Source organism: Cannabis sativa, chromosome 4 (genome assembly GCF_029168945.1).
Source record: "Cannabis sativa cultivar Pink pepper isolate KNU-18-1 chromosome 4, ASM2916894v1, whole genome shotgun sequence".
NCBI lineage: Eukaryota > Viridiplantae > Streptophyta > Magnoliopsida > Rosales > Cannabaceae > Cannabis > Cannabis sativa.
The window spans coordinates 16,453,260-16,525,348 of NC_083604.1; the positions used below are offsets into that span (position 1 = coordinate 16,453,260).

Here is a 72,089-nt window from a genome sequence, read left to right on the forward strand (position 1 = left end):
TGCCTCGTTAAAAACCTTGCCAGGAAAACCCAGTGGGACAAAACCTGAGCTAAGGGAAAAAGAGTGCAACATGAATATGTCTCCCCCTCATGCACATATGATCCATAATTCTTTTGGTGATAATAGATCTCATAAGATTATTGTTATCACTTTTAAAATATCACCATATATAATCTTTGATCATATATTTTCTATAACTCTTCCAGAGTATGTATGGACTTCTAAATTATAGATGAGGGGTTCGTGGAACATTAATCTTTATCCAACTAATTGTATCATTCATGTGTATATACAATCTTGTTCATACTAAAATTTAACATTTCAAGTAGATATGAACATAACACATTAATGATAATATAAATTTTCGTTTGTAACAATGATGGTACTCCAAGACCATATATTTGTTCCATCTTGTTGTATGATCAAATGATCATATATCTATAATTCTTAATACATATGAAGTACTTCAGGACTTCAATACTAATGAACAAACTTTATACATTTAATATTTCTCGATATTCAAAAGAAATAAAAGTTTGTTTTGCAATTAATCAAAAACTCTTCAAGAGTCTATCACAATGTATAATTTACGTATTTATACTGCATAGACAACCATACGTATTTTTCAAACAATAATTTACTAACATGTCTTTATTTCATACAAAGATCTTTTTCATATAGTGCGCGCGACTTAGAATTTATATCACTTAAGACATGTATTAAATTCTTCTAGAATTTTTAGATAAGGCTTATTTCAAATTCTCACTATATTAGGAGCTCCAAATAAATAATCTTTTGTTGCAACATTTATGTGACGCTTATAAATCCTCATAAAATATATTCCAGGCTATAATCAAATCATGATTATATTTTCTCAATATTTAAGCCTTACTTCAATCAATCTCATGTCTATGCAAACTTTGTACAACAATTCATTATGTACAAATACATATATGCAAATTTCTCATTAGAAATATTTATTTGCACACCCTACAAGTCTTACTTCACTTTATGTGAGTAAATTTGCCTGGACTGCGTTATAATATTTTGGCCAAAAATCAAAATGTATGTCGATAATTCTCGACAAATCTAATACAATGATCCTTTCTATCTCATGCTAGTTTATTGCATATGCACACATTCAATATTTATTGTCGACAAAAATTTCAATAAATGATAATTTCCTCCCATATTGACATAACTTATAGAGATCTCTTTAAATTACATATTTTCAAATATGTTTATCATTTATAGGTACCTATAACGAATCACTTCAGGGATTCAATTATGATGAAATGTGTTATGTCTAACTTCTCTTGGGAGTCTCTTCGAGTACCGTTTTCATCACGGTTATCATTTTAATACTTTATAACATTAAGGTATCTCCATGAGTACCTCTAGATTTAACAACTTCAAGGCAAATCAAATGAACATTTACTAATAATTTCTATATTGTTCATTTACGCTTCAGGCGTTTTCAACTCATTCTATCTCAACTTTGAGTAATATTGATTTGCAGCTGGTATATATCATTTTGAACTATATCGTTCTTATATACTTTGTGCAAGGATCATTTTTCAAAAATTATCATCGATCCCAACTGCTTCTCTCCCCCTGATCGAGAGAATTTTTTAAAAATTGTGATATCTAATAATATTAATACACCTGTAGGGATTTCAATATATCACAATGAATCAATATTTATTTAAACCCATATATACTATATGACATTGAACTTCAGGTTCAATAAACTTCAGGTTCAAGTTCAATACTTATGAACTTAATTCATTTCTAAGAATGAGTCACACGTGTATAATAAGAAATACATAAATTTACACATTTTGTAAATGCATGATCATAAAATCTTATCACATCAATAAGAAACTATGCAATAAAAATCTAACAATGGCTCAAGATTGTTTAAGAATATAATTTAAATATTTTTTATGTGTAAATATATGCATATTCTTCTTTTGAGCCTTATAAATTAATAATGAGAAGAATCTTCTGGTTCTTCAACAAAATTTAGTCAAATCCTTTGACAATTTATTGCATATGATTGATCATGTCAAAATAACTCAATTCATGAACTTCAGGTTCACTATAATTTGTATTTCAATGAAACTTTCACAAGGTAATGTAAAATCACTACAACGTATAAGTAATCATAAAAAGTTTCATTTTTATATATTATTCTCCAAAGCATATACACTCTTCAGGAGTCACTATTATGTTTATCAAACTTTATATTTCTTCAGGAATCACTATCATCAATTTAATGATGTGTATAATTTAAAGATACATGACAACTTCATCATGTTATTGTAATGGTCAAATAGATATAACCATAATATATCATTCATTTTTCCTGGTATCTTTTTAACAAGTCGTCTAATTTATTAATAGACTATTCATTAGTCTAATTATCATGACTTGATATATTATATATTTAAATGTACAACCAGTACATACAATAAGCTATTTCTTATTACTTTCATAACTAGATAAAATTTATACATCTAGGTACATACAAATATAATATATTTTACTACTCCAAGTAGCAATTGTATGTAAGACTTCTTCAGGAAGCTTTTCAAATAATTATTTTGTGATTCTTTATCACTTTGATTATATTGGATCACTAACAAATATTAGTAAATTATATATCCACTTTTGGGAATATGCAAATTGAATTATATAGTAATTATATATGTATACATATCCTGTACTAACAATAGTTTGAAACTATTGATTTCAAGAAATAATAAAATATGTATATATTAATTTACTTCTAGCATTACCAATATATGTGAAATCTATATTCTTTGAAATAGAATTTCATGTCTATTCATTCTCTTTAGGTAATGATATTTAAATATTCTAAATGTACAATAAGTTTGTACAATTCACATTCTATTAAATAATCAAGTATACTTTTATCTTGATTATAAGTATGTCCGTAGTACAGGTACGCGACCACTATTATTCAATTCCACACATGATATATAAATTTCATGCACTTTGATTATGTCTGTCTGGTATCTCATCTTTAGTTGTTTCCATTTTTTCTGGAAATATTTGAGTAGTAAATAATGTCATTGATTATTTAAAATCATTACATTCACTTCGGGGAATGACGTTGAACAAGTAGAACATTATTATAAATTTCTTAAAAATTTATTACTTGTTCATCCATAAAAAAATATAAGAAATTATTCAACAATTTCTTTTACGATATTTTAAAGAATATATGAATGCAATTTTTGCATAGTGTCTAAGATGTATGCAAAATTTAATCTTTAACATATGTTAGATTCAATCATTTCCAACATTGCAAGTAATAACAATGTATAATAACATGACTAATACGAGGACTCTTTAAAAATGATTGACTTCAATTCGTATCATTCTCTGCAGGGAATGATGAACAATAAATACTGCCTCATGTATTTAAATAACATTAGTCATGCTCATTGATATTCTTATACTTTAATGTTTCAATGCAATTTTCTTAACATTCTTTTTGGGTATTCAAAACCCACTATAAAATTGCATCAATAATAATCATTTTTAATGATTCTTTAGTTGTATTCACATAAATACAATCATTTTTTTCTTCGATAAATATAAAACATTTACTTCAGGAAATGTTTGTCAAAATCTATATCGATATTAGATTAATTTTCATTGTCCTCAAAGAATACAAGAACATATATATAAATATGTATTCATCTCTTTCCTTATATATCCATCAACTATATAATGAATATTACGTTTGCATAATCTTCAGGATATATGCAAGATTTTATTGAGGACGCATAATCATCAGGATATATGAAATATTTTATCGAGGATGCATAATCTTCAGGATATATGCAATATTTTATCGATGATGCATAATCTTCAGGATATATGCAATATTTTATCGATGATGCATAATCTTTAGTATATATGCAATATTTTATCGATGATACATAATCTTCTGGATATATGTATAATTTATATAGATTTTCTCTATCATATCATAGGCACACATATATTGTAAATATTATGAATGATAAGAACATTATATATATATATATGAAATCAATAATAAATATATAAGAACATATACATACATATATAATATATAGATATATAGATAAAAAGAAAAAAGAAACCAAATGATTCTTGAAATTGTTTCAGTCAGAGGAGTATATATATAAATATATATTTAGTGTATTTTGACTTTGAAACAATTCAAGAACTTTAACAAGATACTTACATTGGGACTTGAGCAGAAACTCATGCTTGAAGCTTGGGCAGAGACTCATGCTTGAAGCTTGGGCAGAGACTTGTGTTGATAACGTGTTATAAAATAATATAAAGTAGATGAGAGGAAAGAAGAAGAAGATGAAGAGAGAAAGAGAAAGTGAATGAGAATTTCTGAGTTGTTTATTCCAATGGGTGAACCCCTATTTATACAAATACAAGAGTGAGATATTAAGAAACTAAGAAAAAGAGGAATATTGATTACAATTTATGGTAATAAATAAAAGATTTGGACATCCACATAATTATTAATATTTATAACAAATGCAAATTACTGATCGATTTTTTTTTTCCTCTAAAATGATGTATATTAATTTACATTTACTTCAATCACGGATGTATATAAATTCAATTTCAGAAGCTTCAGATCATTTTTATCATTGAATTCGAGATTTACGTTTGAGCATCATTTGTAAATTCTTATTTAAAAGAATTCGGATGAGTTTAAGTTTCTAACCTTTTTTGATTTGTTGATTCTTGTTATGATGAAGCTGTGGGTTGTTTATTTGTCGTTGATTTTACTATTTTTATTTTATCTTTTCAAAATTAATAATTATTTTTTTTTTGGTGTTTTTGTGTTTCTCTAGTAGTTTTGTGCATGAGTTTGGAAGATGAAAGCGTCGTAGTTGAATTTCCGTGTGTACAATATAAAAGATGAAAAATATGATCAAGGGAATATTTTTATAAATTTTACTGTGACACACTAACACACTGTTATTTTGTAAAACTTATCTTGATATAAATTGATATAAAACCCCCTATATATGCGTATGGATAACAACAACTTATATACTTTCTTTAATTTTATCTAGTTAAACACGTTATATACAAAATTCTATTTATATATACTAATTAATTAACTTACTATTTCTACATATAAAATCAAATTAATGCAATATGCACATTGTATAACATCTTTCTATATATATATATAGTACTACATTTACGTAGTTGTCTTTAGTATTGATCAAGTATATACCACTTGTATACACAAAAATATACATATATAGCTCAAAATCAAACTAAGAAAAATTCCTCTAAATAGATTAATTCTTACTAAATTTGCAAAGGGGTGCGCTATGAGTCAATGGGCATAGCCTTCATGATCACTATAAATTAATGCAGCTAGCTCATCAAATACAATGTAAAGCAGATCAGAGGTATCAGCGAGATTAATTATTACTTGAGAGAAAGCTAAAATCTCTATTGGAATATTTTTTACAATTGGTAATTAACAACTTTCATCTCTGATCATCATATTCATATTTACAGTATTTATATCAATATATATTTATATATTCGTTTTGGTGGTATGTATAATATATTCATGGATTAATATTATGTCTAGCTAGCTATTTTTGTGTACGTTTATAATTAATTAATATATAATATGTATTTGTTTGTTTAATAATAATACTGATCAATAAATTAATGGCTCTAGATGAATATAATTTGTTCAATAATTCAATTAATACATATTTTATTTGCTTGTTTTGCAGGTAGTTAATAAAAACATGAGCTGGGTGAAGTTTTTTGTGGCATTCCTTATTTCAATCATGATACCTCTTAGGGTGGTGTCGTTAGATTCATCATCAGAAAACGTACTTAATGATGTAATGATAAGTGGTCATGAATATCAAACTAGATGGGCAGTGCTCATTGCTGGCTCTGCATATTATTTGAATTATAGGCATCAGGTAATTAATTAATTATATCTGCAAATTTTTTTAATACCAAATGTACATATATACATACATTTCAATTGCAGAATTATTATATACATATGTAAATATATGTACAGGCTGACGTGTGCCATGCATATCAAATACTGAAGAAAGGTGGATTAAAAGATGAAAACATTATTGTTTTCATGTATGATGACATTGCATTTAACCCAAACAACCCTAGGCCTGGGGTTATTATCAACAAGCCATATGGTCCTAACGTTTATCCAGGAGTTCCCAAGGTTAATTAATTTTACATTTTTTTTAATCTTCTAATTAAATATTAATAGACTTAATACATATAATCAATAATTATATATATGCAGGATTATACAGGAAAACATGTTACATCTGAAAATCTTTATGCTGTGATTCTTGGTAATAAAAGTGCTGTGACTGGAGGCAGTGGTAAGGTCCTTGACAGTGGTCCAAATGACCATATTTTCATTTACTATGCCGATCATGGAGCTCCTGGAATGCTCGGTCAGTATAGTGCTACTTCTACTTAATTATAATATAATTAATTATTGATTAACAATAACATTATAATTTTATCAAAAGCTTATTATATTTGTTTTTAATTATTAATATTCAGGTATGCCAGGTGAACTAGATGTCGTTTATGCAAATGATCTTGTACATGTACTGAAAAAGAAGCATGAGAATAAAGCCTACAGAAAAATGGTACAAACATATATATATTAATTACTTAAAATTGAATAAGAGTTTATATATAAAAATCATTGCTAATTTAATTTTGGGGGTAATAAGGTAATTTACATTGAAGCGTGTGAGTCTGGGAGCATTTTTGATGGACTTCTCCCTAAGAATATAAATATATATGCAACAACAGCATCAAATCCAAGAGAGAGCAGTTATGCTACGTATTGCCCCGATGATGATTTCAGTTCTCCACTTTCTGAATATGACACCTGCTTAGGGGACTTGTACAGTATTTCTTGGTTGGAACATTGGTATGTAATACACTAATTAAATAAGTGTTTTACTCTTATAATCACATAGTTTAATTAAGATTTTAATTAATTGTTAATTATTTTCATCATTAGCGACAAAGCCAATTTGCGTGAAGAAACTTTGCAACATCAATATAAAGTGGTAAGATCATCGAGTTTTCTATTTTTTAATAATCATTTATAAAAGAAATTAGTAATTACTAATGATAAATAATTTATATATTCTTTTTCAGGTTAGAAGAAGAACAATTAATAGCAATTTTGGAGAGGGTAGTTCTCATGTGATGGAATATGGAAATATGCATCAAAGGAATGATGTAATTGAGTGTTACATGGGCTCAAATCCTATAAACGACAACTTCACTTATGACATTAATCATGTCGTTCCTCCTTCTCCTCGTTCTCAGTACACTACCACTACTCTCTCTTCAACAACTCATCATCCTCTCATCAACGCTCATCATGACCAACGTGATACTATTATCCATCATTTTTCGCACAAGGTTATATATATACACATATACTTATTAATTATTAAAATTATTATTACGACTTTATTAATTTATTATAAATTTGTATATGTATAGTTGCGTAAGGCTCCAAGTGGATCTCGTGAAAAGAGGGAATTACAAAAGCAACTTGATGAAGAAATTAATGGAAGGAAAGTGACAGATTATAGAATATATGAGATTGGAAAGCTTTTGTTTGGGTCACAAAAGAATAGCTCATTAATTTTGAACCATGTTCGATCACCAGGCCAACCTCTTGTGGACGATTGGGACTGCCTTAAGTTGCACGTGAGTAATTATATACATTAATATTAAGAAATTGATAAATAATATATAATAGGTAGCCATTTTAAATACTAAAGTATTATTATTAATAATTTTTTTTATATATATATTTTAGGTGAAAACGTACGAGAAGCATTGTGGAAGATTGACCATTTACGGAAGGAAATACACACGAGCTTTTGCTAACATGTGTAACGCTGGGATTAGTACGGACCAGTTTGTTGCAGCTTTGATCCCAACTTGCTCCACTAAAATTTAATTTTACTTCTTAAAATATGCATGTTTGATGTATAATCTATAAACTCATGATATACCATATCATTATATATATAGAATAAAAACCACGAATATCATATTATCTATATACAATACTATGTTGTTTATTATTGACAAAAAATATAAATTATGTGTTTTTTTTTTTGGTTTAAGAGATGGAAGTGACGAAAAGGAGAGAGAGATAGTTAATGAAGAGATCAATTCACTAAGAAATTTAACTGAAAGAAAAATTATAATATATAAAAAAAACTATAAATTACAATGAAAGATATTTGAAAAATATATATTTTTTGTATTTAATTTTAGAAAATATGATTACCAACTATAGGCTCTCTCATGGAAAACATTCGTACTGGATTACATGATCATCATGTGAATCCATATTCATATAAATATTCTTATAGCATAAATTGCAATAATTTAATTTTCACTGATTCTCCATATATTTACTTTAAAACACAATGAAAATTCTACAAATAAGCCACAAATATAACTCTACATCTACCTGAAATGTTCCTATACGCCCGTTTGGTACACAGGATTAGACTGGATTGGATTGAAAAAGATTGGAGTACTGAACTAGACAAGATTCAATTATGCTGAAAGTAATCTTGTGTTTGGTTTAAGAATAGGCTGAACTATTTTATTTATTTCCTTTTAGAAAAAAAAAAAACTTAAATTAAAATAAAAATATATAATATTAAATTAAAATTAAAATATATAATATTAATTAAATAAAAATGAATGATTCGCAGCAAAAAAAATAAATAAATAAAAATAATAATCAAATTATAAAATAAAATAAATTAATATATCTTATATATTCAAGTATATATCATAAATATATAATAAAACAGTTTATCATATTTTTTATTTAATAAATAATTAAAATAGTAAAATAAAAATAGTAGAATAATATAAAATTATTTATGTTAAACACTAATTTAATATAAATATTCATTTTTAAAATATTTATATAAATTTTCTAGTAATTTAAAAATAATATACAATTTTATTGTCATATTGTTTCTCTTAGAATTAATTTAAGTAACTATTGTTTAATTAATAATATTTTAAATTTTAAAAACGTATGTATAAGAATTTAAAATTATACATTTTCACTAATTTTAATGAGTAAATTTTAGATAAAAAAATTTCTAAATAAAATAATTTTTTTATTTAAATTTTAAATTTAAAATATATTAATAAAATAAAAAACGATTAAAAAAATATCACCTGCATGTGATTATTTATTCCACCCTGCTGGATGAGATAAATAATCCCAAATAGATGAGATTAGCTGAATTAGTTATCGAGACTTGTAACATGCCCAAATACTGGATTTGATAAATTAGCTTGTCTAATCCAATCTAATCTTGCGTACCAAACGGACCCTTATGTTATTATGACTCTTTTTTCTCATCATTGTTGATCTCTCACGATGTTGCAGCTATCATATTCATAGTTTTCTCTTAGTATTTTTACTTCTTTCCTCACCTTACTCACAAGCCACCATAGTTTTTGAAGTCTTCTCAGTATATCTTTCTTTAGAAATTTCTTAAAGTTGAATTAAGAATTAAGGGTGAGTTTTGCATATAATAAAGTGTTATTGATATTCATAGATCGTGGATATAATATACAAATATATTTGGGCTAAGATCTAAAATGATCTTAAATTTACAAACTAAATTAGTAAACAGGGCCGGCCCTAGGCATAGGCGGGCTAGGCCCGTGCCTAGGGCCCACACTTTCTTGGGGCCCAAAATAAAAAAATAAAAGAAATTTATTAGGCTTTTATTTAAGTAAAATTTAAGTGTATTGTAAGCAACAAATATCCATAGCTTAGTAGGTTGAAGTGGATGATATAATTTTTAAGGTCATGGGTTCAAATCCCATAATACTCTTCTTTTGATATTTTTTTTATATATTTTTGAGAGTCCCAAAATTTAATTCGTTTTAGGCCCATATATTTTCAGGACGAGTCCTGTTAGTAAATGTCTATTTTTTTAAAAAAATAAAAAATAGTCAAATATAATAAATTAGCTAATAAAAATTAGGGCTGATATGCAAAATGACTCTAAATTTAGAGACTAAGTAAATGTCTATTTTTTAAAAACATTAACAAATGGTCAAATATAATAAATTAGCTAACAAAATTATAAAAATATATTTTACTACATATTATTTTGTTAAAAAAATATATATAATAATTGTTATTCCGATTTTTGCCCACATATATGACGTGGCATGTCAACGTGGTAATACAACTCACCAACAAGAAGGCCAAGTCATCTATTTAGCATTTCAACCAACGAGAATTGATTCATATATACAAAATATATATTGAGATACAAACAAATCATGAAAATAGATATATTCTTTTTTTTGGAAAAATATAATTGGAAATAAAGTAAATTACTTATTGTTGGTATAGGAAAATGACAAAAAGAGAGAATAAGTAATATTAAATGGTGTGTACTATGTTCTCTGTGGTAGCAATACCAGAAGAAAAAGAGTAGAGGAAGAGGACGAAACTCAATAGTAAATTTTAGAATGGCAATAGTTTTTTTTTATTGGAGTTTAGAATTACAATCCTTAGTTGTGGGCAGAGAGAGAAGCGCGTGACTTACAAGAAGTTGTGGGGTCTTATAATATTTAATAAATAAAAATTATTAATTTAATAATATAAAAGAAATAACACATATATATGCAAGCGACGTAGGGAGGTACTCGACACCTCTCCCAGCACCAGAGGTGCTGAACAACAATACTCTTTAACTTTTTACCACTTATTTGCTTCTCCATTAGATTTAAGATAAAAAAACACAATAGCAAAAATAATAAATGATGGAGCAGAGAGAAAGATGAAAGAGTTAAATGCGGGTAGGTAAGGTGATTCAATTATTGTTTGAAATAAAGAAATTGACCTTTTCAAAAAACAAAAAAAAATTGAGTGAAAAGAAGAGAAGAGATTAAACATTACAACTGATGAATCAATAGCTAGAAATGAGAGAAGACAAACAGATCCACACCCTACTTACACTACAAGAAAAGGACTTTTTGCCAGCGCATTTCGTCACATGCGCCAGCAAAAGTTGTCGACACAAAGAAATTTGTGGACTCCCAATTTTATTTTGGGTTTACTTTTGCCAGCGCATATTTACGCCGGCAAAACATAGCTATACCGGCGATGTCAAATTAAATGCACCGGTAAAACGTAACACCATTAGGCGCGAGAATTTGCCGCCTTTAATTTCATTTTTTGGGCGCATTTCCACTTTTACCGGGGCATATGTGCGGTGGTAAAAGGAAAAAAATGGATGGAAAATTCTCGCGTGGGTTTTATGTGGTTGGTGGGGCCACTTTTGCTGGCGCAATTATGCGCCAACAAAAGTGTTAAATGAAACGCTCGTTTTGCCTTAGGTTTAGAATTAATTTTTTAAACACTTTTACCGGCGCAATTGGATGCGCCGGTAAAAGTTTTGATATGTATCAGGGGCTACGAAGCCCCCTTTCTTCCCCCCACTTCATTTTCTGCAACACACAGCCGCCCCCTCTCGTTCTCTCTCAAGGCCCCTCTCCTTCTCTCTTGTTTTCCCTCTCATTCTCTCTCAATCTCTCTAAATTTCTCTCAAAACCTCTCTTTCCCACTCAATCCCTCTTTGTTTATGTATTTTTTCCCAAAAAAAAAATCCGATCACCACTCCGGCTGCACCACCGCAGGCTGCACCGCACCACCTCTGCCGTCCGCTCCACCGCACCGCCCAACGCACCATCTGAAGGTATTTTTAATTTTTAATGTATTGACTAAATATTTAGATTTGTATATATGTGTATGTGTATGGTAGATATGTATGTATATGTGCATGTGTATGTATGTATATATATATATGTATGTGAGTGTATATATGTATATGTGTGTATGTGTATGTATGTATATTTGTGTATGTGTATGTAGGTATGTAGGTATATATGTGTGTATGTGTATGTATTTATATATGTATGTATGTATGCATGAATATATGTATGTAAATATGTATGTGTATGTATGTAGGGACGGAGGGACTTAAGCCATTGTGTAGGCTTAAGCCCTCACTCAATTTTATAATATATATAAAAATTTTATGTTACATATATGTATTTAAATTTTTGTTTACTATAAATGTGTATTAAGCCCTCACTCAATTTGTTCCTACCCAATTTAAAGGTAATACCACTAAAATTTAACACTAAATTAAAAATAAAAAACAATATATCAACACTTTTTTTCCCTAAGCATATATGTAACACTCTATTCAAGCCCTCACTGAACCAAATTTCTAGCTCCGTCACTGTATGTATGTATATATATGTATATGTGTATGTATGTATATATGAATGCATGTATGTATGTAAATATGTATGTATATATGTATGTATGTATGTATATATGCATGTAAATATATATGTATATATGTATGTATGTGTGTGTATAAGTGTATGTGAGTGTATGTGTATTTGTATGTGTGTGTATGTGTAAGTGAGTGTAGGTGAATAGATATGTGTATGTGAGTGTATATACGTATATATGTGTGTATGTGTTGATATGTATTTATGTATTAAATTTTTAATTTAGTTTTACTTTTTAATTTATGGAATTAGGTCCCTGTTCGACCGCTCCGGATTATCGCTAGCTGCCTGCAGCTGTTATTTTTGCACTCGATTCAGGTATATTTTTTTGCTTTCGCTTAGTAGGTAGTAGTTTTTGTTATTAGTTAATATGTCTATGCATGTTAGTGAAGTAGGTTCTGTGATAAGATTGACTGTTGGTGGATGGGTGGATTATTGTTTTGTTTATATATTGTCGTGAAATATTTGTTTGTGTTATTTATACGTTTTGGAAATTTTGGGTTTATAATTTTTAAGCCGTTATGCTGCTGAAATTTTAGTTGAGAAAATGTAAAATTAATTAATTGTTTAAATGAAATAAAATTGATAAGTTAATTGTTGATAAAAGTAAATAAATAAGGTAAAACATAAAATTGAAATTGAAACATGTAATTAAAAATTTAGTGAAGTAATAATTTTTTTTTAAAAAAACAAAAACATTTTCAATTTAAATAATAAATAATTAAAAAATTATTTAATTATGACCTTTAATTAAAATTTTAATTATAATAAAGTGATATTATTAATTTTAATAAGTTAGTAATTTTAATTTAATTAATAAAGGATTAAAAAAAAATAAAAAAATGTAATATATAAGTTAAAATGTAATAAAGTGGTATTAAATTTTTTAAAAAGTTAGTACTTTTAATTTAAATAATAAATGATTAAAAAATAATAAAAGTGAAAAATAATGTAATATATAATTTAAAATATAATAAAGTGATATTATAAATTTTAAAAAGTTAGTAATTTAAATTTAAATAATAAAAGTGAAAAATGTAATATATAAATTAAAATATAATAAAGTGATATTATAAATTTTAAAAAGTTAGTAATTTAAATTTAAATAATAAATGATTAAACAAATAATAAAAGTGAAAAATGTAATATATAAATTAAAATATAATAAAGTGATATTATAAATTTTAAAAAGTTTGTAATTTTAGTTTAAATAATATATGATTTAGAAATAATAAAATTATAATATGTAATATATAAGTTAATATGTAATAAATTGATTTGATAAATTTTAAAAAGTTAGTAATTTAAAATTAAATAATAAATGATTATAAAATAATAAAATTAAAAAAGTAGTATACAATTTAAAATGTAATAAAGTGATATTATAATAAGTATAAATGAGCATAAGATATTGTAAAATAGCATAAAATTAAATTTTTATTATCTTTTCTTCATCTCTTTGGTTATACACCAAAGATAGGATTTAACAATTGTATTTGTATTTGTATTATCACATAGTGATAATTTTTTTTTTAATTTTACACATGCACGAAATACCTTAGACCCGTTTGGAGAGGCTGAGTCAGTAAGGACTCTTAAATACGCTTCTCCAAATTATCCAGGACTGTTTGTCCGCATGGATAGTTTGGGCTTGTTTTATACTTATAGTATGATCTATTGCTTATTGGATTATTTCATTAGTAAATATTTTGGTACAACGTCTTCTTACACGTTCTTGTAAGTCGGCAAACTTAATTACTACAAGTTTGCTAACTTATGAGAATTGTGGGGAGGTGCTGCCGAAATTTTTACAAAAATGAAATAATGTTAAGAGTGTAGATTTTACTATATGTATATTACAAACTTGAATGGTATAGGTTCTTTACCCTTTTAGTAATGGAGTGAGAATGTGGATTAGGACACTTGCACATTTTCTTGGTTGTGGTTAAATATTTTTTGTTAATTACTTCATAGTGGAAGATGCCTACCAACCGAAGTTGGATGAAGGCGCACCGGCGCTCTGCAGAGTTTCGAAGTGACGTTGACGAGTTCGTTGAAACTGAATTCTGATGGATTAGCTCGATGCCCATGCATGCGGTGTTTGAATGTGAATTTCCACACACCTGCAACTATAAGGGTTCATTTATTTCTCAGCGGGATCCAACCTTCGTACAATCCCTGGTATTTCCACGGGGAGACTTTTTCTCAGCCCGCAGTTGAACTTCCTGAAAATGACGAAGAGGAAATGGCAGATGTGTTGGCGGACATGTTAAGAGGAGACCCTAGGTTTGACGAATCTGCCAGCACTACTGATTCTTTCAATGAACCCCTATCAATGACAACAACAAGTTTGATGACTTGTTTAAGGAGATGGAGGCTGAGTTATAAACAGGTTGCAAAAAATCAGCCCTCAATGCACTGGTAAAGCTTATGCACTGCAAGGTTTTGAATAGGTGGAGTAAACACTCTTTCGATATGTTGCTGTCCATCTTGATTGATCTATTTCTAGAGGGGACAAAATTACCGAAGTCGCATTATGAGTCGAAGATGCGATTGCGCAATCTAGGTTTGGGTTACGACTCAATATATGTGTGCAAGTATAATTGTGCTATTTTCTGGAAGGAGAATGAGAAGAAAGAGTTTTTCCATGTATGTGGCGAATCACGATGGGTGAAAAGAAAGGGTAAGGGGAAAAAAGTTCCTCACAAAGTTATGCGTTACTTCCCACTCACACCGAGACTAAAACGATTATATTGCTCAAGACACACTGCGGAGGATATGCGGTGGCATTACTCGCAGAGACCAAAAGAAGACGGTGTGCTTAGGCATCTTGCGGATGCTGAAGAATGGAAGCGGTTTGACCGCCTTCATCCGTCTTTTGCTGTTGAACCTAGAAATGTCAGACTGGGACTGGCGACTGACGGTTTTAATCCATTTGGCAACATGAGCAAATGGTTCACGTAGTTATGCATCTCCCTACAGAAGATATACTAGGTGGACCAGTCCAGTACAGGTGGATGTATCCCATTGAGCGGTCAATGTCTGTGTACAAGCAATATGTTAGGAATCGTGCCCGTCTGGAAGGCTCTATTGCTGAATCTTTTGTGGTTAATGAGGCATTAACCTTTTGCTCAATGTACTTTCGAGAAGTGGTAACTCGATTCAACCGTCCTGACCGGAATAATGACATTGTCCAAAACATGCCAACTCGACAATTTTCTGTATTCAAGCATGTTGGCCGACCCCTCAGTATGAGGACAGTCGACACCTTACCCATGCAAAGTAAGCGTAAGGCGAAGTGGTACATTTTGAACAAATGCACAGAGGTTGAGTCGTATATCAAGTAAGTATAAATTCCATAAACACAAACACACAATAGTCGACTTCATCTAAAAAATTCTTAACTTACTAAGTGCATTATATTATATAGTGAGCACAAGGAGTTGCTTCAAGCAAGGGGTGTAGGCAATATTAAAAAAGTGCAAGAGACTGAGTTCCCTAAATGGTTCAAAACTCGAGTAAGCATTGTTGCCTCTCAATACTCATAATACTCTTCTCAATAAATGTTCAACTTTTCTTAATTTAATATTTTTCATGAAATGTAGATTAATGAACTACGGTTGAAGAACCAGGGTGCAGTGTCAGATGAGTTGTATGCTATTGCTAACCCAGCGAATGCAACAATTTATATTTATCCAGGGTGCATAGTGAACGGTATTAAATTTTTGGTCAAGGAAAGGGATGATAACCGCAAAACACAAAATAGCAGTGTTATGGTTCCCAGTGAAGATGGACAAAATTTTTACGGCACACTTGAAAAAATTATGGAGTTCACTTATTTAAAAGACTGCAGTGTTCTCTTATTTTTGTGTAAGTGGTTTGACACTAATGGGAGTAGAATGAATAGTGACGGTGTTATTACTAGCATTTGCGTCAACCGAGAGTGGTACCAAAATGAACCGTTCATACTTGCATCTCATGCAAAATTGATGTATTACATTCCTGATTTGAAGAACGGTAAAGACTGGCTGATTATAAATGAGTACATACCGCGAAATGTTTGGGACTTCCCAGACACTTATGGGGAGACACCCTTTGTAGAGGAAAACAATTCAGCTGAAACCGAGTTCTTTGTTCAACTTCCACAGATGGATGATGTTGACTATGTTCGCCATGATGTCGACCCAACTGAAGTTGCAAACATCCATCGTGTGAATTCACAGCCTCAACAATTAGATGATTTTATTGTCGATGATGACAACGAGGGTCGAAATACCGAAGAAGACAACTCCTTAGAATTAGAGAGTGACAGTGATGATAATGCTGTATATGTAACTGATGATGAGGATGATGAATTGTAATTGAAATATTATTTTAAATAAAATAAAAATTACAACCCTTCTTCTTTAATATGTTTTGAATATGTTAGTTTATTTTAAATAAACAATATGTGTTGTATATGTAATATGTCTACACCAGGTGGCAGCAGTTTGAAAAAGAAAGGGGTCAGAGGTAAATACAAAGGCAAGAATGTTGAGGAGGAGCTCTCCAAAACACAATCTGCCAAGTTACAGATTGAGTTGCATGCAGAGACAGACACCCCCATCGGCAAAAACAGAAAAAAATTCAATAATATGGCTAAATGGATGACTCGGATGTCTATCCCCATCAATAAATTCAAATGGGAAGATGTCAGTAGAGCTGACATCAATGCACTCTGGGATAGACTTGAGGTATGTTGTAATAATTTTTTTAATTTTTAAATTACTATACTCTTATTAAATTGTAATTAATGTATTAATGTGTAACTTTTTGGAGACCAAGTTTGTCCTCCCACGAGATAACCCTACATTTGTAGACTACGATGAGTACGAGATGTCAAAGGGTTTACGTGACTGGGGGGCAGACTGCAAGAAAAAGTGGATACAAAACATTGAGGAGCTTGGACAGGAGAGGGCCGACATGTCACCTCCTGAGGGAGTAACTCAAGAGGCGTGGAGTGACTGCATCTCTTACTGGAGCACAGCCAAACAAAAGGTACATTTTTTAAAATTTCTAATTTTAGTAATGTTTAATTTATATAGTCAATAATAAATAATTAATTGTTAGAAAAAATATTAATTTCAGGCGAGAGCAGCGAAAAAATAAAGAAAGTCGGGGTAAGATGAAACTTCAAGGAGGCTGGGGCTCGAAGCCTATTGTTTCACATGTTGTCGAGGGGGTAAGTTTATATATTACTATCATTCATTTAATTTTTTCTAGTAAAATAACAATAGTAATATATTTTCTCTTGAAAATAGGCTAACCCCAACACAGGAGAACTGCCAACTGCGGTGGAAACTTTTCAAAAGTTTCACCATAAAGGCAACAATTGGCGCAACGAGTTCGCGCAACAAGCTTACATAAGTTTACATTTTAATTCAATTTTTATTTATTTATTTCAATTTATTTTGTATTAAAATTAACCATTTAACTTATTTGTTTGTTTTCGGAGCAAATGGTTGAAATAGCGGCAACTCAACCAGCGTTCACTGAAGATGAGCCTGCTGTCGATCCGACACAGTACCCCCGAGACTTACCTGTTATGACGCAAGTACTCGGGGAACGATCTCGACATCTTAGAGGCTTTGGCCATCTCCCCAGACTGAAGGAAGTTGGGGCCAAAAGAGCACCTGCGACGCATTCTTCGGCCCCACCGACTATTACAATAGAACAGTACGAGGCTTTACATAAAAAAGTGGAGGAAGCGGAGCAGAAAACTCAACATACGAGGCAGCAGTATGAGACACAACAACTCTACCTCAGACGATTCCAAGATCAATTTGAGTATCTTTCTCGAGCTGTGCCGGATTTCAACTTGCCTCCCATGGATCTTCCACCATTGCCCACTCCTGGTGCTGGATCGTCATCGCAGCCTCCCGAGACTCAGAGAAACAACGATGATGACATTACCCGCCTATAGAACTTTACTTTTTTTTTATTATTCGATTCGAACATCGATCTTTTAACATTTTGTTTGTATACTGATTTTAGTAGAACATATTATAATTAATGTTTGTTTATCTTTTAATGTAAATTATGTTAGTTTTTTTTGTTAATATAATATTATAATTATTTTAAAAAAATTAATTAATTATAATTCATTAAATATAATTAATTAATTTTTTTTTAAAAAAAAATAAATACTTTTGCCGGCGCATTCCTGCGCCGGTAAAAAGTGGCCCAAAACTGTTGGCGCCAACCGTCAGATTGGCGCCAATAGTTTTGCCGGCGCACTATTGCCCTGGCAAAAGCTTATCAAAGCAGGTTCATAGCGGATAAGGGTATTTTTTAACACCGGCGCTTCTTCTTCGGTAAAACAGAGTTTTACCGGCGCATTTAGTCTCCGCGCCGGTAAAAAGTCTTTTACCGACCAAGATTCCCAGACAAGCTTTGCCGGCGTAGTTAGTGTACTTTTGCCGGCGCATCAAAAACATTTTTTCTTGTAGTGTTAAAAGTTCCTCTCAAAACACTTGATATTACAAGAGTCTCTCTCCTAATCTTGATATTGATACCTAGAAATACAAGAGCGGTCTTGTATAAAATTGATACGTGAATTCAATTTTCGTGGAAATATGACGTATTAATCCATACTCCCACAGAGTTATAGTCTTGCTTTATCTAAACTTGTGAGATAATGTGACTATGACAGTGTCTAGTGATCACATACTATCACTACAAAAAATCTTACTTTTAACTAAAAGTAAAAAAGTTGTGACTTATTATAAAACATTATTCTTATGTTGTCAATAAAAGGTCCGTGGCTAAAGGTATTAGTCACAAAAATTACAATTTGTTGTGACTAAATGTGTTTTTAGTCACAATACTTGTTGTGAGTAAAACTAAATTAGTGACAACTTGAAACTAAATGCTATATTTTAGTCACAAGTAATATTTTATTGTGACTAAAAGTCACATTTAGTCACTAAAAATTTATGTTGTGACTAAAAGGTTATCACTAAAAGTAGCTATTTTTTTGTATGCCTCGCATAGTTAAAGAAATAAGCAGGACCAAGAGGATTTGATATTGGTTGCGTATATATACTGATTATATACAGTGACCAAGTATACCTCTCCTGCGACTAGTAAAGATTAATTCTTTACATAGGGGTGGTCCAGGTGACTAATGTGTTCGATAACTCGTTAGGGGCTCGCACATTCCATGTTGTCAATACATGAGATGTCCATCTATGCGATCAAAGCTGAACGCAAACATCCAAACGATCGATAGGCTCGTAGGCCACCCTACGAATACCAGACACACTTAAAGCCTGTGAGCTTGTGTGAGACTATGAACATGCAACTTGTGCTCAACAAGTCACATACGTTGCAAGAACGGATTAAAACGATTCTAAAATCAATCAGTTGTGTAATCCTAAATGACATTTGCTTTTCATATAAAGGAGTGATTCAAATTAAATAAACTAAGCTGAAAATCTTTACAAGAGTGGACAAGCCGATCGAACTCTGACTAAACTACTATAATTTCCTTGTGTTCTTATTATTATTTTTTTGTTTTTATTTCGTTTATTTAGTAACCAATAAATTGACTACTTGTTACTCTAAGTAAGTACTCACACGTTTTTAATTAAATGTTCTTATTTATATTGAATATACTCACACAATATTCCGAAAACACTTATGTACCATTATTTACTTTTAAAAAAATATATTTAAAAGTTTGTCACATATGTTTTCTATTAAAATAATAGTAAATGATATGCCACAAAATCGGTGCAAAATCAGTTTATGAAAAAAGAACGTGTTCTACCATGCATCATTGAGATTAAATTCATAGTTACATAGGACTGAGAATTATAAAGAAAGAAATAATCAATTACAATATTCAAAATGATGGTGTATATGTTCTTATAAAAAAAATTGGTGATATTGTTTATTAAGTGAAAAATAATAAATGCATAGTCAAGTCAATTCAAGTCCAGCATAGCAGGTAGGTTTGGTTAAACTAATGGATGGAAATGGAAATATCACTCTCTATAGCCTATATTATATCTTCATGATGATCTGATCAACACTACTCTTGCTAAATCAATCGTTTCATATATAGACCATGGATTTTTGTAAGACTTATTTATGTTTCACTATAATTCTAACTATTCTACCCTTCTCTTCATGCCGTTCCCTTATTAACACCATCACCCCAAATCAAGCTCTCCAAGACGGTGACCTTTTGATCTCTACCCGAAACATATTCGCACTCGGATTTTTTAGCCCCAGAAATTCTCTAAACCGCTACGTGGGAATATGGTACCATCAAATTCCAGAACAAACCATTGTTTGGATAGCTAATAGAGACGATCCTCTAAATGACACATCTGGAGTTTTGGCCATCGATAGTCGTGGAGGGCTTACTCTCTTTGGTAATAAAAATCGAAGCTCTTCTTTTTGGTCAACAAATGTTTCGATCTCAGTACCAAATAACTCCATGGCTAAGCTTTTAGATGTGGGAAATCTTGTTTTACTTCGTAATAACACTGCATAGAGTCTTTTATGGCAGAGCTTTGATCACCCAACAGATACCATGCTCCCATTGTTAGTGGAATGCCTTCTTCGAGACAAGGCCAATCTCCCAAAGCACACTCAAATGCCAATTTCATTCCTCCCCTTATTTGTGTAATAGTATTACATATTTATACTAACTAAGCAATACTAACAATTGCTAATTAGTCCCTATAACTTTTCATGTAACACTCCCTAACCCTTCAAAATCACCTTGTCCTCAAGGTGGTAAAAATAAAAGAAATGAAACTAAGAACAAGTACAAATATAAGAAAATAAAAAACTAATTACAGCCCAATTAGTATTATCTTGGTGTAGTAAACTTTTCAACAAAGCCCAAGCCCAAAGTAGCTAGGGTAATCACCCTTCTTCCTCTTCTCGATACTGTGCTCAGTATTTTTTTTTTTTTTTTGAATGCACTTGAAACAAAAGCTATTTTCGTTCACATGCACTGTATTCTCCTCCGATGGTCTTCATCCGTATAACCATCAATTGTGTACTATATATTCCCATCAATGTATATATATATATATATTTCCATCGATTCAGTGATGAAAAAATTTATTTATATATTTTCCAGCAAACTGTGAACACAAGATCAGAGTAGTCGTCACTTGCCTTCATGGTCTTTTGCGACCCGGCGCGACCACGCCTCCGTCCGTCCGCCAGTAACCAGCACCCTCCTTCCCTCTTCAACACTCTCTGTTTCTTTGAGGAGCTCCACTTTTTTCTTTTTCGCTAATCTCCGGCTGTAGTCGTCATTATTGTTCAAAAATTTCAGACGAAGAACTCGACCGGATCCGTGCCAGATCTAGTTCGAATCACGAACGACAAAAATAATACCAGTGCTAGTATCGGTCGATGGAGCTAGGATCATCATCTCTTTCCCAGCGTTGGTGTTCTTCGAACTCCATTCGCTGCCACAGGTCCAGAATCCACAATGTCCGCTGAAGTCAAGGATGTCTTCTCCGGCGTTGGTGAGTTGCGGGCTGCTGTCGAATATTGAACTTGAGTCGATTGTGATCTACTCAGGTCAGATCCAGTAGAAACATTGATAGTGACGAAATCGGGAGGCATCTTTGATGGGACAGAGAGCTTCTTCAGTTTCGGTAAACTGCAATTCTCTCTTGGCGGTGCTTCGCTGCCTTCTCTGACGAGTCCCATTTCAACGTTGATGTGCGAAATTCCCTCAGGAACAACCACTGGTTTTATGATTCTCTCTGGTTCAGTAGAGTTGTCTACCTCCTGAACCGTGGTTGGCGCCTGAGATGAGGAATTCAGCAATGCCGCAGTCGACAAACCGTGGCGCTCAAACATGGCGTCAATACGCAACTCTACAGATCTAATCATGGATCTTACGAATTCACGAAGCTCGTCGTCAGTCATGGTGACAATCTCTCACTGAAATCTCTCTATGAGATTCTCTCAATGAAAGCACCAATGTTAGTGAAATGCCTTCTTCGAGACAAGGCCAATCTCCCAAAGCACACTCAAATGCCAATTTCATTCCTCTCCTTATTTGTGTAATAGTATTACATATTTATACTAACTAAGCAATACTAACAATTGCTAATTAGTCCCTATAACTTTTCATGTAACACCCATTCATGAAATTGGGTTCGAATCGGGTTACAGGGTTGAACAACATCTTCACCTCTTGGAAGTCGATGGATGACCCAGGAACCGGAAACTACTCACTGTGGCTCGACCCGAGTGGATATCCACAAATTTTCTTGAGCCAGGGTCGAACTCCACGTTGGCGAGGTGGGTCTTGGAACGGCTATCGATGGAGCGGTGTACCGCAAATGACGCAAACATTCATATTCAACGACACGTTTGTGAATAATGAGAACGAAGTATCGTACCAATCCGATCTTCGCAACGACTCGATTCTCGCTCGGCAAGTGGTTGATGAATCGGGAATTGTTTACTTATCAATGTGGCGGAATGGACAATGGCTAAGGTTTTTGTCGGCGCCGACTGAGACGTGCGATACGTACGGGTTTTGTGGCCCGAACGGGATATGCGACCCGGACAACATGGATGGCTTTGAGTGCGCGTGCCTACCCGGGTTTGACCCGAAGTCACTTAAAAATTGGTTGCTTAGAGATGGGTCAGACGGTTGTGTGAGAAAGCTACAGCTTAATGGCACGTGTGGGAACGGAGAAGGGTTTGTGAAATTTGAAGGCGTAAAGATACCAGACACATCGAAGGCACGTGTGAATTTGAGTTTGAGTTTGAAATTGTGTGAAGAGGAGTGCTTAAGAAACTGTACGTGTACAGCTTACTCTAGTGCGACTGTGAGTGGGGACATGATTGGGTGTTTGACATGGCATGGTGATTTGATGGACGCAAGGACTTATTCTAATTCGGGTCAAGATTTTTATGTGCGAGTTGACTCCATTACTTTAGGTATTATTATTTTGACAAAAATAAACTTATTTTTATTTTTGGAATTTTAATATAATTTGTTGGGATATTAAAATTTAATTTTTGTAAAGAAAAAGATGTATTATATATTTATAGGGACTGGATTTCGTCCCGTTGCTGTACGGACACGGATTTCAATCTGTGATGTACTGTAACCGTCGGATGGGTAGTTAATTTGATCTAACGGTTGGGGTTCATGTAGGGGTTCATGTAGGGGTAATTAGGTTTTGAAAAATGGGTACCAGTTACTTTTTTTGAAATTTAAATTTATTAAAAATGGAAAAGTAAAAAGTGACATCCATCCATCAATCAAGTCTAATCAACCGTCGTACTCCTCCACTCCTCCACTTCTTCACTTTCATTTTCTTTTATTGTTCAATTTGTCATTCGTTTTTCCATTTTCGTCTCTGCTAGGGCAAAGTTCTTCCTCTTCCATTTTCTTTTCATTTTCCATTTTGTTTTTCCATTTTCTATTTTCGTTTGAGGTAGTAAAACCAATATTGTACATTGTGGCGACTGTGGTGTACATTACTCGAAGTGCCATTGTTGGAGTTGTTAGAGGGGGGTGTCGACGGTGAGTTATACATTACTCCATTCTACTTTACATACATTTTCTTATTCACAGAAAACAATATATTTTTGAAGGGAATGTGGTGTTTTTCCATTTTCGTGTACTTAATAGTTCCATTTTGTCTCAGGTGTGGAGGGTGAGGTGGTGAAGGGACTTTGCATATCTTTGTCGAGGTATTTCTTTGTCTCTCTCTCTCTCTCTCTCTCTCTCTCTCTCTCTCTCTCTCTCTCTCTCTCTATCTCTCTGTCTCTGGTTCTGTGTTTAAGGGAGTTTGCATTTCTTTCTCTGTCTCCCCCTGTGCATGTGTTGTGGTTCTTTGTGTGGAATGTACTGTATGTTATGAGTTTTTTGTTTTAGTTTTTTATGAATATGTGATTTGGTATTTTGATTGAGTTTGTTGCAATAAAGAGTTGCATTGTTTAAATTGAATTGGTTGCATTGTACTATAATTTAGGGGTTTTGATTTGGGTATTTTGATTTATGTATTTTTAGAATGTGTTAGTTGATTTGGTTGGATTTTGAATATTTGGGGATTGGATAAATGGAGATTTTTTGAGCAATATGACAAAAAATAATGCATGAGTTCTATAATATTAGGCTGGATGGTCTTTTAGTGATCTCATTGCAATGATAACTTTATTGATAACGAGCATAATGTCATACAATTTAAATATCGTAATAGAAGTAGGAGATTAATTGAAATAGGAGATATTATCAAACTAAACAATTTGTATCAAACGAAACAAGTTGTGTATTGAACTAAAAACTTAACACACATAAATTAGGAATACTATTAAAAATTCGGATAACAATAACTGAAAAAAATATCTGTTTAAAATTTTAGCAACCCCATCAAAGCTTAATGTGCATACTTGAGGGTATTGTAATCCAGTTCTTGGTCTTACAAATTAAATCTAAGACAGTTCCTTGTCAATTACTTTTTTCTTTTTTCATGAGTGTACAGATCAAACTCCTAAACACCTTCAATTGACCTTCGCATTGCCTATAAACACAAATTTTGTATAATCTTTTGGGCCATACAAAAATCCTTAGTAAATGCTTGTCTTTTTTCAATTACAAATTTTGTATAATCCTTTGGCCATACAAGAAACCATATTTTACAGCTTGTAAGAAAGATGTGATTCGAATTCAGTTTAGTGGCTTGAGAGGATCAAATTCTAGGTTGCTACTTGTATTTATAAAACAAAATACTTTGACAACTTTCTTTCTTAGATCTTTGTAGAGAATGGGGAAGTTTTCTGTACTAATTATGCTTCTTCTTTTTTCTGTGCCTTTACTGCATTTTGCATAAGTTTGGTACTGTACTTTGTTGGTGTTTTGTGTCCACGGATTTCCTCTACCATGAGTGAGAGGTCTCAATATATTTGGGAGGAGGTCACCGGTGGACATGTGAACCTTTTTGTCTCTTTTCCAAAAAATCAGAAATTGTTGTAATCTTTTTGACCATTGGCAAACTTCATGCTTAATTGAGGCCCTAAGAACCTCAAGATCTAGAGTTCCAAGATTTAATTGAGAAGGTCAATAATTTTTTCTAAATTTTATGTTACATATGTTGGCATCATTGCATGTTAAAAGTGACTATTGTATAACTGACTTTGCTGTGATGTTATTGAAATAGTATATTATGTAAGGAAAATATGCTTACTTGTTGCGAAGGGAGACTAACAAGTTACAGAATCCATTATTTAGGCATATTGGTACATTGTACTTAATAGTTTCCATATAGTACATTTAACAAATAGACTATAGTACATATAATGAAATTATGTTATATAGGAAGAGATGCTTACCTGTTATTGTACACATAGGAAATTAAGTGTCGAGATGTCATGAATACACTGAAATGTTAGATGATTGCAATGAATTATTTAAAGTCTTTGTCTTCCAACATTTTAGTGTTTTGAATGTTTGTTAATTTAAGTTATTTTGTCTTGTGTAATAGGTTTATAAAATGGTATATAAACGGAAGAGGGGGCCGCCACAGTACAAAAAGGATGCAGCAGAGATAAAGAAGAAGGATCCGAAGGAAGCTTGGGCGAAGTACTAGTGAGTTATTTGTGGCAGTTATTTTAGTGGTAATATTTTTTGGTTTTGAAAATAATATTTGTAATTCCATTCTTTTATTTAATTGATGCAGCCAAGCCAATTTCTATGCTTATGCTGATGCACACAAAGAAAAACCTAAAGCAGATGTGAGTGACTTGGACTGTGTTATGGATCTTTTATTTTTTATCTTTTATTTAGCGTACTTGACTTAATAATCGAGAATCTTAATATTGTAGGTGCTTCGTAGTTTTAAGGAGCAATTCAAGCTTCTTAGCGATGAAGAGATTGACAATTGGGCTTCATACGAAGTCGAGGCTTCCCCCTCCAAGGTTGGTGGTAGAGGGAAAGGGAAGAAGGTGAAGTAGACATTATCTGCTGAGCCAGGGATTGACAACAACGAAGGTGTGGGGGACGTTCAAGTTTCTGGTCGTTGCTCCTTCGAGCGTTTGGGGAGAATAGTCCCACTGCTCAACGAAGCTCAAAAAGAAACGGTGAGAAATACCGGTTTCTCAACATTTTTAAGGTAGGATGCCCCGTACATAGACACTAAGATAGTTAGTTGGCTGATCGATCACGTGGATCCAACCACTTCTCGGCTGGAGATATTTGGAAGAACGATCCAACTATCCTCCAAGCTGTTTGAGGATGTCATGGGAATCTGGGATGGCAGAGAACCCATGGCAACCGAAAGTGAGCGTGACCTGGTTGAGTTTGACCTCCTCTTTAAGGCCAAGGACTATAGGTATTCCCTGACTTTGCTGGAGAATGAGCTCAAGGAAACCAGCGACAGTGACTACCTATTTCTAATTAAGTTTCTCCTTGTCTGTATTGGAACTGTGTTGCTGCCGAAGAATTGTACCGAGGTCAGCACTAGCTACATGCATTCTTTAGTTGACACAAGGTCAATTAAGAAGAAGAATTGGGCGACTTCCGGTTTTTGATATCTAATGAGCTCTTTACACCGGTACAAGACGAAGAACACCAAAAATGTCTCCGGTTGCACGATATTTGTACAGGTAAGTTTTCGAATTATTGTGATGGTAGTAATTTTATTGTCTCATGTACTGCTGTGGTAATATATGTATGCACTTTTGTTTGGTGGCAGCTTGTATATTTGACGCACGTAGACTGGACTGCTAGTCACGTGGACCGCACTATGGCTCCAATTGACTTTTGGACCACAAAACACTGCAAGTCAGTGTACAAGTGGATTCGAGACCACGGTGGTCACACAAGTGGAAAGGTACATTTAGTACTTCAATAATCTGATGCGTTAGAATTTTATTTGGGAGATATGCTAACTAGTTTTTTTGGTGTACTAAACAGGTGAAATTGACTAACACATATGTGTTACTACCAAGTTTTGAATCCGCTGCAGTTGGGCAACCCACAAATGACGCAATATACAAAGCTGTGTGTGAGTTGAAAGATGAGGTCTTCCGGCTTGATTTGAAGGTGAGCAGCGCAAAAGAGCTGTTACTGAAGGTACTCTCCACTTACCTTGGGAAGGGGACTATGAAAGAAGTGTTGGAGATACCTGAGACGAGCAAAGTTCAGCGCTCGCTTTCGTTCAACGGGGAGACCGAGAAGAAGGATGACGTGGGTGTCAAGGAAAAGGATGGTGAAGGGACGAAGGATAAATTGGAAGAGGATGTTGATGATGTAGAGAGTGTCCCTTCACTTAATCTATCAGAAGACATGGTCGTTGTTCCAACTAAGGTGGTTGTTTCTGATGATTCGTTTGAGGTTATGAACTTTTTGGGAGAAGATCTCCCCGCTATTGTAAAAGAGGAAGTTGAGCAGACCGTGAAGGATGATTTTGATGATGCTGCGTTCGAAAGATTCAAAGAATCTGGAGGGAAGGTGATTGGTCTGTTCACTGTGAAGAAGGGTTACTCAAATCAACAGTACGAGTTGTTCCGTTACAATTTCTCTAGCGCCAATGATCCGAGGTAATCTCATGTTTCATGATTACTGTGTACGTAGTTGATATTAGTACATTCGTTTCGTTGTTGATTATTTGTTTTGTATTTCAGTGAAGTGTTAGCCAATTTTGGGAAGGTTGAGGTCGAGCGAAGGTTTTTCAAATGCATAAAACCGGAGACAGATATATCAAAAAGTGTACGTAGAAGTTGCCATTTGGTTGCTTTGAAATTTGTAGTTCATTATTTTAGTTAATGCCATTTACAAATTGTATGAATGACAAGATAACGGATATTGTTTATGTAAATGTCAGGTCATTGATTGCTTTGCTCAAATCATGAATTTTCGAGAGAAGAAGTGCAACGACATTGGAAGAAAGAGAACTTGGTTTATGCCCACCAGAATTTCGGTATGAAATTTGATATTTAAAAGTGGACATGAATCTTTTGTATTTATGCTGTAAACTTTGTTAAATCTATGTTTTTATTTAATATGTAATCTATTATGTTTGCTTATTGTGCAGAGCAAGTTACTTGGAAGAACGTGGAGAGGATGGCGAAGCAGCAAGAGTGGTCCACTCTTTATTACGATGCAGATTTGAGTTTATGTCACACTGTAATTTGCATTTTCTTGAAACTTTTGTGTTGAATCAAATGTGTGTAGTTCAATTTTCCGATGACGTTGTTTGTTTTACTTTGTCGTAGATGGTGGTACCCCTACTGGATACCGAGAGTGCTCCGCACTGGTTTGCGGCGAATGTGAGCATGGATAATACAACAGTGGAAATTAGGGACTCGTTGTCTTCTGCAATGCATAAGAGGTCACGTCGGAGCACCTGCGTAGAGATGGTATGCACGTGTGTACATGGTTTGCCATTTTATTAGTGTAATTGCACTAATCTCAACTGTGATTGTTTTAATTTTTTTGCAGCTCCAGACTTTGGACCAATTGTTTGCCCCTGTCAAGCCAGGAGACCTAAATTTCAGCGAATTTGTAATTCTTTCTTCAAGCAAGGACTACCCACAACAACAAAATGGCCACGATTGTGGAATGTTTGTAATGAAGTACATGGACTCACTATTCGAGGAAAATGAAATAATGGAAGAGGTAATGTAATGTTGATTTCTTTAGTATAAGTTTTCATCCAGTTAACTAACTGTTTATATTGTGAAAATTGAGGTGTGAATCTATTTTTTGATGGATTTGTTTCTATGGATTTGGTTGTCATGTGTATTACTGAATTGGTTTCCTAATGTACAATGCAGTTTGATCCTATTGAAGTCAGACTGGATTGTATTGGGAAAATTGTCACCCACGAGAGTAACAAGGCTAAACATGCTGTGATGGAGGGAGTTAAGAAGCAATTTGGATTGAGCAAAACCAAAGTTCTTCCATCAACATCTACAACTATACCATTACGTAGTCCATCAAGGTCTCCTCGAGACCCCCGATTCAGCACAGCGAAGGCTAGGTCCGAAAACATGTGGACTGGCAAGAGCAAGTCCCCGAAAACCCGTCATTCTAAAAGACTGGCCATAAGTAACAAGTAGTATATTACAATGGTTACAAAAGTTACGTTATTTATATATTTAGTATGTTCAGTACAATGGTTACAAAAGTTAGGTTTTAGGTCATAAATTATATTTAGTGAGTCATGTTATATACTTGCATCATACTACTGTTAGGTGATTTGGAATTGCACTAATGTTGGTGATTTTATAATTTACTATAGGGTAAGAGTTGTGGTAGTTTTTGGAATTTCGTGGAACAGATTATTATTACTGTATGGTGATTATTATTGTGAATATTATTTCGGTTGTTATATTTTGCCATTACTATTAGGTTTTGGATATTTTTTTACCATAACAATATGTGAAGTACATTATTCTGAAAATGAAATTAACCAATTTTACATTCTTTTTCGCACTATCTGTTTTAGTCCAATGATGTCCATAGCCAAAATAATAAAAATACCTATACTTATGTACTTTCCCATTATTATTGTGAATATTATTACTGTTGTTATATTTTGCCAGTACTATTAGGTTTTGGATAGTGAAGTACATTATTTTGAAAATGAAATTGACCAATTTTACTCCAATTATGTCCATAGCCAAAATAATAAAAATACCTACACTTATGTACTTTCCCATTACAGAGATGAAGGCATTAATTCTGGCCTTGGACATAAATTTGGATCAAAAAGAGTAAGTATAGTACAATAATGAGAAATAATAACTCTGTCACACAATTTCCTTTGTAACAATTTTACTACTTGTAAATAATGTAATTAAAGGCTATAAAAAAAAAAGAAAGGTTACTGTTTTTCAAAAATGCAGTGTATTGAACATCAAGGTTTACAACAATTATATGGATACCTCCAACATATTAAAAATTATAAACAATGGTACCAATCTATTAAACATTAAACTCATAGTTAAAGTACAGTACAGTAATGAGACATAATAAATTTGGCGTTCACACAATTTCACCATTTCGAAATAATGCAATTAAAAGCTATCAAAATAAAAAAAGGTTACTGTTTTTCAAAAAAGCAGTGTATTGAACATCAACGTTTGAAAATGGTACCAATCTATTAAACATTAAACTCATAGGTAAGTAAATCATGTAATTTAAAACTTTGAAAAAAAAGTTGAAGTATTTTTAAAATGCAATATAGTGAAACACAACAATATTGACTAAGTTACTATGACACTTTTTGGATTATATTGTGAAAATTACCGATATTTATCTTTAAATCCTAGTATTTCACACTAGATTAATTACTGTACTACGCACATATTGACATTCACAATCAATGACCAAATAGTAATTAAGAAATTTTTAATACAACCAACTTAAATGCCTACCTTTCCTTTGACAACATACTTAAAAAACATAAAATAAACATCATACCACATACAATATCTCTAACGAAATAAAAGTTGACAAATGATGAAAAGGCAAATAAATATAATGAAATATAATTTTTTAATAATGTTTTCATGGTGCATCTTCTCTTTCTCCAAACTCCTTATTTGGTTTCGCAATCCGAGAGTAGTGTCTGCAGGTTTTTTAGGATGAGCTTGATCGATCCAACAAAAGTAATCACATCCTCGACTTTCGTTGTTCTCCTGAATTTAAAATAAGTACATTACCATATTTACAAAGCCTAGTTTAAAATATTATTAAGGCGTTCGAAGTCTTACATAGTGCGGACATCCAAAGAAGCGACGACCAGGATTTGCTCTACTGCCAGAAGTCCAAACATAAGCTAGATCACCACAGTAGCAATGGGGGTGTCCCCCAAGTGAATTTTTCCATGAAGGAAAATCCCTCTCGAACCCGTAGGGGTCCTCTCCAGAACCAGCCACCATGTTTTTTTTTAACAAACCAAATTAGGGTGTTAGTGAGGCTTGAAAAGGAGTGTTTCCCTCGACCTTATGGTGGAAATAGGCTTGTGAAAATAAATTTAGGGGGAAACCGAATTTCTTTGAAAACGTTAGAAAGTATATTAAAATTGGGGAGCATATTTCGTGCTGCCCTTAAATTTTTTGCTTCAAAGTCTTTGGTCCACTATACTTATATACAAAAAAGTAGTGTCAATCACAAGCAGTCCAATCAAATTAAAATAATATTTTATGTCAACTCTATGAACAGTTAAAAGTACAACACATAAATATTTCTCCCCACATGAATAAACCACATATACAGCCGGTTTAGTTTGGTTTAATGGAATTGTATGAACTTTCTTATATTTTATGTTATGTCCAAATACACATGTTGGCCAAAATTAATAAACAGACTATGCAATACTTTTTCTCTATTAATTGAGTTTGCAATTTGTATGTTTATTTCTTTTAATCATATGACAACATGTATGTTAATTATTATAAATCTTGACCATACCGGAGTCCCTACTCTCCAAACGAACTCACTGAACCCAGTTCGACCTAGTGTTGGGCCCGGTGTCACACAGTATGTAGTCAAGTTAGCTGTGGGGTACCAGAGTCACTACTCTCCTAACGAACTCACCGAATCTTGTTCGACCTACGGTTGTAGGGAGTGACACTCAACCATTCGTACTACTCACAATGTTACTTGCAGTGTTTACGGGCCCGGTGACACACAGTATGTAGTGAAGTTAGCTTTGGGTTACCGGAGTCACTACTCTCCCAACGAACTCACCGAATCCAGTTCGACCTAGGGTTGTACGGAGTGACACTCAACCATTCGTACTACTCACAATGTTACTTGCGGTGTTTACGGGCCCGGTGACACACAGTATGTAGTGAAGTTAGCTTTGGGGTACCGGACTCACTACTCTCCCAACGAACTTACCGAATCCAGTTCGACCTTGGGTTGTACGGAGTGACACTTTCGTACTACTCACACTGTGACTTGCGGTGTTTACGGGCACGTTGTCACACAGTATGTAGTCAAGTTAGCTTTGGGGTACCGGACTCACTACTCTCCCAACGAACTCACCGAATCTTGTTCGACCTATGGTTGTACGGAGTGACACTCAATCATTCGTACTACTCACACTGTGACTTGCGGTGTTTACGGGCCCGGTGACACACAGTATGTAGTGAAGTTAGCTTTGGGGTACCGGACTCACTACTCTCCCAACGAACTCACTGAATCTTGTTCGACCTACGGTTGTACGGAGTGATACTCAACCATTCGTACTACTCACAATGTTACTTGCGGTGTTTACGGGCCCTGTGACACACAGTATGTAGTGAAGTTAGCTTTGGGGTACCGGACTCACTACTCTCCCAACGAACTCACCGAATCCAGTTCGACCTAGGGTTGTACGGAGTGACACTCAACCATTCGTACCACTCACAATGGTACTTGCGGTGTTTACGGGCCCGGTGACACAGTATGTAGTGAAGTTAGCTTTGGGGTACCGGACTCACTACTCTCCCAACGAACTCACCGAATCCAGTTCGACCTTGGGTTGTACGAAGTGACACTCAATCATTCGTACTACTCACACTGTGACTTGCGGTGTTTACGGACCCGTTGTCACACAGTATGTAGTGAAGTTAGCTTTGGGGTACCGGACTCACTACTCTCCCAACGAACTCACTGAATCCAGTTCGACCTTGGGTTGTACGGAGTGACACTCAATCATTCGTACTACTCACACTGTGACTTGCGGTGTTTACGGGCACGTTGTCACACAGTATGTAGTCAAGTTAGCTTTGGGGTACCGGACTCACTACTCTCCCAACGAACTCACCGAATCTTGTTCGACCTATGGTTGTACGGAGTGACACCGATGCACTATGGCAGAAGTCGCATTATGAATTTAGGTTGTTTGGGCTGAGTATACACTAAGTTCATCATGAAGCGTACAAGAGTCACTATTCTCCAGACTTTATTACTGCAGTCACTTTTTGTCTCAAACTACTATTGTATTCATAACAATAAACTGTTTTTTTTTATTAAATATCTATATTTGTATAGTATTTAAAAAATTATTACAATCTTGATTACAACGATTAATACGTTAATGTAATCTTACAAAAATTATTGGAATATTTATTCCAACGAATAATATTTTAATGAAATATTTAAATCGTTTTAAAAAAAAAATATTGAGTTCTCATTATTAGTAAACATCCTAATTTAATTTCTTATTCATTTCGCCACACATGTTTATTTCGACATAATATTAGGATATTTGTTGCTACATGTGAAAAGTTTATGTGGCCATTGTTGTTCTTAACGGATGGGAACAATGGGAACAATGGGAACAACATTTACCTTATTTAAATACATAATTTTTCTAACCACAGTCAACCAAACCAGAACAAAACCGAGAATTTCGTTGGTTCGAATTACGTCTTCCAAGGAAAAGTTAATAGGGGGTTGGGTTTGTTGAAATTACGTTTTTCAAGGGATTGACAAAATCAAATTTATCTTGGGGTTATACCACCCCTTTTTTAGTCGTACCTAGGGTTATATTAATTATTATTTTGTAATTTTTGACAAGACTACACTCAACAATCACATCCACAAGTAGTATATATACCCCTCTACCTCTCCTTACTCCTTCACATCTCAATTTAGTATTGTTTTCTTTCCTAGAGAACTCACTCCCTATCTGTAGACGTATATATAGGGATAATATATATAAAAAAAAAGTAAATTATGTATTATTGTTGCACCGAAGTGAAGATGTGTAAACAGAAGGATTGGTATGCACTGCAACCGTGTGTTGTAGGTGCATCAAGGGAATTTCAACAATTCAATCAATCATATCATAACAAATTTCGGTAATAACTCAACTCTTTATGTCTATTTATTTTAATAGTATATTATTACGAATTGTTTCTTAAAAATTTTATGTTTGTGGTACATGTATATTCAGGAAATGTTGACGAAGGTTTCGGATGGGTGGAGTAGGGTGGACGGAACTACTTCCGATACGGCCACCCAAATATGCCATCCTACCGAACCTCAACCTCCCGAGTCGACAAGGCTACCGTGGAATGAGTGTTATCATATTTGACACAACGGTGCGCCAGACTCTCGAACAAAATGATACGCGGGAGGCAAATGTCAGCGTTTTTACATTCTTAGTTCAAATTGCTTCCTCATGTAATAAGAGTCCCGATGTTATAGTATATGTACAAATTCATCTCAATACAATGTATATTTACAGTATCAAATAATAATGATAATTAAGCAATTTACTTACTAAAATAATAATGATAATTAATTGGTTCCATAATTTGTCTATTATTTGACGCTCAAACTCAAATCTGAAGATGCACATGGTTAACTGGTTTATATTATATCCACTAATAAACTATACCAAAAATTAAACAACCGTATTTTACGATATCTTGTCCCAATCAATCAGATATTAATTATTAAAATCATTTTTTTTAAAGAAAATTGTACTAAAAAACTATACATACAATATTTGACTTAGATCAAAAAAATAAATACTACTATATTACTTGATTTTCTTTTTAATAAATTCTGTAATTTTATTAAGAACAGAATTAGCAGAATAAGTTAAATAATCTATTTAATTTGACAAAAAAAGATAAAAATAAAATGAGATGAAAAAAAATATCAACTAACTTTGCACCCTTCGGTACACAAAAAATATACATGTATCATTTAAAAAATGGTTTATCATAATTAATTAACAAATAATGAAGGTATCTTTATAGTAATAACATATTTCTACGTAATTATTTTTTTTAGGTTATTCAAGTAGATAGTACAACCTACTGATTTGACCGTATATGGATTGATGGGAAAATATTACTAAAATGTTTATTATTTTAAAATACAAAAAAGGTCCTCCTCATTTATTTAAAATCGTTCTTTAGGGTTTTGAAGGATTTGTTATTTACTTTAAGTGTTCAAATTATTATTTTATTATAAAACCGTACTTGGCTGAGTTTTAAATATATATATATGTCACATCATATGTACTGTAGGAGTTTTTATTAACAAAAGACAAAAATTAAACAAAGGTAATTTAAGTTTTATTGATATTAACGCAGACAAAATGTATATTTAAATTAAAACATTATTTTCTTTCATATTGACTTCAAAGGTTTGTGCTATAATAATATCCCTAAATTTGTATTTTTTTTTTATTTTTAAAGAAGGTAGTACATCCTACAGATGTCAACTGATTATTGGAAATTAGTATTCCAATACAAACTAATAACAATTATTTAAAATCGTTCTTTAGGGTTTTGAAGGATTTGTTATTTACTTTAAGTGTTCAAATTATTATTTTATTATAAAACCGTACTTGGCTGAGTTTTAAATATATATATATATGTCACATCATATGTACTGTAGGAGTTTTTATTAACAAAAGACAAAAATTAAACAAAGGTAATTTAAGTTTTATTGATATTAATGCAGAAAAAATGTATATTTAAATTAAAATATTATTTTCTTTCATATTGACTTCAAAGGTTTGTGTTATAATAATATCCCTAAATTTGTATTTTTTATGTTTTTAAAGAAGGTAGTACATCCTACAGATGTCAACTGATTATTGGAAATTAGTATTCCAATACAAACTAATAACAATTATTTTTCTCACAAATTGTACTAATTTCTTACACGTACCCATTATTAACTGAGCTGGTTCGTAGTACTCACAAATTGAGTTTTGATTATTAGTAAGCATCATAATTTAATTTCTTATTCATTTGGCCACACATGTTTATTTGGACATAATATGGGCATATTTGTTGCTACATGTGACAATTTTAGGGATGGGACAACATTTCACTTATTTAAATATTTGATTTTTCTAACCAAACTCAACCAAACCATAACAAAACCGGTCATTAGGTTGGTTCAAATTACGTCTTTCAAGGAAAATTTATTAGTTGGTTGGGTATGTTGAACTTACGGTTTTCAATGCATTGACAAAATCAGATTTATATTGGTGTTATATCACCCCATCTTTAGCCGTACCAGTTTGTATTAATTATTATTTCTTAATTTTTGAAAAGACTACACAACACAATCACATCCACAAGTACTATATATAGCCCTCTACATGTCCTTACTCCTTCACACCTCAATTTAGTATTGTTCTCTTTCCTAGAGAAGTCACTCCCTTCCTGTAGACGTATGTGTAGGGATAATATATAAAAAAAAATAAATTATGTATTGTTGTTGCACCGAAGTGAAGATGTGTAAACAGAAGGATTGGTATGCAGTCCAACCGTGTGTTGTAGGTGCATCAAGGGAATTTTAGCAATTCAATCAATCATCTCATAACAAATCTGGGTAATAACTCAACTCTTTATGTCTATTTATTTCAATAGTAGTTTATTACAAATTGATTCTTAGAAATTTTATGTATGTACTACATGTATATTCAGGTAATGTTGACGAAGGGTTCGGATGGGTGGATTAGGCTGGACGGAACTACTTGAGACGCCGCCAAATATGCCATCCAACCGAACCTCACCCAACCTCCCGCAATCCACAAGGCCATCGAGGGATGAGTGTTATAATATTTGACACAACCGTCGGTGCGCCAAACACTGGAACAAAATCGAGACGCGGGGAGGAAAACTAAAGTCTTACGTCAGATAAAGCATCATGTAATAACAGTACCGATATTATAGTATATCTCAATACAATCTATATTTACAGTGTAAAATAAAGCATCCTAATTAAATTTATTTTGGGATACAACTATGTTATGTATGAATTCTGTTCTATTGTGTATGTCTTTGTAAGTGTAAACTTAAATTTTATTTGGAATGGAACTATGTTGACCGAATATGTGCCATTGAGTTTCACTATTTCCAATAAGTTATGAATAACACTTGCAATGTCAAATTTTAAAAAATAATTCCATAATAAAATAAGTGGATGACATATCACCTAACTTTGTACCCTTCATAACTCACAAAAATAACTTCCATCTTTATAGCGAAAGTGGTTCCTACAAATTAATTACCAAATATAAATGATTTATTATATATTCTAATAACGTATTTCTACGTAATTCCTCACATTCGCAGCGTATTTGAACATGTTGAAAGTTTTTAAAATACGTACGTCGAAGTCTATACACAGTACGTCACAATCAAATTTCAATAATGCGTGACATGCGGAGCATATTTGGGTTTGATGAGAACAAATGAAAAAATATTTTCAATTTGAAAATCTTATTGGGATATTTTGGCGTGTTCTGCTCTTGTTTTAATATTTGACATGGTATGAGCTAGGGTTTTCAAAGTAGATCGTACACCCTACTGATGTGACCTTATACGGATTAATGGTAAAATATTAGTAAAATAATTACATACAACTATGAAGTAATTACTTTTTTTTTTTCAAAAAAAGAAGTAATTAGTAATACCTTGGAAATTATTAATTATTAATTTTTAATATTTCATTTGAAATTTGAACTCACATCACCATTTTGTTGGGTTTATCCAAATGCCCTTTTCCAATGCATTCACAAAGTCATCTTCATTGATAGGTTGTACAGTCTAGTCAAATCAGGTTTTAAATGTAAATATTTAATATTAATTTGACCAACACGGATTCATAACATCTTCATTGTAATGGTAGTTGGTTGTTCACTTTTATTATTGGAAAATTGTAATGTTGAATACTTTATTGTAATCAAGATGTGAAAAATTGTAATGTGGTTCCTACAAATTAATTAGCAAATATAAAAGATTTCTTTATTCTAATAACGTATTTCTACGTATGTCTTTCCAACCCTAAAATCAATTTTCAACAGTCACAGAAATAAATTATATGAAAATATGTTTGGAACGTATTTCAATGTACGTCAGAAGCTGGATCTCCCATATCTCAATAAGTTCAAGTTTGAAAATAACGTACATCAATATATTTGCAGAGTACTTCACATCGTAAATACAGTACGGTGCAATTATGTTTACTCAATATTTGAATTTAATGAGATAATAAGATTTTTTTTCAAATATAAACTATAATTTCGGACATATTTATTCGTACAATACTTATTTTAATACAGTTTAAACCATTTCCTATTTAGGAGTTGTACTAATTTTGGACTACTACCCATTCTTAATAGTCCACGTTCTTAAGTTGTTGGGAATTATTTAAAAATTGTCCAAATATTGTAATCTTCTTAACCAAGTATGGACTATTTCCTCTTTAATTTGTAGATACTCACTAAAAAAATCAATTGTTGTCTTATCAATATTTAATTTTCTGTGTACGTCCCACAGTGTACTCACTGACGTTAAATGGAGTATTTCCTATACTTTAAATAACGTACGTCAGCGATTTGACAGTGTAACTTCAAATCAAACTCACTACATTATGACATGCAGATCTCATGGGATACCCTGATTTGAGTTAATTAAGATACTATATGAAAACACGAAACCTACCAGTAATTACTTAAGGAGATTTAATATTTGTTGGGCTCTAATATACTAATATGACATTTTTCTTATTAAAATTTGGACAAATCAATTAGGTCAGATTTAATAAATTATGATAGTAGTACCAACAACGATTATGATGTCAAATTTTAATAAATTATTGACTACTGAAATGAGTGGATGTCATATCACATTTTTAATTTCACCATTTAAACCATGTACTTATTATTTAAAGATGGTGATGTGACATTTTTATACGGCCGTAATAAATCAATTGACTTCATTCATTATGTCTTCCATGTGTACTAATACTTTAAAGCATTTTATTTTTACTTTAATTCTGGAAATTATTATTTAAATCATAAAACCGTAGGTATATTTGTTTTTAATATAAAAATGTCACATCACTTAGTACTTTCCCGATATTGCTTAGATTTTGTTTGTGGGATTTGATTGACCTTCTTCTTCTATTAAAATTGGTTAACTAATAAATGGGTAAATTGGGATCTCTCAGATTGTCCTAAGTGGATATTACCATTGTGAAAAGTTATTAACTATTAAATGGCTAAATTGGGAAAAAAAAAAAACCATTATTATTACATGAACCCAATCACGTGTACATCAACCCACCAAACCACTATATTAGTAAAGGTTAGATTATCCAAACTAAGCATTTTTTTTAAACCCCGTTTTACTGTTACCTACATCAAATGGACCGTTACCAAAACTTCAACCCTTTTGAAACAAGCCCTCAAAAATCCCCACCGCATCCTTTTTCTTCCACAAGACCCGTAGGTACACCGTCACGGAGTCCAAGACTCCGTTCAGCCTCCATTTCAGGATGTCCTAACTGTGCAAGGCTCGAGACTGTTCTCCACGAACACGAAAAACTTATAAGGAAGGCACATTTAAGAGCCACAGAGGCCAACCAGGAGTCATACAAACTAGCGGAACACCTTTACCATTCAGCCCATGCCATGCAAGGAGCCAACACTTCAAGAAAAAAATTAGAGGGTATCATGGATGACATTCTCGACTACACCGAGGTGTCCATACCCCACTACCCACTTCATGTAAAACAAGAATCACCAAACACTACTCCAAGACAAAGTCCTTTACAACCAAAGTCCCCGTTCAGAGACAATAGCCCTCTGTCTCAACGGAAGTTCCCTCAAGTTATAGAACTTGGTTTAACATCCGTTCAGTTTCAATCGTGGTATTTTATATATATAATGTCTTTTGCTACAACTCATCTCATATGGCCGTTGAATCAACTTTTTGTTAGGCGATTTAATGAGATTGAAGCACTTACCTCCATTATATATGTAGTTGTATGTAACTCTTCTATATTATTTTAAGTCTATTTTCTTTCTGTTTGCAGTTGTGATTTCACAATGATTCACTTCAATTTTAATTCCACAATTAATTAATGAGGAAAGTGACATTAATACTCCAAAATAAACCAAAGTACAGATTTCATAACAAATACTCATAGTACATTATAGCTTCAAAATATAAAATAACATAACTTGGACACTAACACAGTGCATCATTTACTGTTTTTGGGAGAAGTATCCACTCCTCCTTTGTCCCCAACTTCTATATCATCTCCATTTGGGTCCTCACCTTCGTCAGTCGAATCTTTCACATTGTCCTGTTCGGGTGATTTATTTGCACCAGAAGATTCACCTTCATCAAACAGTGAGCAAACAGAATTAAGGATAGCCTCTTCATCATTATCATCATCGGAATCCCACATGCAGGGAAACTCATTAACACAGCAAAGTTCTCTAACTTGCTACCCAGTGAAGCATTGTCCCGTCTCTCCATGTAGACATAAAGCAGAAAAAGCTTCTATAAAAGATTCATAACGAATTATTTTTATGGACGCATCAGAAGTAGTGTTTTTGCTTACAGCATCTTCGTACGTACTATAGATACATTCATTTGGTCCATTGAAAATAACCCAGTGTGGACCTGAACTCATACTTGATATATTGTAATGCTAATAACTAAATTACAAGTTCATTTCTCTATAAACTTGATGCTGGATTGGAAAACGTCTCAAGTGTCTTATATAAGTCGTGGAAAATAACCCTATAGTACGTTTTTTAGTTAGCTGTACTCCATTGGGATGTACTCCATTGGGCACATTTGATGTGTCAAAAGAGGGGTGCTTAAATCTCTGAATTACACAATTAAATACACGTGTAGGCGTACGTAGTATGGTCAAATGTCAACATTATTCATCAATCCCGTTTTTCCAAAAAACCTAATGTCCTACGGTACTGTTCTAACGTACGACGATGGTTTAGCTTATAAGAAGATGTAGGTGAAGGGCCCATTAATATCAGCCCAACATATATAAATGGGAGAAACTACCCATTCTACTAAAAAAAGTCATCACTTTAATACACGTGTACACGCAGGGGGTTTTCATAATAGTACTGCGTTATCTTTGTAAAGTACAGGAATGGTTGAATTCATTAAAAGATGTTGGTATAGGCCCATTAATATAAGCCCAATGGATTTAAATGTGAACAACTAACCATTTATTAAAATTTTCTTCTTTTCTTAACATATTTTTTTTCAAAAACAAAAAAAAGTACAATGTTTTATTTCGGACGTACGAATATGGTTCAACTCATTGAAAAACTTAGGTGAAGGCCCATTAACATAACACCAATCTATTTAAATCCCACCACCAAACCTTTCAACTCAATAACATCACCCCTTTAAATTTTTCGTCAAATAAGCTTATTTTACAATTACATGTGGAATGAAATTAAAATAATTTGTACTATTATACTGTTCTGACGTACGAGAGGAGTTGAGTTCAGATTGTAATATTGTAGAGGCCCATTAATATCAGCCCAACAGCTTTAAATGTGATCACCAAATGAGATCAACAACTCCACACAACCCTATTATCTCAGCCCTTTAAACTCACAAAATCTAATTTCAATCCCCTCAGCACCCTCTAAACCTTACTCCTCATCTACAATTCTTACAAATCAATAACAAGCCAACATGAATGACGAACACACTTATGAATGGAAAACCATCACAGCAGAGCTAAACATCATAAAACCAGTGAATGAGATTGAAATACAGGACGTGCTAGGCAAGAGTCTCAACAAACTGGAAAAATGGGAAGCATTCTACGAAATATACGCGAAACGGATGGGTTTCGGCACAAGGAAAGACAATGTACGACGTTCTCATGGGGTCATTGTAATGCGGAGGTGGGTTTGTTGTTCCGAGGGTTCGAAAAAAATCGCATCACCGGACACACCAAGAAAAAAAAGACCTCATGATGTCACTAGAACCGGATGTCAGGCAGCATTGCGTATTTTACTCACACAACCGTGTAACACTTGAAAATGCAAACAGTTCAGCATAATACACAATCACGAGTTGGCTTCATCGAGTGAGGTACAATTTTTGAGATCATATAGAGTTGTGTCCGATGGGTTGCTTCCCAAGTTAGGTCGATGAACTCCGTAGGAATTAAAACTGCCAACATAATGTCTCATGTTGCTTTGCAAAGTGGAGGTTACGAGAAAATGCCATGTCAACTTCGAGATGTGTACAACAGGGTTGCTGGTGTGAAGCGAGAAGAGAAGATAGAGACGGACTCAGAAGGGGCTTTGGGATTTCTTGATTGTCTCGCAGAGAAGGATCCTAATTTCTTCGTTGTCTATCAGGTTGACGACGAGAATCGCTTGGCTAACTTATTCTGGGCAGATGGAAACTCACGCGTGGACTATGTAGCTTTTGGGGATGTACTAGGATTTGACACAACCTACATGACAAATGAGTACAATAAGCCCCTCACTGTTCTCATTGGCGTCAACCACCATTTCAACACATGCATCTTCGGATTTCCTCTCCTCCTCCACGAGAAGCTTCCATCATATTCTTGGCTACTTCAAAAATTTCTAGAATGCCATGGAGATAAGAAGCCAAATGTTGTAGTTACTGACCAAGATGCGGCCATGAAACAGGCTATCGTTGAACACATGCCCGATGTTACGCACCGTCTCTGCGCTTGGCATCTCAATACAAATGCTTCGAAAAAGGTTAAAGATCCGATCTTCTTAAAAACATTTAAGGATCTCATTTACAACTACTACGAGGAGGAAGAATTTGAAGCAAGATGGTTAGACGTCATCCAAACCCAACAACTAACAGATAATGAATGGTGTCAAACAACATTCGAGTCAAGACAACAATGGGCATAAACTTATTTAAGGGGTTCATTCGTTGCAGGAATGAGAACCACACAACGTTGCGAATCCATCAACTCCGCTCTAAAAAAATTTTTAGAGAAGAATTATTGCTTGCGTGAATTTGTAACAACCATAGATATGATAGTCTCAAAGCTCAGACACAACGAGACTGCAAATGACTTCAAAAGCAGATGCACTCGACCTCACCCACCTAATCCTACATGCTTGACCACTTACTACAACCAATGTGCTGAATTCTACACAAGAACTATGTACCACAAGGTTGCTAAGCAGCTTGATTTAGAGAATAACTATTTTGTCATAACTCAAGAGCAAGAAGGAGAGTTGCAGATATTCACCATTGGAAAGTTCCAGCATCCGGACGTCCAATACCGAGTTCATTACTATGAAGGCCGACGAGCACTACACTGTAGTTGCTTGCTCTATGAAAGTCAAGGGTACCCTTGTAGACATTTATGGCTAGGTTTACGAGATGGCTAGGTTTGAATCTCTCAGTTCACTGACTTATAACTTCACTTTCTATGCAGCAAAATCAGAGGACTCGTACAACCGTGCAAAGGAAGAGCTTGAACGGCTAACTCTAATGTTCAAGGAAGAATTTGACTTGAATTCCAATCCGGAAGGAGAGACGCCACAACCTGGAAGATATCGTAGCAACCCCAACATTATTAAAGACCCCGAAGTTGTGAGAACAAAGGGTATGGGAAATACAAGCGAAGGACCAAACGGGGAGCAGATCCCAAGAAACTCAAGACATTGTCGCATTTGTCGCTCATCAGACCATGATTATCGACGGTGCCCAAATCGTCAACATAACACTGGATCTCAGGGGCAACAACCTCCAAACAATCAACCAACATCTGACTCATTCAATGACCACTCCAACGCGTATTTCCCGGAACCGCCTTCCTCCACACAAGAGTCTTACTATGGTCACTCTTATAACTAGCTACTTTTAGCCATTGTTGTTTTAACGTTTATGACTCTACTTATTGCTTCAAAAATTCTACATTTATATACTTCTTGTTATGTTTGGCGTGTTTAAGGTAATTTTCTCATCTTCACCAAATCTCAAAATTATTATTGACGAACAACTAAATTATGCCTAGGAAAAAAACTCAATCTTATAAGGTGAAAAAATATATTTTTCTGGTAAGTTTTAATATACGAAATATTTACAATTAAAAAATTACACCAACTAAAAACTCAATGTATAACAACAAATAAATTCATCACTTAAAAAAAAAATTCTAAACAATATACTACGAAACGTAAATGAACGTACTCGGTACGTGAAATTTTGTACTCGGTACGTGATATTATGTACACTAATTTTACTAAACATCACACAGAAACAATGTACACGGTACTCTATATAATGTACTTAAATACCATCCCACAAATACATATGATCTTATGAATGAAGGAAAATACCAAAATAGCCTCAATCCGACAACATGGACCCACTGCCTACAGTGTTTTCGTACCATCAACTGCCAGGAACAGTGAAGACTGCTCTACCTTTTTGTACTCTAACTAACAAACAGTACCATTTTGTACTTTTTTCGTACCTAACTATTTTTTAATTAAAAAAATAAACTCCCAACCGGTAACCACACCTACAACAACCGGTTACCACCAAAATTTCAAAAATTAAAAAACATTTAAAAGTACGGTGGGATCCCCCTGCCGTATAACGGATTCCAATCCGTGTTTTGCACATATGAGTACAAAATCGGCTGCCTATATCTATAAATTTTAATGTTTTTCTTTTCTTCAAACATCACTTTATATTTCTTAAAAAAAAAAAACATCACTTTATATTTGATTTTTTTTTTTGAATGCTTACTTTATATTTGATATTGTTACTTATATAAATGAAAATCTTATAGTTATTATTTTATTTAAGAAGAACGTCAAGTAAAGTATACATTATGAATATATATATTTTTACTTATGTCAAAGTTTATTTCTATTTGTTTTCCTTGTAGATTTAATAACCTATATTTTTGTTACTTTTAATAAAGCAAACACACGTTTATATTTAATGTTGCTAATTTTTCTTACTATAACATCGTTATAAATCCTTTTGAAGTTAATTGACAATTATTTTTTTTATTAATAATATTGCAGCTAAATATTTAAAGAAGTCCAAAAGTATTTCCATAACCAAAATTGGGAAGCTGGGAATTGGGTTGACTTCTTTTGCGATACTAGTTCTCTTTTTAATTTTTATATACTGCTGGCAAAAGAGACGATCAAAAGGTACCACTCTGCCTCTATCTTCTTTATATTTCTATTATATTATTTATATATTTTCTTCATAGTAAAAATAAAATAATATATTATAGGGTGATTCTACAATGCACCCCCTTAAAATGAATGTATTAATGTACCTTCTATTTGTTTCGGCATCCAAAAAAATTTTTTAGTCTAATTTTTTTTTTTCATATTCATGTACGTTATAGCTATTTAAGATATCCTACAAAATTTTAAGAAATTCAGAATAATTTACAATATAGAAAATAATGTTCAAACAGTCTATTTTACACATGTATAAAATAAAATAGTCACGCGTGCATGCAACATACTACTTGAACACAATTTTTAGCGTGTTAAACTTTTCTGAATTTCTTAAAATTTTGCAGGATGTCTTAAATAAGTATAATTTACATGACCATGAGAAAAAATTTGACTAAAAAATTATTTCGGATACTAAAACAGATAGAGATGTATTGGTGTATCTCTTTTAAAGGGGTGCATTATAGAATTTTCCTATATTGTAATTTAAAAAAATAATAACAAAAAGATAAATTATTGAAATCAACACAATAAAGTATATTTAGAGTAAAAAATAAAATGAATAGACATTTTAGTATTCAAATTATTTGTATAATTCATAAAAAAATGAATTATTTATTTATTATATGTTTAATGACAGTGCAAGAACAACGGAAGAAATATGTTTTTACGAATCCAAATATATATTTTGATGACATTTCTGGAAAGGATGAGTTCGATGAAAATGCAAATTCAGAATTACCTCGTTTTGACTTGAATACCATAGCTACAGCCACTAACAATTTTTTCATAAGTAACAAACTTGGAGAAGGTGGTTTTGGTCCTGTTTATAAGGTACTTATATATAATGATGGTAATGTTATTTTTACTTAACATATACATTCACGTATAAAATACAACTAATAAATTATTTCAGGGTATGCTTTATGATGGAAAGGAAATTGCAGTGAAAAGATTATCAAAGAACTCTGGCCAAGGAATTGCCAAGTTTAAGAATGAAGTATTGGTAATTGCAAAACTTCAACATAGAAATCTTGTGAGGATTCTAGGTTGTTGCGTTGAAGGAGTAGAAAAGATGTTAATCTATGAGTATTTACCAAACAAAAGCTTGGACGTCTTCATATTTGGTATGTTTGTTTAGTGTAAAAATTTAAGATCGTTTGTAGATAATTAAATTATGACATCATATTTACAAGTAGCAATTTTTCGCGCTACGAGATACTGTGTTGTATAGGTTTACTTATTTGATGCTCTAAGTACAATTCTAGCTTTATATTATTCCCAGCAAGCCTTGTTCTTTTTATACCAAATCATTCTTTTAAGAATATTATTTAACCATATATATAAGAGGTTGTTTGTTTAAAGATTGTGAATCACAATGTTGAGTCTTTTGTATGTTTGCTTCAAAATTTAAGGTGAGAATATTTTGCTACTTTTGTGGTACCCACATGCTCTTTAGTCTCTACAACTTTGTAGACTTAATTTCAAATATAGGGGAATATTCTACCAGGGTTCACATTTCACTCACACTCAAATAGACTCAAAATACACGCCCCCAGTGAAGAAATAAGTTTAATGAGTTTTTAAACTAATATTGTTTACTATTGGCCATATACCGAGAAAAGGAAATTGTTAGATTGGAGAAGACGCTTTGATATCATTTCTAGTGTTGCTCGAGGGTTGATGTATCTTCATCATGATTCAAGATTGAGAATCATCCATAGAGATCTAAAAACCAACAATGTTCTTCTAGATGCTAATTTGAATCCCAAAATTTCAGATTTTGGTATGGCTAGAATATTTGGAGGGGATGAAATTGAAGTAAACACAAATCGAGTAGTTGGAACATAGTAAGTGTATATTTTTTAATTAAGAATTATTTTATCTCTCTAATTTTATATAATTATTTACATATACATATTTACATTATAATAATCTTACGTACACAAGTATTGTTATAGTGGTTATATGTCTCCAGAGTATGCAATGGAAGGACGATTTTCAATAAAGTCAGATGTATATAGTTTCGGAGTTATGATACTTGAGATTATTACTGGCAAAAAAAATACTAGCTATTATCATAACAATTTGCATTCCAATTTGGTTGCGCATGTAAGTGGCCATTAAGTAGTTAATTATTTATGAAAGTTTCCAATAATATTTACATCCATATTGTTTCTGCTAAGTATTCTCACATATTTAAGATCTAAACATTATAGGTGTGGGATTTATGGAAAGAAGGTAGAGCATTAGAAATGATGGACTCATCCATAGATGAAGCATTCAGTGGCCCAGTCTTGAGATGCATTACAGATGGGTTTTTGTGTGTACAAGAGTATGCTATTGATCGACCAACCATGTCTGAAGTTGTTTTGATGTTGAGTAATGAAGCAAATCTCCCTAATCCAAAACAACCTGCATTTGTATTAAAGAGAAATTCTAGTTTAAACGTAGGTCTATCAACTAGTGATGGACTTAACTCAATAAATGATGTGACATGTACGGTGGTAGAAGCTCGTTAAATTTATAAGATATGAAAATTACCAATTTATTAATAGATTATTCAATTGTTTTATGATTATACGTGCAATAATAGAAAATAAGATTTATTATTTGAAATTAATATTTGAGGAATAATTTCTTAATTACGGAGATTTTATTGAATTATAAATATATTTTACATAATATTTATGAATTTTGTTATTTTCATGTTTTATGTCCGGTGTAGTGGAATTCGACGATTTGATTATATGTATCACTATATGCTATGATATTTTAGAATTAGCGGGGCAAGATTGTGAATAGTTAGAAATATCGGGGTTATACGAGGTATAATTGAATATGACCATTTTATCCCTAGGGTAAGAGGTTGCTTAGAAAATAAGTAAGGACATTTTTGAAACTTTTCCACTTGAGTTTATTTAGTTATGATTGAGCTGAATTATTATTGATTACGTTAATTTTATATTAAGTTTTTTTTTTAAAAAAAAAAAAATTAGATTAACATCACAAAGTCACTCTCTCTCCTTCTCTCTCTCTTTCTTGGCCAAACTGGAACCCAAAGAAAAACCAAAAAACTTCAGACCAAACTCAATCATTCCAATAGAATTTTCAACAAGAATTTGGAAGGGAATTGTTTAGAAAGACCAAGGTAAACCCTAGTTCTCTTCTCTATTTGTTTTTCAAGGTTAAAGCTTTTTTTTGTATGAATTTTTAAGTTTCTGTTTCTGCTAGGGTTTGAGGTTGATAGAATCTGTTCTTGAGCTGATTTTAGGTTTGTTTGTGGTGATTTTATCTGTTGGTTGTAGTTGTGGTTTGAGTTGAGCAAGTTTGAGTTTTAGAGCTCAAAGCTTGCTCAACAATATAGTAAATTTTGATTCAGGGATTTGATGATGTTGTTTTTGATTGGATTATGTTTATTATGCCTTTATTAGGTGTTCTGAAAGGTTTGTTAAAATTTGGGGTAAAATTAAAGGAGAAAACTTGAGGTTTGTGTTTTCAGCTATGAAATAGTCTACCATTTGTGATTCATTTGAGGATTCGAGTAACCAGTTGGGGTGATTTTTGGGAACTCCTATTTTCATGTTTCCTTGATATTTAAGGTATTTCTACGCTATTTATCGAGAGCCAAACTTCTAGTTTGGAGCTTAAGTCCCCAAAAGTGTTTTAGCGAGGCACTTCCTAATTTTATGTGATTGTGACATAAGGCCTTTAATCGTTAAGCAACAATTTTTACTTAGGTTGACCGACACACCTGATTGGAGAGTTCAGATAAGATTAGTATAACACATGCACATATGCACATGTTTAGCGTACATATATATGTTTTCTAATTAGATGACATATCACTAAGAGCGATATTGATGCACATTGTGTTTCACCTTGTTTACCGAGTTTTTCGGCATCCGAATAATTCTACAGCTTAAGAAAGTAATGAATGTGTAAATAATGCAATAATAAACAAATTCTTTTAACGTGGTTCATGCGTTAACTATCTTTAGTCCACGAGTCCATTTTGTTAGGCCCTTTGGCCAGTGATTGTTTATACAAATACAAAAACAATAGACTTTTACTCTCTTCCATCGTGTCCCTTTTGAAGAAGAGGAAGTTTAGTAGGAATATTCTTAGTGTCTATCATTCATTATTTAGTGTCTATCATTAATTATTTATCTCTACACATATCGTACATACAGGGGCGGAGCCACAGCCAAGAAAAGGGTGGCCATGGCCCCCCAAATATTTCAAAAATCTCATTCTATATATATAAAAATATTTATAAAATAAAATATATATATAAATAAAAAAATTAATAATAAATAAATATATACAATATATATAGAAGTTGATAACTTTCATTACTAAAGTAGAAGATGGAATTTAGGATCTCCTCTAGTTAAGTGTTAGATTATGTTAAAATTATTTTATTCATACAAATTTTTAATTTACCACATATAAATTTTAATGTGTGCCTTAAGTAGAAGTGTAATAATATTTCTTATTTGGATAATATAGAGTGAATATTTAAATAATAGAGTACTTTTTGTTTTATTTTAACATTTTATTATAGATAATTTTCGATATAAAAAAAACCGTTTTAAATTTTAGTATTGAACATAAATATGTACTACAAAAATTTATTTGATACTAAATTAGAATTTGACCCCCTTAGCATTCAAGTCCTGACTCCGCCCATGTCTACATACATTTTATATATGCTCATATTTATAATATTTTAAGATGATGAAATAACCAATGTTATGACTTTTCAAACCCTCGAGATTGTAAATTATGTTAATCCCAAATTTGTTAAGGCTTAGTTATATCAGCCGATGCATTTTCGTTGATATTATTTAAATATATATATCTACATCAAAAAAAAAAATAACACATCAAATATTTTAAAATTAGCCACCATATAATATATATTATCATTACATATATTTTCTTTAAATACATAACTAGATAGGTGATCCGTAATAATTATATTAGCACACAATGGGTGGCAAGTATAGTGGTAGTCTTACAATTATAAGCTTTTTGATTATCGTAATTTTTTTTTTTTTGGAAGAATACTAAATTCATTAAACAGGAATGAAAATGGGGATCACAGGGGGATCACCCTCCCCTTGACATAAGTCAACCGAATTGCTAGAGATTCTAGCATTTTTAGCTAAATTGTCCGCATAAGAATTACCACTACGATTGATATAAGAAAAACTACAGCTAATTAAAAGTTTTGATAGACTAATAATCTTTAAAGAAACATTAAAATTTTTCCAGTCAGGAGGACATACTCCCTTTGACAAAGCTTGCGTGATACTCTGAGAATCAGAAAGAATCTGAATTTCCAACCAATTGTTTTCGACCGCCCATTCTAGTGCCATTAGAATTGCCCGGAGTTCCGCTTCCATAGCAGTCGTTGCAGGAATACTTTGAGTTCTAAAGAACCAATTACCAACACTTCGATTAACCATTATAGCTGCTAATCCGGCCTTCCCTTGTTTCCACGAGGCGTCAGTGAAAATTACATGGTTCGCTTTCAGCTCTTGCACTGGGGTCTCCATCTGGGTTATTAAGCCCTCGGAACACTGTAAGGGTCTTCTATCCCATTCAATTATCCCTTCTTTAAGGCATGCATCCGTCATTTCTGAGAAAGCTTTCAACACCTTGTACCGAACCTGTTCAATATTGACATTATCAGTGCTAAGGAGACAATTGTTTCTCTGCCTCCAAATCTGATCGAGCAAGCATCCGCTGTAAGTAATCATCTCGGATCTTTTGCAGTTCGGGAAACTCTTGATCAAATGGCAAAGAAAATCGATCATGTTTTCCCCTGGATATTCCTCAATTCTCATCGGGAAAGGGCCTGAGAACCATAAGGCCTTTGCAAAACTGCATTCTTTGAACAAATGTAGACTAGTCTCGATGTCCCCATAACACAATGGGCATTCCTTTTCCGTAACAAACTTCAGGCGCTCTTTTGTGGGCAATGCATCGTTGAGTACTCTCCACAGAATAATAGTGATTCTAGGATGTATGACCGCCTTCCAAATCCACTGCCACACTTCTTTCTTGCTTTCAAATCTTACTCCTTGATCTACACCATAAGCTCTCTTGACTGAGAAGACCCCATCCTGAGATTCCTTCCAAATTATCCTATCTCTGTAGGGAAAAGGCAATCTGGGGATATTCATAATTTTGTTGCCAAGCTCCTCCCCAAAGATAGGAATTACCATTTCCTTATTCCACTCATTGCCGATAGAAATATCAGCAATTGTTCTGACCGTGTATCTCTTAAGCTTAAGTCTGTCCATGAGTTCCTTGAACTCATTATGATCCAACCAGGGGATCCAGGGTTGATTCCAAAAATCAATCGAACTCCCATCCGCAGCCAACGTCATGGACCCCTTTAAGATTATGTTTCTCACCTCTAGAATGCAATTCCAAAGGTAGGAGTCACTTGGTTTTTTTTGTACCTGCCAGAAGTTATCAGTCGAACAATACTTGTGCATTAAAGCCTTAACCCACGGCTTGTCATCCTTCTTTGCTATACACCAAGCCAACTTTGTGATAAGTGCTCTATTCATGTCTTCAAAGCGTCTAATCCCGAGTCCCCCGGCAGATTTTGGTTGGCATATCTTGTCCCAAGACTTTAAGGCAAGGTATCTATTTTTTTCCATGTTACCACACCACCAGTACTTTCTTAGGATTGCATCCAAGCCTCTACAAGTGGAGATTGGTACTTTGTTAGTTGACATCATATAAATCGGCATAGCAGCCGCCACCGATTTGATGAGTGTAAGCCTTCCTGCATACGACAACAGCTTCATTTTCCAGCCTTCAAGTTTTTGAAGCATACTCTCCTTCAATTTAACATAGTTTTCCCTTTTGCGTCTCTTGAAAATAAACGGATTTCCAAGATGTTTTTCTTCTCCATTCACTTCGTCAATTGAGAGAGCTTGCAGGATTTCTTTTTTCTTGTCAGCTGGAATGTTGTTTGAAATAAGCACACTTGATTTTGGCTTGCTGCATTGTTGTCCAGACCACGCTTCATAAGTATTGAGACAGAGTAGAAGGTTTTCCGCCTCTCTAGTGTTTGCCCTTGCGAAAAGAATTGTGTCATCCGCGAACATCAAATGAGAGATCGGAGGCGCATTCCTAGATATCTTGATCCCATGAATCATACTTTCTCTTTCCCTTTTCAAAATGATCTTTGAGAGTACTTCTTGGCAAAGAAGGAAAAGGAAAGGGGATAAGGGGTCCCCTTGTCTGAGGCCCCTTTGGGGGGTTATCTTCTTCAAAGGAGATCCATTTAGAAGTACTGAATATGTCACACTGCAGACACAAGACATGATCATTCTTTGACTTTTGATGCTGAAACCGTTTGCCTCCAGAACCTTTTGAATGAACCCCCACTCCATTTTGTCATATGCTTTGTGCATATCTAGCTTGATGGCCATAAGGCCTCCCTTTCCTTTTTGAAGACGAATCTTATGAATTATTTCCTGGGCTAGGATCGAGGATTCCGCTATCCATCTTCCCGGTATGAACGCCGATTGAAGAGGGGAAACGAGATCCTCCATGAGCGGTCTAAGTCTATTAGCTAAAAGTTTTGCAATGATTTTATAGGAAAAATTGCATAAACTAATAGGCCTAAACTGCTCCATTCTCCTTGGGTTGTCTAATTTGGGAATGAGGCAAATATACGTGTAATTAAGCTTCTCATGAACTTCTCCATGGATGAAGCATTCTTGAACAGCCGCGCATATATTCTTGCCAACAAGATCCCAATACTTTCGAAAGAAACATCCCGGGAGACCATCTGGTCCAGGAGATTTCAGAGGGTGCATGCTAAATACAACTTCTCTGATTTCCTGCTGAGTAGGAATCTTAACCAGTTCCTCATTTGCTAAATCATCCAACTTTGTCTCAAACAGATCCTCAAAATCAGGGGATATATTCGGGCAGTTTGAGGAAAAAAGATTAGAAAAATACTGGTTGATGGTACCTGCTATGTCCCTCCTACTTTCCACGATAGTGCCATTACTGTTCTGAATTGACCAAATCTGATTTCTACGTCTTCGGATTGCAGCCGCAGCATGAAAAAATCTTGTGCTTCTATCCCCCAGCTTCAACCAGAGTTCCCTTGATTTCTGGCGCCACACACTTTCTTTTTTACACCAGAGGTTGTGAAGCTTGTTATGAATCTCTTGTTCTTCCAGTTTCAACTCATTTGAGATTTGTTTCATTTGGATCCATTCAAGTCGTTGTTCCAAATAATAGATTTCTTTATCTAGATCACCAATATTGTCCTTTTTCCATCGCTGCAGAGTCCTCCTAGTCTGATCAAACTTTTTCAACATAGCCTTGGTACTATTACTAGTATCCGTATCCCAGACCTCTTTGATCGCTTCCCTGCAGGAGTCTTCCATTGACCATGCTTCATAAAATCTGAAAGGAATTCGGGACCGTCTTGAGTGCATCTTCGTATCTAGGATAATTGGAGCGTGATCGGATATTGTGATGGGGAAATTTCTAATCCCTGCATCAGGGAACAGAGCAATCCAATCAGGGGATCCAATACCTCTATCCAACCTTTCTCTGATCAAATCTCCGTCGAATCTTTTGTTTTGCCATGTGAATTGGCAGCCGTTGTATCGCAAATCAATCCCCCCTGAATAGTATAGGAAATCTTTTAACCAGCTTGTGTCCTTGCTAGATAAAACTCTGCCTCCCATTTTTTCTTCTTCATTCAGGATACAATTAAGATCTCCTACTACTAACCAAGGGGACTTGCATGAGAGAACTTTTTCTGTGATACTGTCCCAGAACTCATCTTTTTCATTAGCATACGGAACACCATATGTTGCAAACAATCTCCATGAACATAAAGAGCTGGAGTCTTTCACCTCTGCTTCAAAAATGTTGTTATTAAACTGAATGTCACTAAATATTACATCTCGGTTCCACATTAAGCAGAACCCCCCCGCTAAGCCTCTAGCTGGGACTATACTTGAATTACAGTATCCCAATCGTCTCGCTATCATTTCCATATGTTGTCCTTGTGTTTTTGTCTCCATGAGAAAAATACACTCCGGCTTGTATTTCCTCACCCAAGCCATTAAGGCTTGGTTTGCCGGGTCTCGGGCTAGACCCCGGCAATTCCACGAAAGGATTTTCATTGTGACGGGGGGGGCTTGATAAGGGCCGCCTCCTCGCCCACTGGAAAATTTGGTGTAGTTTCAATTCTTACTTCTACCAAGTTAAGATCATCTTCCAAATTCTTATTGACATTCTCTTGCCTTGTAGACTTCCTTCTCCTAGAAAGGCTTCTGGATTCCATGGCTTTCTTCCTTTTTTTGTCCCCACCAGAAGCTGATGATGAGGCCCCTGATCCAAGCTTGAACGGAGTTGAGAGAGGGCCAGGAGAAAAGGGAGGCAGTGATGGCATCTCTTGAGAGAATTCCCTTGTGTTTTCTGCAGTACGTTGCACATAAGGAATAAGGTTGAGACTAGCCTTCCTTTTTCGGGGTTGATTGCATTCATGGATTTGGTTAGATAGGTCCACTGGATCATGGAAAATAGTCAGCATGGGCTCAAACTTATCAATTGGGGCTGGGCCCATTAGCTCTTCTGTTAGGCCATCTTTATCAGCATCAGTGGGCCATGGAAAATGAGTTGGTTCAGGATGTGTATGGGCCTGTCTAGACTTGCATAAATCCACATGAGGCTCTTCTATCATTTGTTTGTAAGTGGGCCCTGAACGGGCCATAATTGTGGTAATAACCCTATTATCTCGTTCATTTGGAATTGGGCGGGAAGAGTATTTCTTCAATATTTCATTTTCACTTTCGACAGAATGAATTTTGCCCAGAGTATGATTCCTCACTATACGAGGCGAAGCTGACCTTGTCGTTCTTTCCTTTCTCGTTTTCATTGAGCTGAGAGGTTGTGGGCAGGCAGTTTCGTGAAGAGTATCCACTGGTTTCTTTCCAAACTTGTCAACAACTTTCAAAAACTTTCCCAAATTGCCTTCTGCATTCCTCTCCTGTGTTCTGATAACTTTCCTCTGTGGTCTCTCCTTTGCAACGGTCTCTGCATTCCTCTTTCCTTGTGTATCCTCGACAGGTCGCTTTCCTTTGTCCTGGTTCATCGGCGTTCTTCCTTGATCCCCCTTCGGCATCATTCTCACCGTCGGCAGCTGGTTGCTAGACGCCTCTCTTAACAAGTTTAGCTGGTTTCTTGTGTTGAAGCAGCTTATTACCGCCGATTCCGCCTTGATCCACGGTCCATACGCCGGGACTGCCGGGCCCTCAGGAGGATAGGCATAAACTGTTTCCCTTATACAAGTTTTCTTCTCATGGCCAAGGTATCCGCAATTGTAGCAAAGTTTTGGAAGTTTGAAGTACTGGAACTGAATCCATTCTTTGCGGCCTCTGTAGATATCCAAAAAGAACCCCGGAGTGATCTTGTGATTATCGTAATTAGTGTTGTTGATGCATCATCATCGAAACACACATTATTCCGAAACTTGATTAATTCTGGTGATCACCCACCAAACAGTGGGAGTACCCGATGGGCAGTTCTCGTTGCTGGCTCATCCGGATGGCAAAACTATAGGCATCAGGTACTTACTATATACAAAACAAAACTAACCTATTTTTCTTTGTTATAGTGAGTATGGGGTACCACCATGATGTTTTAGAATATTGGGACACGTATAATAATCAAATTTATGTCTTAATATATTCATTGTTCATTGAAGTTTTTATTAAAGTATTATTTATGAAAAGTGTGATTAACATTCATATATAATTATTAATGGATAGATATTGTGAAATACAGGCAAATGTATGTCACGCGTATCAAATAGTGAAAAAAGCTGGATTAAAGGATGAAAACATAATAGTTTTCATGTACGATGATATTGCCTTCAACCCCAATAATCCTAAGCCTGGAGTCATCATTAACAGGCCCAATGGTCCAGATGTCTACCATGGAGTTCCCAAGGTTAATTAGTTAATATAATTAATTTCTAATTTCATTATCATTTATTATGTTCATTATTTTATTATATATGCCTTATATATATTTTAATTTAAAATCATATTATATGATCTGAACAGGATTATACAGGGGATAATGCCACTCCAGAAAATCTTTATGCTGTTATTCTTGGAAATAGAACTGCTCTGAGTGGAGGTAGTGGGAAGGTTGTAAATAGCGGACCAGATGACTATATTTTCATCTATTATACCGATCACGGCGGTCCTGGTGTTGTTGGTAAGTACAATATTTTTGTACATGGTGGGCACATACAATAATAGAACATATATAATATTGTGTTTGTTTTCTTCTAAAACTATGTATAGATAAGTTTATCGTTAAATTATGAAATAATAATGTATATAATTATGAATAATTTTTTATATGTATTACTATTGTTAATTAATTAAATATATGTTAACTTTGTAAATAAATAACCCAGAGATGGCAGCTGGTGAACCTATATATGCTAATGACCTTGTGAGCGTACTAAACAAGAAACATGCTGCAAATGCTTATAAAAGCATGGTAAGTACTTAACTAATTAATTTATATATATAGATATATACACATATAACCTGTATATATATTGCTTTTAATTAAGAAGAAGAGCTTCATGTAATCTCTAATAAACATATGTATAACATAAGATTATATATTATTGATTAATATAAAGAACTAGTTAATAATATAAATTAACATGGATATTGAGTGTGAATTAATAGGTATTTTACCTTGAAGCGTGTGATTCTGGGAGTATGTTTGAGGGGCTATTGGCAGAGAATATAAGTATATATGCAACAACATCAACATATCCAAATGAACTTGGTTGGGCTACATATTGCCCTCCCCAACGTAATTCCACCTCTACTGGTTATGATGTTTGTTTGGGTGATGTCTTCAGCGTTTCCTGGATGGAAGATTCGTACGTTACTAATTACTATATATATATTCACTAATATTTAATTAGTTTCATTATATTTATATATATATATTTTTTTTTTTATTTCAATTTGAATGTTTCCGAAAACAGAGACAAGCAGGATTTACGTAAAGAAACTTTGGAGCAACAATTTGAAGTGGTAATATATATGTGTGTACATATATATATATATATATATACTTATATAAATTATTTGGTAGAAAATTTGATGGGAAAAATGAGAGTGCATGCAGATTCGGAAGAGAACAGCAGAGGACAACAGTAGTAGGAGCGGTGGTGGATTGGCTCATACATCTCATGTGATGCAATTTGGTGATTTGAGTTTAAGTAATCAATTTGTATCTACTTACATGGGTGATAACCCTCCAACTACTTCTACTATACATAATTATCATCAACTCAATCATCCCTCTTCATCATCTTCACTTCGCGTTTCACAGCGAGATGCCGATCTATTTCACTTTTCCTATAAGGTTCACTTTCTAATTATTAATTCATTTTAGAAATTAAGTCTAACTATTAAAATATAAACGGCCGGAGAGTGTTTGTTTGCGTATGTTAATTAGAATTGGTCATGAGATTCTATCTATAAAAACCAACACGCCTAACTAGTGAACACATATGAAATATACATTTCACACAACGACAATACATATAATTATATAGTATGTAGTATAAATTGATTATATTATATTATATAATGACATAATTTTGTTTTTGCTAGTGTAGTTCAATAAGGCTCCTGCGGGTTCTAAGGAAAAAGCCAAGGCTGGAGAGGATCTACAAGCTTTGATTACTCAGAGAAAACAAGTTGATGATAATATCAATCGCTTAGAGAAACTTGTACTTGGAAATAAAAACGGAAAACTCTTGAACAATGTTCGTCCTCTTGGTCAACCTCTTGTTGACGATTGGGATTGTCTTAAGAAACTTGTAAGTTACCTACAAATATATATATAAATATACATGAATTAAGATTCTTTGTCAAAAATTAGTGTCTCATACTATTGACTTTATGAGAAATTTAATTTTTATTAATAAAATATTAATTAATGTATTAAATTTTGATAAGTTTAACATATAGACACTACATTGAGATCTTGATTGAAAGTTTCCTATATATATTCCTCTCTATTATTATTTCTTCAAAAACTATATGAAATATTTTTATTATATTTTTCTTTTGTTAATTAATTTGCAGGTGAAGACATATGAAATATACTGTGGAGCTTTGTCATCATATGGTATCAAGTACACGAGACACTTTGCCAACATGTGTAACGTTGGGGTTAACCATTTCCAATTTTCAGTGGCTGCACTTCATTCCTGCTATTCTTAATGAAGCAAATATATATTATAATATATACAAATATAATAATAGTACATAACAGTATTGAAGTGGATATTGAACAAAATATAATTACCATATAAGTATGCGATACAGGTATTCAGGGATATATTTGCTTGTAATATTATAATTATACATGAAATAATTAAACACTACGTTGATAAAGAAATATTATATATAGTGGTTCTTTTTTTTTTTTTACACTATAAATAAGTTTTTTTTTTGCATTTTTACGAAATCTATATAGAAATTCCTATTGCAATTAGTGCTGCAACCTAAATTGCAACAAAAAATCGTATGAAAACTCCTATTGCAACTAGCGATGTAACCACTAGAAACCCAAACCGTAAATTTGAAGAAAAAAAAATAGTATATAGGGTAATTCCCCTATATATAATCTGTATGAGGCCTTTCCAACCAAATAATTGTTGGGTTTTGTGCCCTAAATAAAACCTATTTCAATATAATTAGATTTACTAGCTAATAAAGATCAGAAATAATATTTTAATGTTCCATGGTTCACATGATTTATTTCATGACTATTGTTTAATGTATAAATTCTATTAAGTCCAGAACATATTTATTTGTTAATGATTATAGTGTTGTCAGCACAGTGAAATATAATCATGTTTATATGTTCGGAAATTTAATTCCCTGATTTGTCAGTTCACTGAATTTAGACTGGCATGATAATCAGCGATAGGTATTCTTACACCTTAGATAAGTGTTAAGTCCTTTCCAGGGCATTGGCAAAGTTCACCAGTATCGAATGTATGGAGTATACATTGGAAGTGACCGATATTGAACTTTGATTAGGTATGTTAAATTTACCATAATATCTATTCAATTCAATATCACATAGTTGATCCTAGATCAAATGATCTTAATCTTGACATGGTTAGGTTTGATCTCAAGAGTATTATACATGTTCTTTGATTTGTTAGTTAAGCTTACTTTCGGGTGAGGGTGATACGTACATTTTGGAACATGATAGCACAATTGAGTGGGAGCGCTAATCATAGATATGGAATCTAAAGCTTCTATAGGTATTTAGAAGTGAAACGATGATTTCCTTCGAGCTTGCTAAATAGAGATAAAATGATTGAGATCTCATTTTAGTGATTATATTATTTCACTAAATATCATTTATAGGTGGCAAGTATTTTAAGGATAAAATACATTGAAAAGGTGTAACGGTAATTTTATCCCTATGCAATGTAAATCATCTATAGAGGATCATTGATTATTGGAAATATAACAATGGATAATTTATAGCGTATCTATATCGTGAAACATATAGAGCGTTCTATATATATGACTGAGAGTGCAATTCTAAGTTCCAAGAGTGGATGCAACAAGGAATTAATAAGCTAGTGAATTTACTTGGTAAATTGTTGATCTCCTTATTGGAAGCTTGGTTATATAGGCTCATAGTCCCCATACTAGTTGAGACCATACTGCTTGTAAGACTCAGTTAATTGATTTTAATTAATCAATTATAATTTTAAAATTAGATTATGTCTAGTTTGTGAATTTTCACTAAGCAAGGGCAAAATTGTAAGAAAAGAGATTCTAGGTTTTATTTATTAATTGAAAGACTTTATTAAGTCTAATTAATAAATTTATTAAATGATAATATTATTTAATAATTAATTTTTAGTTATTAAATAATTAGATTTGACATTTAAGTGGTTAAATTGAAAAATTGACATTTTTGAGAAAATGGGATAGAAAAATGACAAAATGACAAAATTGCAAAGTGGGCCCATTATCCACTATCTAGGGCCGGCCACACTTAGAGAAATTTACCATTTATTTTTTCATTATTTTAATACCAAATAAATCTAACCTAAACCTAGATGGTTACCTATAAATAGATAGTGATGGCTCACAATCAAACTTAACTCTGTCAGATGAAATTTCTTGTCTTCAGAAAGTTGAGCCTCCTATTCTTTTCTCTATAGCCGTAACCATTCCCTTCTCTTTTCTTCTTCTAAATTTTTAACCTTGAGTGAATGAGTGAGTGCCCACGCACATCAAGTGGTACCTCAATCATAGTATGTAAGACTGTGAAGAATCCAATCAACAAGAAGGAGAATCAGCATCAAAAGAATGAGAGAAAGAGATCCAGGTTCAGATCTTGGTGATGCTCTGCTACAGAAAGGAATCAAGGGCTAGAGATCTGAAACGGAAGGAGTCATTATATTCCGCTGCACCCAATGTAAGGTTTCCTAAACCCTTATGTGTTTATTTCTTTGTTTTAGAAATTCATATTAGGATGTTAATGAAACATACTTGTTAGTAAATCTAGATCCTGGTAAAATAATTCCAACAACTAGCCTCAGAGCCATGGTAATGATTTACTTTCATGAAATATGATTTAAAACGATGTTATGTGATGATTTGGATGGCTTCATGTGGTTTATGTGTTATTTGATGAATGTATGTGTTGTACAGAACCTTTTTTCATGAAAAATATATATATTTTTTTTAATTTTTGAAAATATTTTATTTGGCTTTCTTGTGAAAAATTAAGCAATTTTTCTTTTTACGGAACTCGATTCTGATAAAAATTGAGAAAGTTATGAATTTTGGAAATTAGGGTGTCATGGCTGCCGCCGAAGCTTGGTGCACGCATGCACCAGGAGCTTCGGACAAGGCACATCACGCGCGCGCACGATTAAGATAACCTGTGTCTTCAGACACGGGACACTGCTTCAGACCCGTGTGCACCCTGCACATCTGCCTGAGGACATGCTGCATCCGCCGAGGTTCCTCGGTTGGCACTTCCTCTTACGCGAGCGTAATGGGATTTAGCAGCCTAGGTGCCAGCTCACCCCAACAATCCAATTTTCATGGGATATTTCCCAAAAATTCGATTTTTTCAATTTTCAAACCCTAAAATTAAAATAAAATATTATTTTTAATTATATTTGAACTTAAATATCACATTTTAAATTAATAATATTTATTTTTAAATAGATTATTATTAATTTTGATATTTTGAGGTTTAAATTTAAAAATTGATTATTTTATTTTTTAAATTATGGTCAGATTTAAAAATTGGTTAATTTCTTTAATATTTATACATTATTTAATTATAAGATCAGATATTTTGATATTTAACATATTTTAAATTAAAAGATAACTTTATCTTTTATTTGAAATATTATATTAAAATTATCTTATATGACAAATTAAATAATTAATAAATTTGAAATTAACTTAGATATTTTTATAGATATTCTAACCATAATATTTTCAAATTCAAAATTTTGTTATTTTGTTAAATATTTAATTAGTTATAAATTATAAGTTTTAAAAATAATATTTTACTTTTTTTATATCATTGTACTTATTAGAAATTGTTAGATATTAGATGTATATTAGCTGTAAAAGAATTAGATATTTAGTAGATATTTAGTAGATATTTAGTCTCCTAACTTTGTATATAAATATGTATTATTCTATGAAATCGATACACAATTCGAATCACTATTTTCTACATGGTATCAGAGTATTGTGATCCGAAATTCGAAATTCGAAATTAGGTTTCATAAAAAAAAAAAGAGCTTAGGGTTTGAGTTTAGGGTTTTTTTTTTCAAAAATCTTTTTGGAGTGCGAATCTGTTCTCACCGCCCACTCAGGAGGGTTGCCCAGCCGCCGATTTACAAAACCCCGAAGTCCGGTCACCGGGTTCCTCGTGCGTGGGGCTCACGCGCCGCCATAAGCTTCTATGCCTTTTCGCACGCGCCGGCGCGTGGAGGCGCGTGCGACAGCGTCTTCGACGACGTTTTGCTGCCGCTTCTTCACTGGGTTCTTCTAAGCCCACTCGCATCTGTTCTAGGTTGTAATTCGGTGTTTGTTTGTCTTCTTCGTGTTTGGGTGTTCCTTCTTTGGTGTTCTTTTGTTCTTTTTCTCTGTCATTTGTGTTTGCTTTTGAAATTATGGCAGAGATAAAATCAGATTCAAAATCTGTTGTTGTTTCTGATGTTGTTCCCGTGATGTCTAAAATCACGGATCATAAGTTGATTGGTTCGAATTATTTGGAATGGAGTAAGACGATTCGACTGTATTTGAGGAGTATTGACAAAGATGATCACTTGACTGACGATCCTCCTGAAGAAACAAACGATTCAAGGAAAATATGGCTTCGTGAGGATGCTCGCTTGTTCCTTCAAATTCGAAATTCTATCGATAATGAGGTAATTAGTTTGATTAATCATTGTGAATTGGTTAAAGAACTAATGGATTACTTGGAGTTTTTGTATTCTGGCAAAGACAAAATATCTCACATATATGGTGTTTGCAAAGCTTTTTATCGCGCGGAGAAACAAGGTAAGTCTCTTATGAATTATTTTATGGCCTTCAAGAAAACGTATGAAGAACTTAATGTGCTATTACCCTTTAGTCCTGATGTAAAAGTTCAACAGCACCAACGAGAACAGATGGCTATTATGAGTTTTCTTGCAGGACTCTCATCTGAATTTGACTCTGCAAGGTCACAAGTTCTCTCTGGTTCTGATGTCTCCTCTTTACAAGATGTGTTTACTCGTGTTCTTCGCACAGAGACTACCTCTTCAACTCCTCTTAATAGCGCCTTGGTGAGTTGTAATAATTCTGCACTGGAAAGAAACTCTACTCCAAGTGGATTTAAAGGAGGTAATTCACAAGGACCTGATAACCGTACACCAAATTCTGGGAGCATCATGTGCAATTATTGTAAGAAACCAGGCCACACCAAGTTTGAGTGTAGGAAGTTACAGTTTAAGAATCGACAACAACACTCTGCCAATATTGCAAGCATTAGTGATGCATCTGACAAATCGGTCCTTATTTCTGCTGATGAATTTGCCAAGTTCTCAAGGTATCAGGAAACACTTAAGTCTTCATCTTCTTCTGTCACTGCGATTGCTAATTCAGGTAACTCTAATGCATGCCTTCTTTTCAAATCCTCAAAATGGGTCATTGATTCTGGTGCCACAGATCATATGACAGGTAATTCCCGTCTCTTTTCCACTTTTCAGTCTCACAGTCCCACTTTTGTTGTCACCTTAGCTGATGGGTCAACAACTTCTGTTCTTGGATCTGGCACTATTGTTCCTACACCTATGCTATCTTTGTCATCAGTCTTACATTTACCTGATTTGTCCTTTAATTTGCTTTCTGTTAGTCAACTCACTCGTAATTTAAATTGTTGCATCTCATTCTTTCCTGATCATTGTTTGTTTTAGGATCTTATGACGAAGAAGATTATTGGTAAAGGACATGAATCTGGTGGCTTGTATGTTCTTGACCCACTTCCGCCAACCTCTATTGCTTGTTTGAGTGTTGCTTCCGCTTTTGAGGCTCATTGTCGTTTAGGTCATCCATCCCTTCCTTTGCTCAAGAAACTGTGTCCCCAATATAGTAGTTTATCTTCATTAGATTGTGAGTCATGTCAGTTTGCCAAACATCATCGTGTTAGTTTGAGTCCTCGTGTCAATAAACGTGCTAGTATTCCTTTTGAGTTAGTTCATTCTGATGTTTGGGGTCCTTCTCCTATTTTGTCTCAACCTGGATTCAGGTATTTTGTTACTTTTGTGGATGATTATTCTCGTGTAACTTGGTTATATTTAATGAAAAATCGTTCTGAGTTGTTTTCTATATTCTGTGCTTTTTATGCTGAGATTCAAACTCAATTTAATGTATCTATTCGTACTTTGAGAAGTGATAATGCCAAGGAGTACACGTCTGCTCAATTTCAATCTTATATGACCTCTAATGGCATGCTTCATGAAACTTCTTGTGTTGATACGGCACCTCAAAATGGTGTTGCAGAACGTAAAAACAGACATCTTCTTGAAACTGCACGTGCTCTCTTGTTTCAAATGAAAGTTCCTAAACCTTTTTGGGCTGATGCAGTTTCCACGGCATGCTTTCTTATTAATCGCATGCCATCCTCTGTTCTTAATGGTGAAATTCCATTTAAAATTCTTTTTCCTAATAAGTCATTGTTTCCAGTTGCTCCGCGAGTATTTGGCAGTGTTTGTTTTGCTCGCGATGTCCGACTATCTGTCACCAAATTAGACCCTAAGGCACTAAAGTGTGTCTTTCTTGGTTATTCTCGTCTTTAGAAAGGATATAGGTGTTATTGTCCTGATCTCAACAAATATCTTGTTTCTATTGATGTTACCTTTGTAGAAAATACACCTTATTTTTCATCTTCCACTACTTCTACTAGTCAGGGGGAGGATGATGATTTGTTGGTTTATTCTGTCACATCCTATGCGCCTGATACATGTTCTGGCGGGTCTCTTGTTCCTTCACCTGCCTCGGTCGTCACCCCCACAATGTCTACACCTCCACCCCCTCCACCACCTCTACCACCTCCACCACTCCCTCGGCCTCCTATAGTGTACACCAGGCGCCCCCCTCCTCCACCTCCTGTTTCATGTCCTGCACCTGCATCTTCGTCATCAGATCCGGAAATCCCAGATGATCTTCCCATTGCACTACGTAAAGGTAAACACCAATGTACTTTTCCTATTTCTTCTTTTGTGTCTTATAATCATCTCTCCTCTTCTTCTTGCTATTTTATTGCTTCTCTTGATTCTATCACTATTCCTAAAACTGTTCGTGAAGCGATGTCTCATCCTGGTTGGCTTGCTGCAATGATAGAAGAGATGAATGCTTTGGTTGCGAATGGTACTTGGGTCTTGGTTGATTTACCTTCTGGAAAACAGGCCATCGGGTGCAAATGGGTGTTTACGGTTAAATTCAATCTAGACGGCACAGTTGCTCGCTTAAAGGCCTGTCTTGTTGCCAAGGGTTATGCTCAAACCTATGGAGTGGACTATTGTGATACTGTTTCTCCTATTGCTAAACTCACATCTGTTCGACTGTTCATTTCCCTGGCAGCTACTCATCATTGGCCTTTGCATCAGCTTGATATTAAAAATGCTTTTCTTCATGGAGATCTTGAGGAAGAAGTATATATGGAGCAACCTCCTGGGTTTGTTGCTCAGGGGGAGTTAGGGCGAGTTTGTCATCTTCGCAAATCTTTATATGGTTTGAAACAAAGCCCTCGTGCTTGGTTTGGTAAATTTAGTCAGGCTGTTGAGAAGTTTGGTTTGTTGAAAAGTAAGTCAGATCATTCTGTGTTTTATAAAAGATCAACTGCTGGTATCATTTTGTTAGTGGTGTATGTTGATGACATCGTTATTACTGGAAACGATACTAAAGGTGTCTCATCCCTTAAGTCTTTCATTCACACCCAGTTTAACACGAAAGATTTAGGGGAGCTCAAGTATTTCTTGGGGATTGAAGTTACTCGGAGTAAACAAGGTTTTTTTTTCGTCTCAAAGAAAGTATGTACTTGATTTGCTAACTGAGACAGGAAAATTGGGAGCAAAACCTTGTAATGCTCCAATGAATCCAGATGTACATCTTACACGTGATGGGAAACCATTTGAAGATCCTGAGAAATATCGCAGGTTAGTTGGAAAGTTGAATTATCTTACTGTGACTCGTCCAGATTACATTCCCGGTTAGTGTTATCAGTCAGTTCATGTCTTCTCCAACCATTCATCATTGGGCAGTATTAGAGCAAATTTTATGTTACTTGAAAGGAGCACCAGGACGAGGTATAGTTTACAAGGATCATGGACATACCCAGATTGAGTGTTTTTCTGATGCAGATTGGGCAGGCTCCAAGGTAGATAGACGATCCACTTCAGGATATTGTGTATTTGTTGGGGGCAATCTGGTCTCTTGGAAGAGTAAGAAACAAAATGTTGTATCTAGATCCAGTGCTGAATCAGAATATAGAGCTATGGCCCAGTCTGTGTGTGAGGTAATATGGATTTATCAGCTTTTGACTGAATTCGAGTTTAAGACTTCTATTCCAGCAAAATTATGGTGTGATAATCAAGCTGCTCTTCATATTGCCTCAAATCCCGTATTCCACGAGCGAACTAAGCACATTGAGATTGATTGTCATTTTATTTGTGAGAAAATTCAACAAGGTCTGATCTCCACAGGATATGTGAAGACCGGAGAACAACTAGGAGATATTTTTACAAAGGCTTTGAATGGGGTGCGGGTTGATTATCTTTGTAACAAGCTGGGCATGATTAACATCTATGCTCCTGCTTGAGGGGGAGTGTTAGATATTAGATGTATATTAGCTGTAAAAGATTTAAATATTTAGTAGATATTTAGTAGATATTTAGTCTCCTAGCTTTGTATATAAATGTGTATTATTCTATGAAATCGATACACAATTCGAATCATTATTTTCTACAGAAATTTATAAATCATATTTTAAATATTTAAATAACTTAGATATTTTTTGTAGAAATTTGAATTATGCTTAATTTAAGATATTTTGACATATAATTAGGATAATTATTATTTATTTATTATTTATTCTTAAAATAATAATTATCTAACCATATCTATTTTAAAATTAGTTTATTTTATTATTTTAACTTTATTAAATTATAAGATTTGAAAATGATATTGAAGATATTTTTTCAAATCATTGATCTTATTTGATATTTAATTTAATTTGATAAAAATAATTCAAATAAACTTAGATATTTTAAATTAGTTTTCATTTTTGAATTTAAATTTTGAGATTTTTAAGGGTTGTTTTTAACAACCCTAAATTTTCAAAATTTAGTTGGTTAGTTTAAGAATAATAATTTAATTATATTAATATCTTATTTCACATATGTTACATGGACAATGTCTGTTTATTTATTTATATTGTTTATTCAAATTTTTTTTAACAAACCTATTATTTATTTGATCTAAATTGCTATGATTAACTTGTTGACAGATCCAATGATCTGATTTTAATCATTGTCCAATTGTCAATAGATCTTATAAATAATTTGTAATAGATAAATTTTGTACTTCTTTCATCTGTGTAAACCTAGTAACATGATAGGGCCCATCCAAATCATTTGACCTGTGTGAGCCTATATGTTTGCTATTGGGCTTAGATGCATATAGGAAGCCCATTTAAGTTTAAGTAAAGGGACTAGGTTGCTAAAATAAAATTTGACATAAGTAATTTTATTTAGGCCCAATTAGATTTGGGCTTATTCAATGAATAACAATTGTTTATTTAAAGGTTAAATTCCTCTCTTTTGGGCCTTCTGTGAGAGTTAGGGGGCCAATAGCAGTGGGTACGACATACTGAACCCAGCTCTCCCTCACATGAACTACCCCAATTGTGAAGGCCCATTTGCCTTATTTAAATAATTGTATTAGGTTAAGTATATTAGTCTAACCTAATTAAAATTGAATTAGCAACATAATTAACTTTTAAAATATATGAAATTTATTTTTCATTTAATATTTTAAAGTTAATTTTAGAAAAACACTTAGTTAATGATATATATTCTAGATAGTTATTTCTAGTACTAGTTATATTTTCTAATATTTAATTAGGAAAATATTTTAAATTGAAAATTAATTATTTATTTTAATTAATTTTGGACCAACTTAATTATAGAATATTTTTCCTAGTATTAAATTATAATTAATAATTAAGGTTCTTTTATACTTGATTATTTAATTCTTGTATTTAATACATTTAATTAAATTGAAAATTAAATATTTAAGTTGATTTAATTCTTGATACTTAAATATTATTATTTTTATGATATTTAATTATATAGAAAAGTATTTTAAGTTTGAAATCTTATTTCAGAACAACTTAAATTTTGAATAATTTTCAAAATATATTTTATTTTATTTTATTAATCATTTATTTTATTTCCGAAATTGTATTTTTTTATTTAAATGCAGAGAAATTTCGAATTTTTCTTGAAAAATAGATTAAAGTTAAAAATTATTTATTTTAATTTTGGACCAACTTAAATCAATGATTTTTTCATTTAATGATTAATTAAAATAAATGAATTAAAATATATTATTATTAGAAAATGAATTAATTAGTCAATGAAAGTCTAGATAGATATTATCTGTTTTGCTTGAAGTATTTTAAAACATATGTCATCGCCTCAAATAACTTCGGTAGCGAATTTTTATAAAAACCGAAGACAAACTGACTTAAAAACCGAAGAGAAAGGCCCTTTTTCTAGTTGTGAGTATACATCGGAAGGGACCGATATTGAACTTTGATTAGATATGTTAAAATTTACCGTAATATCTATTCAATTCAATATCACCTGTTGATCCTAGATCAAATGATCTTAATCCTGATATGGTTAGGTTCGATCTCAAGAGTATTATACATGTTCTTTGATTTGTTAGTTAAGCCTACTTTTGGGTCAGGGTGATATGTATATTTTGGGAACATGATAGTATAATTGAGTGGGAGCGCTCACATAAATATGAAATCTATAACTTCTATAGGAATTTAGAAGTGAAACGATGATATCCTTCGAGCTTGGCTAAACAGAGATAAATGGTTGAGATCTCATTTTACTTTGCTGAAATATCATTTATACGGAGCTAAGTGTTTTAAGGATAAAATACATTGAAGGGTGTAACGGAAATTTAGTCCCTATACATGTAGATCATCTATTAGAGGATCATTGATCAAATTAGGATTATAACAATGGATAATTAATAGCATATGTATATCGTGGAACATATAGAGCGTTCTATATGGCTGAGAGTGCAATTTCAAGTTCTAAGAGTGGATTCAATAAGGAATTAATAAGTTAGGGAATTTACTTGGTAAATTCGGTTCAGCTTATTGAAAGCTCGGTTATATAGACCCATGGTCCCCATACTAGTTGAGACCATACTGCTTGTAAGACTCAGTTAATTGATTTTAATTAATCAATTATAATTCTAAAGTTAGACTATGTCTAGTTTATGAATTTTCACTAAGCAATGGCAAAATTGTGAAGAAAAGAGATTCTAGGTTTTATTTATTAATTAAGAGACTTTATATGTCTAATTAATAAATATATAAAATGACAATATTATTTAATAATTAATTTTTAGTTATTAAATAATTAGAATTGGCATTTAAGTGGTTCAATTGGAAAATTGGTATTTTTGGGAAAATGAGATGTAGAAATGATAAAACAGCAAAATTGCATAAGTGCGGCCCAATATCCAAAGCCCAGGCCGGCCACTAGTGTAGGCTTCTATCATTTATTTTTTCATTATTTTAATGCCAAATAATTCTAACCTAAACCTAGATGGTTATATATAAATAGATAGTGATGGCTCACACTTAAAGTAGATGAAATTTCTTGTCTTCAGAAAGTTGAGCCTCCCTATTCTTTTCTCTATAGGCCGAACCACTTCCCTTCTCTTTTCTTCTCTAAATTTTCGAACCTTGTGTGAATGAGTGAGTGCCCACACACATCAAGTGGTATCTCAATCATAGTGTGGAAGATTGTGAAGAATCCAATCAACAAGAAGGAGAATCAGCATCAAAGGAAGGAGAGAAAGAAATCCAGGTTCAGATCTTGGTGATGCTCTGCTACAGAAAGGAATCAAGGGCTAGAGATCTGAACGGAAGGAGTCATTATATTCCGCTGTACCCAATGTAAGGTTTTCTTAAACTCTTATGTGTTTATTTCATTGTTTTAGAATTCATATTAGGATGTTAATGAAACATACATGGTAGTAAATCTAGATCCTGGTAAAATATTTCCTACAACTGGCCTTAGAGCCATGGTAAAGATGTACTTTCATGAAATATGAATTAAAACGATGATATGTGTTGATTTGGATGGTTTCATGTTGATCTGTGTGTTATATGATGATTGATTGATGCTTGTGAAATTTTATGAAAAATAATTGAATTTTCGTTTTTGTAATTATTTTTATTGGATAGTTTGGAAAAAATTAAGGAATTCATTTTTTTACAGAACTCAATTTCGATTTTATTTGAATTAGTTATGAATTTTTGAAAATCGGAAAATATAAGGGTGGCATCACCCCACACACGTGCGCGAATGAGCCTCATTCCTCGGACGCGTGGGCTTCGGACAGGCTTGTGTCCGAGTTTTCTCGGTCAGACATGGGTGCCTTGTTTGAAATCGACCTGGTGCGCACGCGGAATGGCTGCTTGGAGCCTCCAGCGCCGAGAAACCACGACCAGACACCCTCACGAGCGCAGGCGGACAGTATGCATTCTGTCCGTACCACTTACAAATTTTTTTATTTTCTTCGATTTTTCATGCTATTTCATGGAATTAACTTCCAAATTTTTGTGTAGAATTGTATTTAGATATTTACTATTCCTATTTCAATTCTAATTATCAGAATTAAATTAATTGGATTTTTTAAAATTAATTTATGATATTAGTGTAATTTGAACTTGAAATTAGGTAAATATCTATCTTTTTTGCTTAATTTTTTATCTTATTTTTAAATTTGATTATTTTATCTTTTTTTAAAAAAAAAATTTAAGGTCAGGTATTAATATTTTTTAAATTATTCTATTTTTTAAATTATTTGACCTTATTTAAATTTAAAATAAAATTACTATAATCATGATATTTTGAATGGAAATAAGATATTTTGCTAACTTTTAAAATTTGTTATTTTTTATTTAAATTAAATTATAAAATCAGAAAAGGATATTTAATTATCATTTTATTTTATTGAATAATTAATTTATAAAATAACATGAAATTTAAAAGATGGTTAGCAATTTTTTTTGAAATGATATTTTTTTTTTGGAATATTTTGAAATCATATTTAGGTTAGTTGAAACCTAATTTTTCAAAATTGTAGGTTTTAATTTTAAAGTTTTTTTTATTCAAATTTTATTTTAAAAAAAAACGAAAAAATATTTTTTTTATTATTTATTATTATTTTCAAATTTTTTTAAATTATTATTATTATTTCAGGAGTATGTGTTTTAGCTCGTTTGTAAGTTTTCTAAAACCTATTATTGCTTGATCTAAATTGTCATGGTTAACTTGTTGACAGATCCAATGATCTGATTTTAACCCATGGTTCAATTGTCAATAGGTTAAGTAAATAATTTGTAACAGCTAAATTTTACATTCCTCTTTCATCTATGTATGACCTAGTAACATGATAGGATCCATTCAAATCTGTGTGCCTGTGTGAGCTTATATGTTTAATTTATGTTTAGATGCATATAGATTGTTGCTAAATAAAATATCACACCATGATAGATTTTATTTAGGCCCATTTAGTTTATGGGTCTATTCAATTAATAACAGTTGTTCATTTTAAGGTTACGTTCCTCTCTTTTGGGCCTTGTGTGAGAGTTGGGGGCCAATAGAAGTGGGTACGACATACTGAACCCGGCTCCCCCTCA

At 33.1% G+C, this 72,089-nt stretch overlaps 4 protein-coding genes across 4 annotated transcripts; all 4 read left to right on the forward strand.

Annotated features, from left to right (window-relative positions):
* Positions 1-5,424: 5,424 nt before the first annotated feature.
* LOC115712311 (vacuolar-processing enzyme alpha-isozyme) lies at positions 5,425-8,165 on the forward strand. Its single transcript, XM_030640571.2, has 10 exons — positions 5,425-5,538; positions 5,811-6,008; positions 6,113-6,277; positions 6,362-6,518; positions 6,631-6,719; positions 6,807-7,009; positions 7,103-7,151; positions 7,243-7,512; positions 7,597-7,806; positions 7,919-8,165. The coding sequence occupies exons 2-10, from the start codon at positions 5,826-5,828 to the stop codon at positions 8,060-8,062; spliced, it is 1,470 nt and encodes a 489-aa protein (XP_030496431.2). The 5' UTR covers positions 5,425-5,538; positions 5,811-5,825; the 3' UTR covers positions 8,063-8,165.
* A 12,413-nt stretch (positions 8,166-20,578) lies between these two features.
* Positions 20,579-21,010, forward strand: LOC133036820 (G-type lectin S-receptor-like serine/threonine-protein kinase At1g11410). The gene has a single exon (XM_061113573.1). The coding sequence runs from the start codon at positions 20,579-20,581 to the stop codon at positions 21,008-21,010; it is 432 nt and encodes a 143-aa protein (XP_060969556.1).
* A 1,624-nt stretch (positions 21,011-22,634) lies between these two features.
* Positions 22,635-47,998, forward strand: LOC115713404 (G-type lectin S-receptor-like serine/threonine-protein kinase RKS1). Its single transcript, XM_061113574.1, has 7 exons — positions 22,635-23,439; positions 45,309-45,440; positions 46,117-46,310; positions 46,393-46,611; positions 47,097-47,326; positions 47,438-47,588; positions 47,696-47,998. Exons 1-7 carry the CDS (start codon positions 22,635-22,637, stop codon positions 47,996-47,998), a joined length of 2,034 nt encoding a protein of 677 aa, XP_060969557.1.
* Positions 47,999-55,836: 7,838 nt separating this feature from the next.
* Positions 55,837-58,964, forward strand: LOC115713405 (vacuolar-processing enzyme alpha-isozyme-like). The gene is made up of 9 exons (XM_061113576.1): positions 55,837-56,103; positions 56,322-56,486; positions 56,603-56,759; positions 56,965-57,050; positions 57,248-57,447; positions 57,556-57,604; positions 57,699-57,938; positions 58,195-58,398; positions 58,667-58,964. Exons 1-9 carry the CDS (start codon positions 55,837-55,839, stop codon positions 58,802-58,804), a joined length of 1,506 nt encoding a protein of 501 aa, XP_060969559.1. The 3' UTR covers positions 58,805-58,964.
* Positions 58,965-72,089: the final 13,125 nt, after the last annotated feature.

Excerpts from the sequence above, each read along its gene's own strand:
- LOC115712311 (XM_030640571.2), top strand. The coding sequence starts at position 5,826 with ATGAGCTGGGTGAAGTTTTTTGTGGCATTCCTTATTTCAATCATGATA. Across the intron at positions 7,010-7,102 it reads ATTTCTTGGTTGGAACATTG|CGACAAAGCCAATTTGCGTG; the intron begins GTATGTAATACA and ends TTTCATCATTAG. Across the intron at positions 7,513-7,596 it reads TCCATCATTTTTCGCACAAG|TTGCGTAAGGCTCCAAGTGG; the intron begins GTTATATATATA and ends GTATATGTATAG.
- LOC133036820 (XM_061113573.1), top strand. The coding sequence starts at position 20,579 with ATGGATTTTTGTAAGACTTATTTATGTTTCACTATAATTCTAACTATT.
- LOC115713404 (XM_061113574.1), top strand. The coding sequence starts at position 22,635 with ATGAAATTGGGTTCGAATCGGGTTACAGGGTTGAACAACATCTTCACC. Across the intron at positions 45,441-46,116 it reads GCAAAAGAGACGATCAAAAG|TGCAAGAACAACGGAAGAAA; the intron begins GTACCACTCTGC and ends GTTTAATGACAG. Across the intron at positions 47,589-47,695 it reads ATTCCAATTTGGTTGCGCAT|GTGTGGGATTTATGGAAAGA; the intron begins GTAAGTGGCCAT and ends TAAACATTATAG.
- LOC115713405 (XM_061113576.1), top strand. The coding sequence starts at position 55,837 with ATGGCCAAGGTATCCGCAATTGTAGCAAAGTTTTGGAAGTTTGAAGTA. Across the intron at positions 56,760-56,964 it reads CGGCGGTCCTGGTGTTGTTG|AGATGGCAGCTGGTGAACCT; the intron begins GTAAGTACAATA and ends TAAATAACCCAG. Across the intron at positions 57,939-58,194 it reads TATTTCACTTTTCCTATAAG|TTCAATAAGGCTCCTGCGGG; the intron begins GTTCACTTTCTA and ends TTGCTAGTGTAG.